The sequence below is a fragment of the Delphinapterus leucas genome, chromosome 3 (assembly GCF_059928025.1).
Source record: "Delphinapterus leucas isolate spDelLeu-1000000601 "Yukka" chromosome 3, BTC_Dleu_Yukka2, whole genome shotgun sequence".
In the NCBI taxonomy this organism is placed as follows: domain Eukaryota; kingdom Metazoa; phylum Chordata; class Mammalia; order Artiodactyla; family Monodontidae; genus Delphinapterus; species Delphinapterus leucas.
In genome coordinates, this window is record NC_143131.1 from 1,497,821 (window position 1) to 1,569,909 (window position 72,089).

The following is a 72,089-nucleotide window of genomic DNA, read 5'->3' on the forward strand; positions in this document are numbered from 1 at the left end:
ATTCCTAAAACAATCACTAACCAAAGAGAGTGGAATTACCATAATGAGCTTAGAGTAACTAAGAGTCACACAGCCCCCCACTCTCACCCGCCCAAGCTGCTCCTGAAGCATGGGATCACCCCAAAAGCTAGACAAAATTGTGGTTTGGGGGAAGGGAAGAAAAAGGGAGGTGATTACTGGGAAGGCAGTCAACAACATTATCACACTAAGGTCTCAACAAGTTAGTGGTAGGTCTGCACTAGAATCCTGGTCTCCTGAATCCCAATTTAATTCTCCCCTCTTGACATAATGAACGATATAATCAATATTGCTACTTTTTCTAAAGAATCTTAAATATATTCACACAGTTCTACCTCAAATCCTTTTTGAAAAAAGGTGTACTATTATAAAACTATACATGCTATTTTTTGTAAAGTATACTGAATTTCTCAAATAATGAACTGCTTGCAGTTCCTCATGTGTATCGTGTTTCCACCTCTGCATTTGCTATTTCTATTGCCCTGAAAATGTATACACTAGTGCCCTTTTTTGGCTTATCATTTGAATACTTACTTAGATTTCAGGTATCAGTACCTCTCTGAAACCTTTCATGACATATCCCATCTCAATGACACTGGCTGTTGGTATCACTGGCTACCCACTGTATCATGTTCCAGATTCTCCCACATATCTATAGTACTGATTTCGTTATAGATTTTTCTTCCTGCCACTGGCTTAGATGAAAAACTTTCTTGACTGGACCTTTATTTTCTAAATACTTTCTCACTCTTTTTGTCTAATTGTTGTGGCTATTCTATTTTTTAGGAGAGTTCTTCAGCTTTATTATCTAATCCTTTCTTGCTTCCTGAATAATTTCTCTCCCTTTTTTAAAAAAAGAATCTCTTCTTTTACGTAAGTTGTATTTTCTCTTTTCTTTTTAAAAGATACCACAGTTTACAGATACTTCTATTTCTATTCCACCCATATTCCTGCCCTGAGAAGTACTTGGTACCTCTAAATCCTGAGCCTTTTCCAGATTCTGTGGAGGGAATCGGCTTGCTTCTCTTGTTGGCTTACCTCTCTTCAGCCTTCAGCATTCTCTAATCCACTAAATCATTTAGTAATTGACCACCTTCTTTTGTAGTTTCCCAAATACTGATTTCATTTATCTTCTCCTTTCTCACTCTCTTGATCTTTGTGGATTTATATCTTTACTCTGTTACTATGATCTTAGTGGAATTTCCAGAGGAGTGTACAACTGGAGGTGTCACAGACATAACTGAAGTGTCTACTTAATGTAAGTCTTAATTTCTTCAATCAAAAAATGTGCAATATACCACCTACCATGGTAGCTACTATCACCATTATTTTTATTTTAACTTTTATAATTATGAAGACCTCATTTTATTTACTTATGTATTTATCACAGAACTAATTACATATCAAATCTTCAACAAATATTAATTTTAAAAGAATTAATTTTTAGTGTGTATTAACGCAATAACCATTTACTCAAATACATGAAAAGAACAGTCAAAGTAGATCTTCAACGATTTCTTTCAGAGTATTTATCATGGTTTATAATTACATAATCATAATTATTTCACTAATGTCTATTTACCTAATAAACCAAGCCTTATGAGGACAGGAATCATGTCTGTTTTGTCTACTTGTGATTACCCAGCATCAGCCCAATGCCTGGCACGCAGTGAATGTTCAGTAAATATGTATTTGATAATTAAATGAAAGAATAATACTTATGCAATTTAATCTGTTCCAAAACTCAGAAAAAGAGCTTCCCGATTTTTTTTATAAAGCAGTCAAATGCTAACACCAAAATCTGACAAAGAAAATACTAAGAAAGGAAACTATAGATCTCACGAATATTGATACTAAAATCCTAAAATATATGTATTGGCAAAGGGAATCCATCAGGACACTAATATAATAACAGAAGTCAATTAAGGTACATTTTAGGAATGTATGAATTGGTTCAATAAATAGGAAATCCATAAATTTAACTAACCACATTAACAGGTCAAAGTTATCATGAGGGGCTGCTGGAACATGGGATGAGGCAGGAGAGCCACATGTCAGACTGTCCAAAGGAAGTTACTATATACTTCTTTCCAAACAGATGACTTAGATAAGTTTTTGTTGCTGCACAGTATTTTTTTCATTTATGTAGTATTATTTTGGCCATACTTAATCTACAAAACAAATTGATGCTTCCAAATAAAAGAAAGCTGTTCATTTAATGTAACACAGAAAAAATCCTACCATAAGTTGTTTAGGGGAAAGAAAAGCTGATAACAAAGGAGAAGTATGTATATATATACACAAAGTCTTAAGAACATATACTATGATTTAAACAATGGTCATCATCTGTATAATGCTTATCTGATGTTTTTCTTGTTTATTTGATTATGCGCCCACCACTAGATTATTAGCTTCATGAATACAGGAATTTATCCTTTTCCATGCTGTACCCCAGTGCCCAGAACAGTGCCTGGTACACAGTAAGGTTTCAATAAACATTTCATGTATTGAATGAATCAATCCATATTCCAAATCACTTCACTTCTCTACTTAAACCCTTCGCGGCTTCTCGTTGCCCCCAGAATACAACACACACTCCCTGCCATGGCCCTGTGAAATCTGACCCCTGCTTGCTTCCTCCACCTCACCTGATCCTCCCTCCTCTGGCTTACTACTACGGTCCAGCTACCCTGGTCTTTCCATTCAAGCTCTTTGCTCTTTTCAGGCCTTTGCACTTGCTGTTATTTCTGACTGAAACGCTCGCTCTCCTGTTTTGCCCTCGGCTTAGCTCCCTCTCTTCTTTGAGTGAAATCTCAAGTTATTCCCTCAGATAAACCTCCTCTGATCACCCCACCTAAAGTAGGTATTTTCTTTAAATCACTCATTACAACATACAGCTATTTTGTCAATTTACTTTTGGGGGTGTGTGTGTGTCCATCTTCCCCAGCAGAATGTAAGGTCCACAGAGGCAGATACTCTTTGTCTTGCTCACAAAGACCTTCAGTACCCAGCAGAGCTCCTAGCACCACAGTACTCAACGCTCTACCAAGTTATCTTTGGGTAGGTCAAGTACAGGTAATTCCTGTTTCATTCTTTTTACAGCTTTACGTATTATCTGAAATTTTACGTAAGCATAAATATAATCTGGGGAACTAAAGCTATTTTCATTTTGGAAAAAAAGATCTTCCATGGCCCTAAGTAGTAGCAAGTTAGTTTTTAAAATGAACACAAAGTAAATGAATGGAAATAGCATTTCCCATAAGCCAAAACAGTAAGAGACCCATAAGATAAAGCTTCTCTATTAAAAAATAGAAAATACTACAGAATGAGAAATGTATGATTTTTATAACAATTTTTAAGTTCTTAAAAATTTTTAAACTTTAAAAATTTCTTAAATTAAAAAAAGTCTGCCATGTACAAAAGTTTAAATGTTTTCTAATGTCAAGATAATCACCCACAGAAAGAATAAAAACCAAGATACCCTTGCTATTATTTGAAGTGCAAAAGTCCATTTGGAATCACTGCTTTACAATTCAAAAGATTTCCTAAAATACTGTAAGTCTACACACACAGAAGAGTTGTAAAGAGTGATGCCATCTCTCTGCCAGTTCGGCAAGGGTTTCTCCACTCCACGCTCGCAGAATCCCATGAGTCAGGAGGCAAAGGCGCTCCGTAAACCCTTAAGTACATACAACCGTTTGTTCACCACCTACCTCGGCGGCCCCACCAAAGCTTCACTCCCCAAAGCCCCCTGAAGGTGGGACACCTAGTCCGTCCCTTCTCCCAGTCTCCTCGTCACCCAGTTGTCTGGCAGGCAGCTCACCGGCCAGGTGGGAGGCCCCAGACGCAGGTGTCTCCAGGAGCCCCTGGCTGGGTGGGGGTTAGGGCCGGCCCCTCCTCCTCACCTCATGGCGTGTGGCGGAGGGGGCTGTCCCTCTGCCCAGCTGGCCCCTCCGGCCCCCTCCTGCCAGCGAAAGCCAGTGTGGCGGGGGCGGCGCGGGTTGTGCCTTTAAAAGTCAACGAGGGCGGGTGGCGAACCGCGAGCCGCGCACACGCGCACAGCCAGGCTACCTGGCCGTGCGCCGGCTCGGGGAGCCGCAGTCTGGTCCGAGGGCTGGACAAGCAGAGTGTCCTCAGTTCCCTGTTTCTGACGTCTCCCAATACTCTTAGGTGGACAGTTTTATTGTTATTTTACAACGATCGCTCCAAGCTTCAATTCCCTCGAAGGTCTTGCCTGCAGGTTATTCAGTAACCATTCTGGATTGCAAATCCTAGACCTAAACCGAAATCCATGTCTTTTTACCACAGTGACCCCAAGTTATTCTAACTCACCGCTGCTATAAAGCTTTCCCATTATTGTCTAGTAAACTCGCTGATTATAGTTTCATGGGGCTTTGCTCTGTAATTTACAAAAATGAAAGGTCTACTGAATATGGTTTTGGATACTCCATATATGCCCAGGAGATGCTGATACCAGCACCCAGGGTTGGGATGGGGTGCTTGTCCCTCCCACTAAGCCACACAGCCCTAACAAAACTCATGAAAAATAAAGTTGGAGTGTGTGTGTGCGTGTGTGCGTGTGTGCGTGTGTGTGCGTGTGTGCGTGTGTGTGTGTGTGTGTGTGTGTGGTGTTTGGCCTGATCTAAGGACGTCTTTCCTTTTGGCTTATGTTTTAACCAAGTAATCTAAGACATCCATATGCATTTCCTGGACCGTATCTGCACTTGCTAGCGGAAAACTAATCAGGAGCTCCTAGAGAATCATTGCCGCTATGGTATTGTACAAATAGAAAACATACAGGAAGACCTTAACTCACAAAGGAAATTACTTAAATTCATAAAGAATCACGTAGATTAATTACTATTGAAAATAGCAAAATCACTTTGCATATTTAACATATGCAATGGGAGAGCAACTGCCTTCTTCTTAAAAACTTTAAAAAATTATTTCCACTGCTAGGGGGAAAATTGGCTGCGGGTGGTAGTGGTGTGATGAATTGGGAGATTGGGATTGACATGTATACACTAATATGTATAAAATGGATAACTAATAAGAACCTGCTATATAAAAATATAAAGAAAATTCAAAAGTAAAAAAAAATTATTTCCATTGCTAAAAATCCCTTTGTACTATGATTGTTTCATTTAACTGTGGCTTACTTTTAGACTTAATATTCAATTTTTGAAGACTGTTTGAACATTTTCAAAATCCATTTCTACTATAAAAAAGATTTCTATATATCAGACAGATGCTTATAATCTCATATCATATTTTGTTTTCTTTCTTGCTATGCTGTGTAAAAAGTCAACAGATTCTTTGGAGAACATACTTTCCGTATTCAAGATTATGCACTTTTTATTAGAATCACTTCGAAGTTGATATGGTGCCATTTTCAGACATCTGTATAAAGGAACCGGCCTTTGCTCTGGCTCATCAAACCACGTTTACTAATTTGTGCTTCAGCATTAAACTATCAGCCTGCAATGAATGGCTGCATTAAACTCATTACTGTATTTATACACTACAAAGATACTGTTAAGTAGTTTTGTCCTTCTTCCAAGAAAATCCTAAGACTAAATTTCTCTCAGGGTCAATTACATTTTAAGACCTGCTTTAGATTATTTTGATTATCACATATAACAAAAGGGAAAGTGACATCTAATCCATACCATAACAATGATTTTTTTTTAATCACCACCACCCCTAGATATATCCCATCACAAATGCCCTGGGCAGAGAATAGGCCTATTTACTAAAGGTGGCTCATAGAGAAGTGGAGGATAACCACAGGGTGAAGCAGGTGCTTCAACTGGTCAAAACAGGCCTCAGGAGTTGGGGTCTTGAATAGTTAATGAGGAAGCAGGTGTACCCAAAGGTTCTAAACAGGGTCTATTTCACCGTACCAAGGAGGGCAGAGTCTTTAACACAGAATATTACCAAGGGATTTAGTTATCCAATTAAGTGTTACTCAATTCTTAAGAGAAAACAGAAAGTATGCCCCAGACACTTCTTAGAAAATTCATAAATAAAAAGAGAGGCCAAATTTAAAAACAAAAGGCCAATTGAGTTAAACAATAAAAACCAAAAGCTAGTTCTTTTTTTTAAAAAAAAGATTTTTTTTAATGTGGACCATTTCTTTAAAAAACTCTTTACTGAATTTGTTACAATATTGCTTCTGTTTTATGGTTTTTGTCCCCCCCCACCCCCGCCAGCCATGAGGCATGTGGGATCTTAGCTCCCCCACCAGGGGTTGAACCCACACCCCCTGCATTGGAAGGTGAAGCCCTAACCACTGGACCGCCAGGGAAGTCCCCAAACTGGTTCTTTTGGAATAAGTAACCTTTAGCAAATATAATCAATAAAGAGAAAAAATTAAATATCAACAAAAGGAGGCTAACCACAAATACAGGGAAAAATTTCTAAAAGAATAAATTATCACACACTATACCAATAAATTTGAAAGTTATAAAAATATAATTTACTAACATTGGTCTAAGTGGAAGAAACATCTGAATAGACCAATTACGATGAAAAAACTGAAAGAGTAGTTGCAGTCCTACTCCTCTCAAAAGACCAGTTCCAGAGTTTTATTGTCAAGGTTCACTTTTCACTTATCAGATTATCAAAAATCCACGAGTTTGGCAATGCAGTCTGTTGGGGAAACTGTGGGAAACAAAGGAAAAGAAAAGCAAAAGACCAGGAGAAAATATTTACTATGAAGGTTATAAAAGATTTATTTATACATTAAGACAAACAGATCAACAGAACATAAAAATGGAAATTCACAGTTTAGGAATTATGAATAAGTCAATAAACACATTTCAAAACACCTCCAATTTACAGACTTAAAAAAGCCAAATAAACCCAAGCAAGATAAATATAGATACAGTGAAACAGCAGAAAGCTAAAGACAAAGGGAAAAATATTAAAGCAGCCAGAGACAAGGAACTGAAAGACTGACAGGTGACTTTTCAATAGCAATAATGGAAACCAAAAGACAGAGGAATGAGATCTTCAAATTGCTACAAGAAAATAACTGCCAACCTAAACTGCCATATTCAGCAAAAACATCTCCCTTAAGTGATGGTGAAACAAAGACACTTTCAGGTAAACACAAACTAAGAGAGTTCATCTATTCTAAAGGATAGACTTTAAGCAGAAGGAAAATGGCCCTAGGTGGATGGTCTAAAAGATAAAACAATCAATGAATAATAGAGAAAGTAGCAAAAATGTGGGAAATATAAAAAAGGACTGACGGCAAAACACAATAACAATTCTAAACAGGTCTCCTTCTGTCTTGTAAGAATATTAAAAAAAAATTAAACTACATAATAATAACATGTTAAGTCATGAGGAGCTGAATAAAATTAAACTACTAAGGTTCTTGTATTATCTAAGAGGAAGGTAAAGATATTGGTTATTTTTATTATTTAAAAAATTTTTTTTTTTGCGGTACACGGGCCTCTCACCACCGCGGCCTCTACTGTTGCGGAGCACAGGCCCCGGACGCGCAGGCCCAGCGGCCATGGCCCACGGGCCCAGCCGCTCTGCGGCACGTGGGATCCTCCCGGACCGGCGCACGAACCCGTGTCCCCTGCATCAGCAGGCGGACCCCCAACCCCTGCGCCACCAGGGAAGCCCTACTGGTTATTTTTAGATTTTGAAAAGTCAAGGATGCATGATATTTCTAGGATAACTATAAAAAGAGAAAAAAGTATAAAACTTCTGAAATAATATACGGGGAAAATGAAATGATATAAGATATTAAATAGCTATTTTAAAAAAATAACAAAAAAGGAGAAAAAAGAAATATAAAACAGCCAGGACAAATAGAAAGCAAAAATAAGAGCAACTGTAGCAAATGTAAATAGGCTATATCCCAGCTAAACATGTTTGAAAATTGCATTAAAATTCCAACTGATGCTCTTTAAAATAAGCATATCTAAAGCATACACATGCATACAAATCTATAGCTATCTCAAAAATAGTTTAATAAATGAAAAAACAAAAAATAAACACAAAAAGAAATATATGATAAGACTTCCCTGGTAGCTCAGTGCTTAAGAATCTACCTGCCAACGCAGGGGACACAGGTTCAAGCCTTGGTCTGGGAAGATCCCACATGCTGCAGAGCAACTAAGCCCATGTGCCACAACTACTGAGTCTGCAAGCCAAACTACTGAGCCCACGTGCCACAACTACTGAAGCCTGCGAGCCTAGAGCCTGTGCTCCGCAACAAGAGAAGCCACCGCAACGAGAAGCCTGCACACCACAACGAAGAGTAGTCCCATCTCACCGCAACTAGAGACAGCCCGCACACAGCAACAAAGACCCGACGCAGCTGAGTATAAAATATAAACAAATAAATAAAAAAAGAATTAAAAAATAAAAACAAAGACATGATAGAGATAATCACAAAGCTAAAACAGGATTCACTAAAAAGACTAAGATCGATGATAAACTACAGGCAAGATGAATTAATAGAAAAGGAGGAGGGGAGTTGGGAACAGAAATATGCATTATCAGAAATGAAAAAAGGAGACATAATTACACATTCTTCAGACATTAAAAATAGGAAGAGGGCACTTTTAACAACTCTGTACCAATAAATATTACAAATTTAGACAAAATGGACAGAGTCCTAGAAAAAATCTAATCTACCAAAACTGACATAATTTTCTTTAAGAATCTAAGTAATCCTGCTACTATTAAAAAAATTAAATCACTAGTCAAGAATCTGCCACCACCAAAACTTCAAACCCAAGTGGATTCAATGGTAATTTCTACCACAACTGGTTATCCATATGTGAATAAAGTTAAAATTACAGCTATACTCCAAACTACCCACAAATAACAATTCTAAATATACAGACATGAAATAAGAATGTTTAAAATTAAGAATTACTAGCACCACAAAGAGAAAAAGAATTTGCAACCTACTTAACTGTCAAAAGATTAGTACCTAGAGTATGTAAAGAAGTCCCAAAGTTCAACAACCCAATAAAAAACAGAAAAATGGACAAAGAATATGAGCAGTTAGTACAAAAAAAGAGGGGGGAAAGACCTTTAAGCATATATAAAGATGCTCAAACAGTCCAAGAAAATGTAAATTCAAATAAACTGATACCACTTTTCACTGATCACACTATCAAAACCTATAAATGTATAAGCATATTCCGTGAGGCGAGGTTTTAGGAAAAATAGTCACTTAGGTATACTGCAGGTAAGAGTGCAGAATCCAAGGAAAAGCAATTTGGCAATATTTACCAAAATTTCAAAAGCATTTACATATTGACCCAACAATCAGTTTTGGAAATTAACTGTACAGAAATCTCACATACAAAATGACAACTCTACAAAGTTACTCCATGCACCACTGTTTTGTTTTTTTTAATAGCAAAAGATTAGAAAAATATCAAATACTCTATCTACTACAGATTAGGTAAAACTGGTACAGCCACAAAGTAGAAAACTGCTTTTCCTACTCTATAGAATGAGTATGCTTCCTCTATACTGATTTGTGAAGACTTCTAGAATATGCTGAAAAGTGGAGCAAAATAAAGGAGCATAATAGCAGAAATTACAGTAAGAAGGAGGAATATCAAAAAATACACTGGGGGAATGAGCTGGACAGGTACAGGGAAGAAAGACTTTCTTCAACGTATGCCTTTACATGTTTTTAAATTGTTTAAATAAATGATCCTAGTAACTTTTTTAGCAACAGGAAGAGTTCATCAACTAGTACATATAACATATTTCATTTTAATTCGTAGATATTAGTAAGAAAAAACAAGCAGCCTGTAGAAAACAGCCCTGCGTTTCTTTTAAGTAATCAGAGAAATGCAGTTTAAAACCACAGTAATATATCATTTCACTTCTACCAGACCAGCAAAGATTTTAAAAGTTGGACAATGCCATATGTAGAGAGAATGGTGAGCAAAGGGAGGTTTCATTCACAACTGGTGGAGTATAAATCAGAATCACCATCTGGGGAAAGTTAGATATTATCTAATGAAATTGAACATGCAAATATCCTCCCAATGGATCTAGCACTTCCACTACAAATATGCCCGATCAACAGTACTGTGTATATGCACTTGGAGATGACTGAGAGCATTTATGGCTCCACTAATTATAATGGCCCAAATGTTGGTAATAACCAATATGTTCATAAAGAATAAAATGGATCAACGTATAATATATTCTTAGAGTAGATTATTATACTTCAACAAAAACGAATGAATCACAGGTGTGGTTCTCAAAGTGGTGATGATAATGTAAGTGAGTTTTTGGTATTATATATTGAAATGTGCCATCATTTGGGAAATCTACATAATTCAGTGAACTAGTATCTTCCTCATGACCAATGCATGGGTGAAAGATCCCTTTAAAGTGCAAGCTACCAGACAAACATGTCACAAAGGAAGAAAACTACAGGCCAATATCACTGATGAACATAGATGCAAAAATCCTCAACAAAATACTAGCAAACAGAATCCAACAGCACATTAAAAGGATCATACACCATGATCAACTGGGGTTTATCCCAGGAATGCAAGGATTCTTCAATATACAAAAGTCAATCAATGTGATACACCATATTAACAAACTGAAGGAGAAAGAGCATATGACCATCTCAAGAGATGCAGAAAAAGCTTCTGAAAAAATTCAACACCCATTTATGATAAAAACCCTCCAGAAAGTAGGCACAGAGAGAGCTTACCTCAACATAATAAAGGCCATATATGACAAACCCACAGACAGCATCATTCTCAATGGTGAAAAACTGAAACCATTTCCTCTAAGATCAGTAACAAAACAAGGTTGCCCACTCTCACCACTATTATTCAACACAGTTTTGGAAGTTTTAGCCACAGCAATCAGAGAAGAAGAAGAAATAAAAGGAATCCAAACCAGAAAAGTAGAAGCAAAGCTGTCACTGTCTGCTGATGACATAATACTATAGAGAATCCTAAACACTCTACCAGAAAACTACTAGAGCTAATCAGTGAATCTGGCAATGTAGCAGGATACAAAATTTATGCACAGAAATCTCTTGCATTCCTATAAACTAATGATAAAAAATCTGAAAGAGAAATTAAGGAAACACTCACATTTACCACTGCAACAAAAAGAATAAAATACCTAGGAATAAACCTACCTAAGGACACAAAAGACCTGTATGCAGAAAACTATAAGGCACTGATGAAAGAAATTAAAGATGATACCAACAGATGGAGAGATATACCACGTTCTTGGATTGGGAGAATCAACATTGTGAAAATGACTCTACTACCCAAAGCAATCTACAGATTCAATGCAATCCTTATCAAACTACCAATGGCATTCTTCACAGAACTAGAACATAAAATTTCACAATTTGTATGGAAACACAAAAGACCCCGAATAGCCAAAGCAATCTTGAGAAAGAAAAACGGAGCTCGAGGAATCAGGCTCCGTGACTTCAGACTGTACTACAAAGCTACAGTAATCAAGACAGTATGGTACTGGCACAAAAACAGAAATATAGATCAATGGAACAGGACAGAAAGCCCAGAGATAAACCCACGCACATATGGTCACCTTATTTTTGATAAAGGAGGCAAGAATATACAATGGAGAAAAGACAGCCTCTTCAATAAGTGGTGCTGGGAAAAACTGGACAGCTACATGTAAAAGAAGGAAATTAGAACACTCCCTAACAACATAAACAAAAATAAACTCAAAATGGATTAAAGACCTAAATGTAAGGTCATACACTATAAAACTCTTAGAGGAAAACATAGGCAGAACACTCTATGACATACATCACAGCAAGATCCTTTTTGACCCACCTCCTAGAGTAATGGAAATAAAAACAAAAATAAACAAATGGGACCTGATGAAACTTAAAAGCTTTTACACAGCAAAGGAAAACACAAACAAGATGAAAAGACAACCCTCAGAATGGGAGAAAATATTTGCAAATGAAGCAACTGACAAAGGATTAATCTCCAAAATTTACAAGCAGCTCATGCAGCTCAGTATCAAAAAAACAAACAACCCAATCCAAAAGTGGACACGAGACCTAAATAGACATTTCTCAAAGAAGATATACAGATTGCCAACAAACACATGAAAGGATGCTCAACATCATTAATCATTAGAGAAATACAAATCAAAACTACAATAAGGTATCACCTCACACCAGTCAGAATGGCCATCATCAAAGAATCTACAAACAATAAATGCTGGAGAGGGTGTGGAGAAAAGGGAAGCCTCTTGCACTGTTGGTGGAAATGTAAATTGATACAGCCACTATGGAGAACAGTATGGAGGTTCCTTAAAAAGCTAAAATTAGAACTACCATACGACCCAGCAATCCCACTACTGGGCATATACCTGAGAAAACCATAATTCAAAAAGAGTCATGTACCACAATGTTCACTGCAGCTCTGTTTACAATAGCCAGGACATGGAAGCAACCTAAGTGTCCACTGACAGATGAATGGATAAAGAAGTGGCACATATATACAATGGAATATTACTTAGCCCTAAAAGGAAACAAAACTGAGTTATTTGTAGTGAGGTGGATGGACCTAGAGTCTGTCATACAGAGTGAAGTAAGTCAGAAAGAGAAAAACAAATACCGTGCAATAACACATATATATGGAGTCTTTAAAAAAAAAAAGTTCTGAAGAACCTAGGGGCAAGACAGGAATAAAGATGCAGACGTAGAGAATGGACTTGAGGACACGGGGAGGGGAAAGGGTAAGCTGGGATGAAGTGAAAGAGTGGCATGGACTTATATATACTACCAAATGTAACACAGATAGCTAGTGGGAAGCAGCTGCATAGCACAGGGAGATCAGCTCGGTGCTTTGTGACCACCTAGAGGGGTGGGATAGGGAGTGTGGGAGGGAGATGCAAGAGGGAGGAGATATGGGGATATATGTATATGTATAGCTGGTTCACTCTGTTATAAAGAAGAAACGAACACACCATTGTAAAGCAATTATACTCCAATAAAGATGTTAAAAAAAATGCAAGCTAGACCAATAGGTTTTAATATCGCATAGTTTGAGAAGTTCATTGATTCCAAACTCTATACTTCAGCTAACCTTTAAGAAACTATTAGGTTTTGATGAGTATTAAAGAAAAATATAACTATTTAAAAGAATATTAAAATATTCCTCCCTCTTCTAAACATACAGCTCAGTGAGGCCGGATTTTTTCATATACTTCAACTAAAACAGTATATTGCAACTAACTGAGTGCAGAAGCAAACATGAGACTCTAGTCATTAAATATATTTGCGAAAACGTAAAACAAAAACACTCTTGCCACTAACTTATTCTGGGTTTTGGAACACAGTTATTTTTCATTAAAAATGCTGTTTAAGATGTAGTAGGTTTACTATTATTAGTAGTAGTATTTTTTAGAGGTATACACCTCTATAAGCAATACACCATATACTTAATGGTATATGTAAATATACCAATATCTACGTTTAAAATTGGTTGGTTTCAATATCTAATATAATATTGATCCACAATATGATCCACAAAGGATCTTTGTGGTCCTCAATACTTCCTAGAACTGTGAAGGAGTCCTCAAGTTTCTGAATTGAGCTATAGGTACATGCTTCAACAGGGATGGATCTCAGAAACATAACGTTTAACGAAAGTAATTCACAGAGTACACAATATGATTCTACTTAAAGTTCAAAAACAGGTGAAAGGAAACAATATGTTGGGTAAGGATACATATATGGTTCATAAAACTGTAAAGAAAAGCAAAGGGATAATTAACACAAAATTCAGGACGACCATGGTGATGGGGGCAGAGAATCCTTTGTTTCTGGAGAAAGGCACACACCAAAGGCTTCTAAGGTACTTGTGATCGTCTATTAAGCAGAGTACACAGATACAGTTTTTTGTTTTTGTTTTTTAAAACAGTATATACAAATGGTATATTTCACAACAAAAATTTTAACAGAAGAAACAAGGAGGCATACCTATCCTCTTAGAAGAAAAAACTCAAAAGAATGTCTCTTCTCAAATTAATCTATAAATTCAATGCAATCACAAACAATATCTATCCCAGCAAGATTTTCTACAGAACTTGAAAAGATGATTTTAAATTTCATCTGGAAGAAAAATGCAAAAGAAGAGCCCAAAACTTTTTTCAAAAGAAAGTACCAAACTATATTATAAAGCTACAATAATTAAAACAGTGTGGTAGTAGATAAATGGGTCAAAGAAAAGAAGAAAATTCAGAACTCAATTAAAAAAAAAAATCAGCAAAGTATATGACCTGGCCAAAAATGCTTAATTTTCCTACTATCCAAGGAAGATAAACATTTAAATGAGATGTTATTTCAACTATTAGAAAATTAGTAAAATATTACCATCCGGTGCTGGCTAGTGGGGAGACAAAACACATCTTTTGAGAAAGTGAATATAAAAAGGTACAATCATTTGAGGGTAATTTAATAGCGTTATTATCCATCACTCTCAGAAGCAATCAAGTCTACGATTCATAGAAATACTATGATGAGCGCATGAAACACTGCTTATAATGGCAAAAAAATCACTGCAGCATTTTAGTTATAAGGGAAAACTTGAAAATAATTTAAACGTCCATCAGTAGAGGAATGAAAGACTCATTTGACAAACAGATGTCATATCTATTTAATTACACTAAATAGATATATCACACTGCATTTATTTAACAAACACTACGTCTCAGTTAAGTTTTTAGACACTTTGCAGATTTTAATTCACTTAAGCAACTATGTCTGGATTACAGGAGATGCTCCTGATACAGCTCTTTTTAAAAAAGAACTGGTTACACTTGGACAAATGTCCTGAAAACACAAAATTTCAAACACTGTTCTTTGTCTTCCTTAAAATAGTTGTGAACACTGTGTCACTTTTAATTTTTCTCCAGTCTGAGTTATTTACTGTTGTACTGAGTATACTGTATAGAGCTATCTGGTTCTAGAAGGCAGTTTTTCAACAGAAAAGTATTTTTACACTATTAAGGAATAGCAGCTTTGTTATAAACCTCCTGAGTAAGCTTACTACCAATCTCAGAGCCTATAATATTAAATATATCCAAACCCCTTTCCCCTTCTAATGCTTTTTCAGGGGAACACCGTGGGCCCTTGGATCACCAACGTTACTGCAATAACACCGTACGCTTGCACAGCACTTAACGTCTGGAATATATTTTCAAAAACCTAACTGTTCTAATTTTACCTTACAGGGAGAATAAAGGGTAAAAGAGGTGTATTTAAATATATGGATTTCAAATAGACAAGTGGTGATTAAGAGAAACTTGAGGATTTTCAAAGGATCTTCCCCCCAATTTTGAGGTTAATGTGCCACGTTCTCCCACAAATGCTGCTTGGTGCCACCTTCAGACAAACTGCTGGGTTGAATGGACCAACCTACGATGACGCGCTACTTCTGTTTTCAGCTAAATGACCCTCCCTGGGGAAAGACCTCTTCTATGCCTACTTTAAAAAAGAAAAGGTCACACACGGCCAATGAAGTCTATGCAGAAGGAAAGCGGAGGTGCGGCCTTAACCAAGAATCCTTAGAAAAGTACTTCACTGCCAGTCCCAACCCAAGGAGCAAAGAAAGCTTCAGCTGGCCACTTCTTAACAACGTCCACGAGGATGCAGCGGTCCTCTCACAGGCAACTCAAAGGAAGTGCTGAACCGCCCTACACTTCCCGCCTCCGAAAGGGGAAACAGGAATTCTGACGCCTTACACACCTGGAAGACGCTGACTGACTAGAAACAGGTGCAGATCGGTGTGTTAGCAGCTGAGAGCGGCCACAGGTGGAGTCAGAGCCGAAGCAGCAAAGCAAAAGCGATTCTGAAAATCTCCGACCCCCGCCCCTCCCACCCAGAGCAGCGCTACCAGGCAAGAACGCGTGAGTCAACTCAGCATCCAGGAGAAGCATGCAAAGTCGACTGGAACTCAATTTTTCATTAAAAAATAAAATGACAACAACGAACCCCGCACAACCCGAGCGGCCACGCCGGGCACTCGGCCCCGGAGGACGGGCTCCTCTCGCCTGCCCTCTGGGTGGGCGTCCACGAGAGGCAGTCTCACCTGTCCTGTGCGCCGCCGCCGCCCCCGCGGACCGAAGATAAGCGTTCAGTTTCCTCTCCATGCTAAAATGCTGTCCGCGCCTCCACACGCGCTTCCTCCCCTCAGGCCCTCGAGGCCAAGCGTGACAGATCCCGTCGGACCCTGCCAACCAGCCGCGCCCGGGCCAACTCCCCGGGCCGGGGAGCCTTCGGGCCGCCCCTTGCAGCGACTCCCCTCCTCCCGGTTCCATAGGGCCCGCGTTCGCACAGGCTCGTCAGCGGCGCGCGGGACCCTCCACGTCGCAAACAGTCCTTCCTCTCCGCCCTTGTGCCAAGAAAGCCGCCCGGGCGTCGCGGGGCGGCTCCGAGGCGCTGGCGGGAGTGACGCGGACCCGGCGTCCAGGCTCGGAGCCTGCAGGCCTCGCCGCGCTCGTCAGCCAAACAAACGCTGCTCCTGCCCCAGAGGGTCATAGGAAGGCACGAACGCTGAAACTCCGCTCCACCTGAGGTAACAAGTCGACTTTCTCAGTGACTGACGCTAGAACCCGGAAGTAAAACCCCACGCCCACAGGAAGCGGAGGTGGGGGGAAGAGAAAGTGAAAACTGAACTGTGGCGTCCCTAGGAGGCAGGAGCCAATCGCTGGGGAGAAGCCGACGCGCAGGCGCGAGCTGCGGCCCTCGTCCACGCGGCGCTCACCTCTCTCCTCTACGCAGGCGCGAGGCCGCGGCGGGGCCCGGGATTGGACAAAGGATTCTGGCGGGCGCGGTTGCCCGGCGGGCGGAGCTGGGCGTCTCGCGGGGCTGACGCGTCACCGGAAGCGGAAGGCGCGCAAGGAGAACCGCGGAGGCGCGGCCACGACGGCGTTGAATGTGTTGGCGCGCGTCTTTCGCCTCACCGTTGGGAGTATTTACCCTCCTTGAGTCTCCTGCTACAGCTGCCGCAGCGTCGCTTGTCTTGTCTTGCCCAAAAGCGACGTTTACGAAATCACGTTGATCCATGTAACATTTGTTTATGTGGTGGGTTCCCTAGGAAAACACCGCTAGAAGCTTCTATTCCATGCAGAGTTAAGGGAATAGCATTACTATAGCAATGCTGTTACCACAAATAGCATTACTTATACCAATCAGAGATACTAGGTGATGCACTTAACCGTGAGCCAGACACTGGGCCACACTATGGGAATAGAATAATTTACTCATTCAGTAGCATCTTTTATTGTTTACTGTGGCCAGGTGCTGAATTAGGCACTAAGATTACAGTCATGAATAAGCCAGATAAGGACCCTGCACAGAGTGGAGCTTATTCTAGAGGTGGATGACAAACAGTAACAAGTAACACCACCACCACCACCAGAACAGAACTTAATAATAACTGCAGTGAAAACAAGCCAGAAATGCTGAGGATGGGGTTGGAGGCTGGAGGCCAGAGCAGAAAAGGCAGAGCTACAACGTCTCACTGAATAAGGGACATTGAGGTCAAACCTCAGTGATAAAAACAGACCAAATTAGTTCTTGGAAGATGAGGAGGAAGAACTTTCCAAGCAGAAGACAAAGTAAGTACAAAAGTCCTAGACATGAAATTGTGTTCAAGAACTGAGGAAGGTTGGCTGTAGAAGCAGAGACTGAGGTACAGCCGATGTTTTCAAAGTACATAAAACCAGTATGTACAACTCCCTGGCTTATCACAAAGCAAATATTCATGAAACCACCACCCTGGTCAAGAAATAGAACATTAAAACTGGAGCCTGTGCTCCGCAGCGGGAGAGGCCACAACGGTGAGAGGCCCGCATACCAAAAAAAAAAAAAAAAAAAAGAAATAGAACATTGCCAAAAACCCAGAAGTTCCTTCTTGCGCCACCTATGGATCAATACCCACTCCCCTTACCTACCATCAAACCTAACAACGAATCTAACTTCCATGGTAATCTCTTCCTTTCCTTTCTTAGTAGGTTTGCTGCCTAAATATGCATCCCTAAACTTTATCATTTAGTTTTGCTTGTGGTTTGAACTTTATATAAACTGAATGGGTTTGTGCCTGGTTTCTTTGGAGTAACACTGTGAGACTCATGTTTCTGTGTACACAATTCTTTCATTTTCATTGCTATATATGTAGGGGTGGGTGTAGCACATTTTCTTTATCCATTTTACTGTTGATAGACATTTGCATTATTTCCAGTTCTTGGCTATGATGAATAATACCGCGGAGCACAGGCTCCGGACGCACAGGCTCAGCGGCCATGGCTTACGGGCCTAGCCGCTCTGCGGCATGTGGGATCTTCCCGGACCAGGGCACGAACCCGTGTCCCCTGCATCGGCAGGCGGACTCTCAACCACTGCGCCACCAGGGAAGCCTGCTACTCTTTTAACCCCGCTTCTCTTCACCTCCAGCCTCCTAAACCTATAGCTCTTCTTGCTCTTTCCTATTTGGGTGTTGGTTGATAAGGATTAGTGAGAACTTCCTAGTCAGGGGCCTCTACAGTAAAAGTTGCTAACATTTATTCAGTGCTAACTATGTGCCAGAAATGCTTCTAAATGCTTTCCAAGTGTTCGGTCACTTAATTCTCTCAACAATATTGTGATGAAGGTATCCATTTTACAGATAAGGTAACTGAGGCACTGAGAGGGGAAGATGCTTACTCAAGGACACAGTTAACAGATAGGGGAGCCATAGTTTGAATCCAGGCTTTACTCCAGAGCCTGCACTCAGACATTACGACTTGCTCAAGATACTGAAAACCTTCAGCGAGGCTGAACAGTGGATTATGAGTTTCCAGGGGACTAAGAGGGGTTGTGATTTGATGTTTTTAACACAGAATCCCTAAAATCACAAGTGATGTCTATTTGGCAGACTGGCCAGGCCTTAGAGCTTACGGCCTTTGGCTTACATTTGAACAGACTGCTGTTCTTCTGAACAAACGGTTTGGCATTTTTAAGGTTGGTTTATTACATGTCTAAAGACTGGATTCACTTATATCTTTCTTATTCCTGTTCTGATCTGGTTCCCAAAAGATGGCTGTGAACTTGAGAAGGGAGGAGTGTCTTCTTATTCATCTTTGTGTTTCCACAGTCTCCAGCCCTTAGGCTTAGTAGGTGCTCACTAAATGTTGGTCCACTGGAATTAAACCCCTTTAGTCTGTATCAGCCACCTTGAATTATGGGCCATGGTAAAGGTTCCCCTCTGGGACCACCAGGTAACCCTGTTCTGCTTGGCATTGACCTTTTTTTCTTTTTCCCTGCACACAGAAGCATTTTTTTCTTTATTCTGATTTAATGTGTGTGCGGGGGTTGGTTCTCTCTGATAACTACAACAGAGAACATATCATGCATTTTTGATTACTCTACATCTTTTGAATGTATGAGTAGAAAGGACTAGAAAATTTACCCTTCATTGCTAATTGCTTGCCTTCAATTTAAAGAGTAAACTAAATCCTGTTATTCTAGCTCAATCTATTTTATCTATTCTTTCAGATGCTTTCCTCTGTCATATCTTTCCTTTTTCTCCCTGTATCATTTTTCTTTTTTTTTAAGTTCTCAGCACAACCTCCAGGCTTGACCAGCATTCCTGTGTGCTCTCAGACTCCACCAAAGAAGAGGCGGATTGCTCTTCAATGATTTTATTATTATTATTTTAAAATTATTTATTTATTTATTTACCTATTTTTTGGCCATGCCGCGTGGCTTGTGGGACCTTAGTTCCCCGACCAGGGATTGAACCCGGTCCCTCAGCAGTGAAATTGCAGAGTCCTAACCACTGGACTGCCAGGGAATTCCATCTCTCTGTACCTTTTAATGAGCATTGCAGATCATTCATTTTGTACAACTTCTGATCCCCACCTTTTGGACAAACTTAATACCCATGCAAATATGAGTTTAAAGATTGAGGCACACTGACCGAACTCCCTAATCCCAGGCATCCCCAGGAGGCTACTGTCTCTCTTGAACAACCTTATCTCTGAGAGACCCTAGGTTCCTGGAATAGGGCAGATTCTGCTTCAGAAAGGAAATGTAGTCATACTCAGAACATCCCCTAGGCCAACCCAGAGCAGCCAGGGGTCTTCATTCCAAGGTTGGCTCTGAGCAGATCTGCTCTTCTCCAGACCCGCGCATGAAGCAGACTGACCTGCCGCCTGTGGGCATTCCAGCCCGTGCCTGCTGTGGACAGCCTCACTGTCTTCAGACCTCTCTGCTGGTATGTTTCCAACACTTTCACAAGAAAATTCCTAAGTCACTTCCTCCATGTGGCCTTCCTCCGATCAACCCCAAAGATCTGTGAGACCTCCTTTATTCTGTATCCCATCATCATCTAAATCCCAAAATTTAATTAAGGATTTTCCAGACTTCTTCTTTAGAATCTTTTCTGAAACAAATGGATTTGTGAGGATCTGGAAGTCATATATAAGCTTTCCTACAGTTATAGACTTTAAATGAAGTTTGGCTTCTATATTATATTGACACCTGTGAATCTGTTGCTTAATATCAATAAAAGCTCCCCAGACTCTCTGAGTGTGATGCTTTTCTTTCCAAAGGCACAGACCTAGGCTTCCTGGTGTCATCCTTCTGTATATAGCTGTGCTCAGGTCAGCGGTGATGGTCAGCAGCCTGCCCGGGGTGAGAGTCTCCCTAAAAGGGACCCCAGAAATTGATCTACCTTTCAAGAGGCTCCATCAGCATCCAGAAACACTGTACCCTATCTCGAAAGGCATCGGTCCTGCTGCTCTGCAAATCAATGTTCTCCAGGCCTCATTTTGGCAGCGTGGGCCCTGGAAGTCTTTCTGTGCTGTACTTCTGTAGCCTTCCTTCTTGTGCACCCGCACTGCAACCTCTGCAACTTCCCCTTACTTGGCGCTGGGATTTCAGGACCTAGGAATTTTCCACGATGTCCTTCTACATGCTTTTCATCGGCCGGCCTGGGCTGGCATGTCACACAAGGCTAGCTCCTTCGGCCAACCCCCTCTGCTTAGTCAGTGGCAGCTCCGCAAATGCTGGAGGGATGACTCAATGCACGGGAGTGTGTCCTAAATACTGCATTTGAAAGTGATAGTTTTCCTGAGCTTCTCATGACAATGACTAACCTCTCTGAATGTTTCTTTATGCCTGTGAATAGCTTATCGAAACGGATTAAGCATCCTTTTATGCATGTTCTTAGTAATACTGGCAATATAGTTCTTTTTGTTTGTTATGGAAATAACCCAAATTGGGAAAGGTAGCTTTAAAACTCCCCCGCTAACCAAAGCATGATCAATTGGGGAAAAAATTTTGAATTCTTTTCTTTTTCTTGTGAGAGGCATGGGAAATAATAGGAAAGGGAAAGTGGGGAGCACCACTCATCAAAAACATATTTTAAGAAATGTGCTGGCTTCTATTTCAGGAAGGTTTACATCAACACTGTTAACAGACAAATGAAGGAAAAGGAAATGTGGATCATTGGTATTGGTACTTTTCAGAAAGGCTGATTGATAATATTTTCTTGTATTTGAGATAATCAAGGACAGAAAGCAATGTCACAGGATGTGAATTACTCCTCATGACGGTGAGGAAGGTGCCTATTTTCTGTCTGTTGTACAGTATGTCTGGGAAGTCCCTCCCACACTGAGTCCTTGGTCTTTCTTCCTCTGGCCCTTTCACATGACTTTGACTCCTTATTGGCAGGGCCTTTTCCTAAGATTCTTTTGCTGATAATCCAGTCATGCTGTTCTCACACAAAGGCGAGTACTAGAAATAGGCATGTCAGGCTATGACACAGCCTTCCTCCTCCTTTGAAGGGGTAATGACCTTATTCAAGATGCTTTTATTAGGTCTACTCCGCAAGTTACCGGAGAAAAGTCATTGCATTTCATTCACACAACCATGCTGCCACTGCCAGTCTGGGTGGTTCTTCCAAGTCTCGGTCAACCCCCGTTTTACATGGCTGAGGCGAGGTAAGAAGTTGGACAATGAATTGTAATAACCTGGCTGATTTCTTACTTTGATTTAAAAAAAAAACAAAACTAATCATTATTATTTTTTTCTGCCTGTAAAAGTAGTCATTCCGACCGTAGAAAATACAGGGAAAACATAAAGAATAAAATTAAAATCCCACAAAATATCATCGTTATTAAATTTTGGTATTTTTCCTTCTATATCTGAGTTAAGTTATCTTGTCCCACTGGATGGGTGGGACCAACAAAAGAATTTTCTTTTTCTGTTATGGCCAAATCTACTGTTTCAACCTGGGAGGATCTGTCAGTTTTCTCATAGTGTGCATCACAGAGTTTAAAACTACTTGGAAATACAGCCCAAGCTGGCTGTGCTTCTTCACCTGGTACCTGGCAGTCAGGACTAGAAGCTGGTGACACTTCTTTAATTAAAGAACTGAAGGAGGGAAAAAACAAAAACAAAAACAAAAACAAACAAAAAACAAACAAACAAAAAAAAACAACTGAAGGAGAAGTCTGAACCAACTTGAACTTCCTCTGCAACCTCAAGGGCACAGGTTTCTTTCGAAAGTATGAAAGCCACTGTCTGTAAGTTATCACCTTTTCTCTCACTTTCTCGTGGTTTCATTGACGTGTGATCAGCAGAGTTCACATCAGGCACCTCTTCAGGCTCAATTATTTCTTCCGCTGTCTCCTGAAGCTCTAAGCAGGGTAACGGGGCCTCCTGCTGCTGCTCCATTTCACCAGCGGATGCTTCTTCCCAGGGACTCGTGGGCGGTGATATGGTGAGAGTGAGGTCAAGGTCAGAATCCTCCTCTGATAACTCGAGGCTGACTTCCTCTCTATTCACAGATAGGCTGGTTTGTTTGGTAAATGCAGAATTAAATGTTTCAAAACTCATGTGTTCACTGTTTAGACCACTCTTGTCATTCTTTAGTTCTGAAGAGCCATCCGAAGCATTCCTCACTGATGGGATGCAGTCAAGTGAATCTTTTTCTTCCAAGGGATCAGAAGCTGACGATGAGACTACTTCTTCAAGCTGGGACGACTCTACAGTGTCTTCCGAAGAGATGCTGAAGAGACTCTGGCTCGACAGAAAACATTCTTGAGAGAGCTTCATTTCTTCTCTGGGTAACAAATAACTAGAACTTTTAACTAGTGATAATGCCTCTGTTACAAGGCAATTATCAGACGGCGATGGTGAGCCTGCAACAGCCTGCCCTTTCTGTAACGAACACATTTCTTTAGCAAGTATCTCTCTACTCACTGAGAAGGCACAAAGGTACTTAGCGCCTTGTTGTCCTGACATTGCCAGAGAGGGAACGTCCCTAAGACCCTGTGTCTTTTCAAATGCGGACACAGGATGTCTAAGGCTTGTAGCAGGTGATACTTGTTTAATCAACTCCACATTAAAGGGTGTAGGTTTATCAGCTCTGTTTACAACTTCTGTCTGTATCGGTGCATAGGCATTTTTTTCAAAACTGAATGTAACTCGTTCCAGATTAATCACTACATACTCCGTATCATCCTCCCCTTCCAAGGATGACTGACATTCTTTGATTATAAGGCTGCTATGCTGGATAAAGCCCTGCAAAGCACCTGTTTTTGTTTGCATTTTTGCATGAAAAACATCAACTTTGCTTTCAAGGGTGCTGTACACAGACTTTTGAAAAATCATTGACGGATTGCTGATCCCATCGTAAGTCCTGGCGAATGTGGACTGTGTGACAGTATCATTATAAGATGTCACCTGTGTGCCATCAAGTGGCTCAAAGGTTTTATCTTCAGCAGGAATAGAAGATCCATTAGTTTGGGTACTTCCAATGCTAGAAAGCACCAGATTAGAGGTCTCTAGTTTATCTGATGACTCTTGTTCGGCTTTCCCCCCAATTATCTGAAATGATAAAAGCAAAAGAAATAAATTAATTTAAAAAATCAAGGGCCAAATAGATCTTTTTTTCAAGCATTTACATATGTGAAGAACAGAACAGACAAAGATCAATTTTAGTTTGCTCTGTTCTTTTGAATCTTCATAGGGTAGAGATCAAGCAAATCCCTCTCTTCTTAGGCTTAAAATACCCCCCAAATAGGAATTTGTTTTATCTAAATACACACACACGAGAACTCCAAAACTTTCTTAGTTGCACAGCCTTGTTTTTTTTGTTTTTTTTTTAATGGACTTTTGGGAAGAAAAGTGGCTAGACCACTGGCAATTTAAAGACTTGAAAATGCAGACTGTTTGCTAAATAGCATCACTTAATTCAGAAATGCAGCAGTAGAGGAAAAAGTGCTCAATTAATTTAAATTATTTTTAGTAAGATTAAAAGATAATCTTTAAAGCAAAGAATAACTTATTTTAAACACCAGCTTTCAATTAGACTATAAATGCACTGTCATCTGGAATGTTCCCATGAGGAAACACTAATTATTATCTCTTGTACTCAGAATACACTGATAAGCAGCTTTCCCAAGGTATCAATCTCTATCCTGTTAAATAAAAGTCCCTTACCCCTTAGCTGTCTTCTTAGCTTATAACTGGACATAATCTCTCTCTCATTTTAATACCTCCCTATTCAACAAAGCAGCAGAAAACACAGTGCAGCTTGCATTAATAAACTCAACTAAAAGGACTGATTTAAACAGTACCAGAAAGGATTTAGCATAAACAGTAACAGAAATACCTCTGGACAATTTTGATAACCTCATAAAAAGGCTGTTTCTTTTCTTCTTTTTTTTAAAGGCTGAAGAATGGTCTTGTTCAGAATATGGTAAAGTGGATTGACCATACAGTTGACCTACACCTGTAGCTCTGGAACACTACGGCCACAGATTTCCTGCCAGATTTTGAAGCAGTCGTGTTGTAAGTCAGGACCTGTGTTTCAAATCTCTTGTTAAAAACATTTCTGCCTTAGTCAAAGAAAGACACTGACCTGAGCAATTGGCAGGGAGGAGCTGAGACTTGGTTTTAAGGGGACACGACTGGCCAGATACAAAGCGTAGAAAACTCTTGATGGCACACTCATTCTGAGAACAGTTCTATGACCCTCCCAATCGTACTGTGGCTGATAATGTTGGGCCATAGTCGAGAATCTCACCATGCCTGTGCTCTTAGTGAAATGAAAACTTTGATAATCCTAGTTTGCCCTAGAATAGGGAGTGGTACAGGATTTAAAGGTGTGTGCACCTTTAAAGTATGGGTACAGTATTCAAGAAGATGACGGAAACATGTTTCTAAGTATATGCTATAGAAAGTGTTAGGAATCGTTAATTTTAACATTCTACTTTCTACTTAATACTCTTTCATGTTTGCAAGAAAATCATTCCTAATTGGACATTACTAAAGTAAGTTAATATATATTACCACGACCGAAAATACTTTATAAGAAACTAGTGTGTGTATAAATATATATGTAATAATTAAAATCTGCCTGACTAGACATAAATACTTTCTTATTCTAAGGTAGTGATTTTATGTATCTCTTTGAGAATAAGATGAAATTTATGAACCCCATCCTCAGAAAAAGAACGCATACACACGTAACATATATTTTATGTGTACACATATAAACACACATATGTGCATATATATACATAAATACATCCACAGAATTAGACACTGAGAAACAGCTAGAGTGTCCAGATCTGAGTCTTGGCCGGACAATTTACTATGTGCCTCCAGGCCATTCTGTACTTCTCCATCCTCAGTCTTCTCACCTATAAGATGGGTGGCACGGTCCTTACCTCACCCGGCCGTGTGAGAATTAACTGAGCTAATGCGAGTGAAGGGCTCAGACCAGTCTCTGGCCCACAGCGTTCCACCAGTCTTCATTCTGATGAAGATGAGCATCTGCAGACACTCACAGACCCTCTGAGGCTCACCCCTGGACCTGCAAATCCCCACGGAAGCCCAGGTACAGAAACTCAATGTTAACACAGGCACTGAAGGTGCCCAAACCCATGTAAAATTATTCTGTAATAAATCTGCTCTGAAAGCTTAAAAAGGCAGGTATTTTGTCAATCCATTTACTTAGAATCTTGATACAACTTTTTAATTTGCTCCAATTAAAATTCGATTATCAGGCTTCCCTGGTGGCGCAGTGGTTAAGAGCCTGCCTGCCGATGCAGGGAATACAGGTTCGTGCCCCAGTACGGGAAGATCCCACATACCACGGAGCGGCTGGGCCCGTGAGCCGTGGCCGCTGAACCCGCGCATCTGGAGCCTGTGCTCCGCAAAGGAAGAGGCCACAACAGTGAGAGGCCCGCGTACCGCAAAAAAAAAAAAAAAAAAATTCGATTATCCGTCCTATCAGTTGAGAACAGTGAAATGAAACAAAGTGTATTTTTCATATTTACAAACAGTTATCTGCAGACTATGAGAGGTCTGGCATTTTATTTACTGTCTCAGGATTTGTTTTCTGTTTTGGTGGTACGCGGGCCTGTCACTGTTGTGGCCTCTCCCGTTGCGGAGCACAGGCTCCGGACGCGCAGCCTCAGCGGCCACGGCTCACGGGCCCAGCCGCTCCGCGGCATGTGGGATCTTCCCAGACCGGGGCACGAACCCGTGTCCCCTGCATCGGCAGGCGGACTCTCAACCACTGCGCCACCAGGGAAGCCCTCAGGATTTGTTTTTAAAAATATTTTTTAATATATTCAATTTTAGTTTCCTTTAAGGTTTATCAAAGATTTTTTATATTTATTATTACTGCATTTGATCCATAAACACTATTATAGGTAAACAGAATAAGTATTATTCACCTCTTTTAAAAGATAATAAGCTCAGAGAACAAGTAATTTGCCCCAAATCATACAACTAAAAAGCTACATAATTATGGTTGGCTCCCAGATCATCTGAGGCCTACGATTTTTTTCCTCCTTTTGTTTCTTCAATCAGGATGGTAGATAAGCTCCACCTGCAGACAATCCAGACTTTGTAAACTAAGTTTCTGGCATTCTAATCCTTTACATAGCTAGAGAATCCACTTTCCTAAAAGAAACCAATGCCTTGTTATGAATGTGATTTTACGTACAAAAAATATTTCTTCAAAAATAACACCAGCATTTACAGTATTCAGCTTTACCTACCTCATTATTACAGGAATAGATGAAATTCTGGCTTTCTGGGGTCTCTGGATGACCTGCTGTTGCAAACATTTCTTTCTGTTCATTCTGCACCCAAAGCTCCAAGCCTCTCACAGGCGGTGGTTTCATGAAAGGAAGCAGGGGGTCAGTGATTGGGAAGGACACTTTGGCAGTAGGACCTCTGGGAGCCTCATTAGTCTCCAACAGAGGGTCTACGGAGCACCTTTCCACACCGGAGGACTCTTCAATTTCACTGAATTCAAACGATTCTAACGTGCTATTTATGCACACGTATTTTGCTGGGTTGCTGTGTTCTACTACTTTTCGGGATGATTGTATGACTTTGTTTTGATTGCTATAAAACAGAGCTACCCACATATGAAGTAAAAGCTTCACTTCTTCCATGGTATCTGGTAAATCAGTATTCCAAGGCCTGAGATTTTAAAGAAAGAAGAAACCAAAATCATTGAAAATGACTGTTTTAGTTGATTATCTTATAAGTAAGTGCCTTAATTATTAACCTTAGTTTTTGTGTTCATTTTTATTTTAAAAATTACATGAACATGAAACAATGAGTAAAATAAAAATGAAGTTGATATAACAAATAATTACAGTGAATCTGCTTGGTATTATTCCCAAGTTACTGGATTTTACACACTTCCTTCTCCCTCCCCAGAGTTTAGCACAAGTATCCCTTCTCGCTACATTTATCTCAACAGAAAAGTTCATCCGTTTTCATCCAGGGTCACTCCCACTCACCCGTGTAGTGCTCTGACTACAGTCTTCTCCAGGGGGTTGTTGCTATACTTACTTGCCGTCTAAGCTGAACACGTAATCTGCTTCCCATACGAAAGTGACCTTAAAGGAGCCGTCACAGCTGAATACGGCACGAGAGCGGCAGAAGTCCTGCAGGCTGGAGGGCAGCACCCCGCTCCTGCGCCTGAGCGCTGGGGCCTCGGAAAGCTGCTGCAGTGGGGAGGTGACCTGCTGATGCCGAAATGGCATCACTTTCCCCACTGGGGTTCCCGCTTCAGGGCCTTTTGTGCCATTCTTGGCAAACGCAGGGCCTGGGGCCCCTCTCTGCTGTAGATGCTTCTTTGAATGTTCTGCAAGGAGCAGGGCATAGGAACGCTCCACAGCAATGACAGAGCTTTGGCTTGCGTCGGAACTTTCTAGGGTTTCCTCGGGCAGTGCTGACTGGGCTTCTGCAGGGGCCTGAATGCCAGCAACCAAGCTTTCTTCCTCCTGGCTGACCGTGGGGTCTGATGTCAGATTACTCTTATCAGAGGAGGGCTTGGATGACGGTCCACCTTTTTGACTTTTAACTCTTCTATGATATTCATGGTCTGATGTACCACGCAAAGAATGTTCTTTAGAAAGCAAAACATCGTTCTGTGGCAATTCAGAGGAGCAGGGCAAGTTTCTGGGCTCAGAGGATGGTGTGGTAGAGGTAGCAGCGCTTAATGCAAGATCAGCCAACATATTTAGGGCCTGGGAGTCACAGTTGACAATGGAGTTTTCAGGTGGGTCTTCTGGAGCCACTGTGATATTTTCTGGTTGAGCTGTACTTATGCTAATAACATCTTCTTGACCATCTGAAATTTCTGATTGAAGCTGTGAAGAAGTTTTTCCTTTGGCTTCAGCATAAAAGAAAAAAAGACACATAACACTTGATTTCCATAGAATTAATTCTTTGTCATATTCCTATGGTTCAGTGAAAATCAACAGTTAAGTCAACATATTCAAGAAAAACCTCTTGATATGTTGCATAAATTGTATGTTAAATTTTTATTACCAGAGTGAGGTCTTGTCCAACTTCCTGATGTATTATAATGTATTTACCAAGGAACAAGTCTTAAGGAATGTGCATATTAATTTAAAAAGAAATCACCCTTCAAAACTGCATGTACTCAGGCTTCCCTGGTGGCGCAGTGGTTAAGAGTCTGCCTGCCGATGCAGGACATACGGGTTCGTGCCCCGGTCCAGGAAGATCCCACATGCCACGGAGCGGCTGGGCCCGTGAGCCGTGGCCGCTGAGCCTGCGCGTCCGGAGCCTGTGCTCCGCAACGGAAGAGGCCACAACAGTGAGAGGCCCGCGTACCGCAAAAAAAAAAAAAAAAAAAAAAAAAAAAAAAAACCTGCATGTACTGACCTACACACAAGGCATACTGCTCAGCTAAAGAAATATACAAAGAGAAAAAAACAAAAACAAGAAAACAAGACTCCTGCCCTCAGAGAGCTTACAATCTAGTGAGAATCTAAGAATTTCTAAGTTTAAAGTGTATATCATAGAAGGTTAATGTACTTTCTTAGAAATCATTTCCCTTGGCAAGTTATTAGAGAAACCACCTAAGTTCAAAATAGAGATGATTTTTAACCGTACTGATGTTTAATTATAATACGTTACGATACAAATAAAAAATGAGAAAAGTAAGAATATTCAGAATCGCCAATTAATTTCAAGTTTTAAAACTTCAGTTTCTGCATTAAAAACATTTCCTCTCTATTCTATCTGCAAAAAAGCAAATCTCCTCATCTACTGATAATTCTCCTTACAGCAGGTACTCAAATCTACCCACTGGCATTCGGTCAGAAAACTAACATTCTCAGGTGGTTTACTTGCCTTCTCAGGACTTTGATTCAGCCTTTTAAAATGTGATTATCATGAAGGACAAAGTTCTCAACAATACTGGGCAGTGAGTCCCTGTAGCAGGTGGCTGGATGGACAGAAAAGCCAACTGTGCTCCTCTTTATAATTAGCAGTAGCAGGTCTGAAATAAATTACTAACCTGTCTGCAAAGCCCAATGACAGTACATTTACAGAGAAAACTCTGGCCTATGAGGTCATCAAACAGAATGACAAGAGTGTGTGTATGGTGAGGAGGGTAAAATTAATCAACCACTGCCCAGTTTTTATTTAAAATATCAAAGCCCAACGGGGTGAGGTACGAGAAAGTGGCCCAAAGAGGGCTGTCTCGTGAACCCTCCGGGTGTACTGGAAACACATTCATTTTAGGATCTGATGTGTTTACTGACACTAAGTTCATTCTATCCTTAAATACTATGGTTCTTACACTGAGTATCACTATGAGGAAGGTCGAATCTAGAGAACACTGTATTGAGTCAAGAAAAAGGGTTCATTTTCATATGTGTCATTTCAGGTAAATCATTTAATAACTGACTTGCTAGAGGTTTTCAATTAATTAAAAATACAATACTGATCATCTATCTCTTTTAAGAAATATAGATAAAATGATGCCAAATAAATTATAAAAAATTAAAGAGTTCAGTAAATAAAAACTATATTGAAAACTTTAAAAAGGACAGAAAACCATTAGTTTCAGTAACAAAATGATTGAGCCTTCTTAAACTCTGATATTTCAAGTAAAGGAAATGAAGTGGATTAGCATGGGTGATTAAGAAATAAAAGAAAAAATTAACACATTATTTAAAAGGTGGTAATCTTAAAATTTTAACTTGGAATGTGGCTGCACAATATATACAGACACTTGCAATACAAATCGCCCTATTTCTGAATACCCATTCTGGAAACTTTTCATTTTCTGGGCTCACTTTTCTGCCAATGCCCAGTTGCACACCTCCTCCCACTAATCGATTAGCCTACAAGTATATAGAAGCCAATTCAGCACAAGGAATTCTAATGACAAGGCTGGGAATACAATGCATTATGTATGTATCTATACTCATCCTGTTTACAAACTAATTGGAAAGACAGGACCAAGACACACCAGATGATTGGAAAATAGTATGAATTAACTCTTTAACGTTCTCAAAAACCCAAAAAAGAAATGGAAAAAAAAGGAGAAATGAGTGCAGATCAGAGCATCAGGAAATGACTCCGGGTGGACTTAGCTGAGCAGAGGGGACTGCACAGGAGTGACAACAGGCGTGGTTCGTGTGGGTGGCACCATGTGCCTGGCAGGGAAGGCACGCATTGGGAAACGGCAGGAGAGAAATGTGCACCCGTGGGTAAGACCACCTCGTAACTGCCTGGGGAGACAAGCAGAGAGGCTGTGTTGGGTATGACTCTCTACAGGCTGTACGGTGATATGACTGAGGAGCTTTCAGAAAAATCTTCAGCCATAAACAACATTAACGAAACTGAGGAAAGGGACTTCCCTGTGGTCCAGTGGTTAAGACTCTGCGCTTCCAATGCAGGCAGTGTGGGTTCGATCCCTGGTCAGGGAACCGAGATCCCACATGCTGCAAGGTGTGGCCGAAAAAATTTTTTTAAACAATGAGGAAAGAAAAAACCAAGCTCATCCATAATACCATCACCCCAACAAAACAAGAGTTCTTTCCCTGAATTCCACTAAATTTGAGGCTTTTAAAAAACCTAAAGGTAGATGAGAGAAAGTAGAATCATGAGATTAGACAGAAAACTGATGGAAATACAGAGATATGAGGAAATGAAGGTTTTTCTAAACAAAAAACACCACCACACATACAACACAGTAGGACTCAATACCGAAGATACTGTAAAATGTATAGATTTTGCAGCTTGGTGGAGCTGCACTCTACTCAGAGAGACGGGTATGAAGAGGGACATGGAGCTGGGAGAAAAGTGAGGTCCGCGGTGATGAGGGAACGTGCCAGCAACGAGGAGGTTCCAGCAGGTGGAACACGGAACCAGCAGTCAGCTGCTGGCTCACAGAAGGAGACTTGGTTATTCACTTCCGCACAAGTAGAAGTAGAAAAGTAAAGCTGCTTTTAAAATTAATTTAATGCCTTTTGAAACCAAATGCAGGGGCTTCCCTGGTGGCGCAGTGGCTGAGAGTCCGCCTGCCGATGCAGGGGACACGGGTTCGTGCCCCGGTCCGGGAAGATCCCACATGCCGCGGAGCGGCTGGGCCCGTGAGCCACGGCTGCTGAGCCTGCGCGTCTGGAGCCTGTGCTCCGCAACGGGAGAGGCCACAGCAGTGAGAGGCCCACGTACCGAAAAAAAACAAGAAAAAATACAAGTGAAATACAGGATTCGAGATTACTGACTGCTTTGAACCATGTCTTTACAGTTCCCTCTGGACAAACTTATAATATCTTCTATAACTGATTATGGTCCAGAAAAATACTGCCAGATGCTACTTGCTTGTGAATTTAGTCATTAAAAAAGGCCATTTATACTTTAACTCTGCTAAACAGTTCATGTTCAGGCTTTCTGCAGAATGAAAAGTAGGGTCTATTTAGTGAAGGTATGAATCTTGGCACTTTCTTATTTATTCACAATGGGAAACCAAGTTACTTGTCCTGTCAGTGTCTGAACTAAAGAAGACCACAAGAACGTGACAGATTTCAACTGATCTTATACTGTTTCAATATACTACTTTATAATCTCGATTAGTCTGTATTACGGTGCTGAAATTTACAGGAAGAGGACTTCTTACCAGGTTGTGGCTGCTTTCTGATTCTGGGATTCTGATTGCCTTTTACTATATTTTCCCTCTGTTTTTGTGGAGAATTCTTCACAGGTGGCTCAGCCCTTGGAACAGTTTTGACTGGAGATGTCTCTCGTTTCCTTGCCCTTTTAGCATTCGTTGACCCTGGAACATCTTTAGAAATAGGAGCTTCTTGGTTTTTCCAATCCAATTTGGTTGTCTGTACAAACTGTGCAGTCAGCACTTCAGCACCTTATGCAGAAAAGACACCGTTTTCTAAGGGGTAGGGGGCGCACATATTTATCAGCATAGCTTTCCTTTGATTTGTTTTGGGGGGAAACTTTAATAATGGGGAATAAAATATAAAATTTGGGGTATTTCATTAAAAGATTTTTGAACTTGCTAAGTGTTGGTCTATATCCCTAATTAGGATTAGGAGAAAAATATCAGAGTAATAACTTTATAGAAACAAGGCATGACTTAATTTTTAAAAAAGATTCCATAATCTTTGCTGACTGATGTGGCAGGTAAGGCTGAACATGCTAGTTCACAGCACAGGGTGACGGATAATTCAATTTACACAAAAGCGACACAGCTCCCATAAAGCCATATGGTTAAAACCATGATCACACTGTAGAGAAGAGACTGTAGGTTCACAAAGAGCCATCTTACATATTTTCCTTCACTACACCTAAATATCAAAGCTTTAACACTGCCTGAAAAATCATCTCTTAAGAGAAGACAGAGGAAGGTACATTGAAGAAAGTCCTCTTCTGATTTAACTTCCTATAAATCTATTATAATTGCTCATTTCTCTTACAAAATGCTCAGCTTTACTTCTCGCAGGGAAGGAAGGAAAGAACTAAAGGTGGGGGCACATGAGGAGAAAAAACTATTAACAACCTGCTTGTATCACACGCAGAAAGTGTTTCAATCCTTTAAGAGTTAAAAAAAAATGTTAATAAATGTTCCCTGTGAAAACGTTTTCCCCATTGACGATATAAAATAATCACACGTGTGAATGTTTGCAAATATTTTAAAATCACGTTATATGGAAAATACTATTTCTAATTGATTGAGAACAGAAAACATATTAAACAGTTTCAGAATGTGATGGTTATTAGTGAAATGTAGAAAAGAGACCAGTTTCATTTTATTCTTTTGAAGGTTAGAAAAATAAACGGTTTTTTAAAAAAGCTTTTAGACTCTCTTAATGTTGTACATTTCCCTGGGTCTAATTATTTTCTTCCCTACTAAACTATCAAAGGCAATAAAGCAGCAGTTTTGTTTTTAGAGTAAGACTTCTGATTTTATACTGGTTACAATTTCTAAAATTTTTAGCATAAAAAAAGGCAAAATATAAGTCAAGCAGGAAAACTGTTAAGACTAAATTAAGAAGAGAAAGAAAATAAGATGAGATGATCAAGACTAGGGGAAGCGTAACATCTGCACGGGCGGGAGGGGAACATCTCTCACAACCTAGGTCCTGCGAGGAAAAGGAGAAACACGAAACAGGTGACCCTGCACGGACTGCCCTGCTTATTTGCATCACTCAATGACATGTTTCTCAAGCTGCATGCAATAACCCATGGGTGTATTATAAAATAAACTTAATGGGCTGCAACCAGAATTCTTTGTTAAATGAAACAGAAGATATCAGATTGTATTACACATAGTTAGGGTAAATGCTTCCTGAAATTTCTGTTTCAGTAATGTATGAATTTGTGTGTACTGGACTACAATATACAATGTATTTCTTTTCTATTTTTTTTTGAGCTTTTGTGGTATTATATTTAGTCATCTTGGCTGGTTTAATCACATCGTTGTTGTTGTTCATTTTTTGGCCACACTCTGTGGCATGTTGTGTCTTAGTTCCCTGACCAGGGATCAAACCCGTGCCCTGTGCACTGGAAGTGTGGAGTTGTAACCACTGTACTGCCAGGGACATCCCTAAAACATATTTCTTATAGTGGATGAAATTAGCACACTTGAGAAACAGTGACAACATATATGTTGAATTATAGGTAATTTATTTAATACCTTTAAAATGGTTCATATAGAGAGAAACCCAATATGGTTGGCCTGGAATTTGTGAGGAAATGTAGAGTGTGAGTTGCTGCTTCATACTGCCGTTCTTTCTACCACCCTCCTAAACACACACACACACACAATTTCTCAAACTATAATTGGCCAGAAATAACTACTTGTTAAACCACAGGGTAAAATCTTAATTATCTAGGATCCTGGGGATCCACACACCTCCAGTGTTTCTTCTTTAGGCATCAGAATTTTAAAATTCAAAATACTATAGATAGGGTTGGCAAATTTTTTCTGTGAAGGGCCAGACCTCAGTCACAGCTGCCCACCTGTGCCAGCACAGTGAAGTACAGAGACAACAGGTAATGCCTGAGGGACCCTTTGGCCCAAGTCTGCTCACCTCTTCGCTAAGGGGTCATAGAGCATAAGTTCCCTAGTTTTAAACAAAATACACCACACATAATCTGAGATGACTCTAAGCCAAAATTGTGTTATTTGTCGTGCTCTGTTCACTGAAGTGCATTTGACTAACATTAAATGGCTCTGGACGCTGATTCTCCCTCAGTTTTCAGGGGGCAACAAAACCACTTGAGGAACTGTTTCAATATATATGTCTCGAGGCCACTGGACCTTGTTTCAGTAGGTCTGTAGTAGGATCCAGACGACCACTTTTAAAACACACAAAGGATTAGAAATTCTGCCCCAGGATGCTCTAGTTCTGGGAGAGTCCAGGCACTTTCCCCCCTCTTTAAACATGTTCAGGCTATCACTTATCAGTTTTTGCCATCTGTTCTTAGTGTGCCTGATTTTAGCAGATCCTCTTCTTCCACTCGAATTTGTCCGAGGACAGTTCAGAAACTGAATGACCTTATTTCTTAGACAGGTAAGTAAATAACTGAGTGATGATTTGAGCAGTTTTACAAGTGAAATACAAGCTTTTGGTGGGTGGGCTTTTGTCCTATTTCTTGATTTTCATGTCATCTAGATTAGCGCTTCTCCAACTTTAGCATGCACACAGATCACCTGGAGAGAGCTAACGGACACTGTCTAGCTACAGTCCAGGATGGTCACACAGGAACAGGGTTAACACACAACAGTTATTACTAATTGCTCATCTGAAAATCCATACAGACCATGCTTACCGTTTTCCCTTTTCTGACGGAACTTGAGAGTTGTGCGAGAGTCTGGACGCTTCTTTGCTCCACCACGAGTTCTTCTGGGAAAGGGACGGCACAACTTCACCCTTTTACTCTGTACCACGGGCAGCGTGCCTGCTTTTCTCTTACGCTGAACTCTCAGATTTGATGCGGGACTTAATGGGACCAGAGCTCCCTGCCTTGCTTTAAACATCTCTTCAGAATTCTTTTGTGTCTGTGTTTCTTTTCTTACTTCTGCCGCTGAGTCGTGAAATTCAGCACCTGGAGTCATAACTAAAGAAAATCCAGCATCACAAATTCCATCTGAAATACCTTATTTCTTAGACAGGTAAGTAAATAACTGAGTGATGATTTGAGCAGTTTTACAAGTGAAATACAAGCTATTGGTGGGTGGGCTTTTGTCCTATTTCTTGATTTTCATGTTATCTAGATTAGCGCTTCTCCAACTTTAGCATGCACACAGATCACCTGGAGAGAGCTAACGGACACTGTCAAGCTACAGTCCAGGATGGTCACACAGGAACAGGGTTAACACACAACAGTTATTACTAATTGCTCATCTGAAAATCCATACAGACCATGCTTACCGTTTTCTCTTTTCTGACGGAACTTGAGAGCTGTGCGAGAGTCTGGACGCTTCTTTGCTCCACCACGAGTTCTTCTGGGAAAGGGACGGCACAACTTCACCCTTTTACTCTGTACCACGGGCAGCGTGCCTGCTTTTCTCTTACGCTGAACTCTCAGATTTGATGCGGGACTTAATGGGACCAGAGTTCCCTGCCTTGTTTTAAACATCTCTTCAGAATTCTTTTGTGTTTCTGTTTCTTTTCTTACTTCTGCCGCTGAGTTGTGAAATTCAGCACCTGGAGTCATAACTAAAGAAAATCCAGCATCACAAATTCCATCTGAAATACCTTATTTCTTGGACAGGTAAGTAAATAACTGAGTGATGATTTGAGCAGTTTTACAAGTGAAATACAAGCTTTTGGTGGGTGGGCTTTTGTCCTATTTCTTGATTTTCATGTTATCTAGATTAGCGCTTCTCCAACTTTAGCATGCACACAGATCACCTGGAGAGAGCTAACGGACACTGTCAAGCTACAGTCCAGGATGGTCACACAGGAACAGGGTTAACACACAACAGTTATTACTAATTGCTCAGCTGAAAATCCATACAGACCATGCTTACCGTTTTCTCTTTTCTGACGGAACTTGAGAGTTGTGCGAGAGTCTGGACGCTTCTTTGCTCCACCACGAGTTCTTCTGGGAAGGGGACGGCACAACTTCACCCTTTTACTCTGTACCACGGGCAGCGTGCCTGCTTTTCTCTTACGCTGAACTCTCAGATTTGATGCCGGACTTAATGGGACCAGAGCTCCCTGCCTTGCTTTAAACATCTCTTCAGAATTCTTTTGTGTTTCTGTTTCTTTTCTTACTTCTGCCGCTGAGTCGTGAAATTCAGCACCTGGAGTCATAACTAAAGAAAATCCAGCATCAATAAATTCCATCTGAAATACCGTACTTCTTAGACAGGTAAGTAAATAACTGAGTGATGATTTGAGCAGTTTTACAAGTGAAATACAAGCTATTGGTGGGTGGGCTTTTGTCCTATTTCTTGATTTTCATGTTATCTAGATTAGCGCTTCTCCAACTTTAGCATGCACACAGATCACCTGGAGAGAGCTAACGGACACTGTCAAGCTACAGTCCAGGATGGTCACACAGGAACAGGGTTAACACACAACAGTTATTACTAATTGCTCAGCTGAAAATCCATACAGACCATGCTTACCGTTTTCTCTTTTCTGACGGAACTTGAGAGTTGTGCGAGAGTCTGGACGCTTCTTTGCTCCACCACGAGTTCTTCTGGGAAAGGGATGGCACAACTTCACCCTTTTACTCTGTACCACGGGCAGCGTGCCTGCTTTTCTCTTACGCTGAACTCTCAGATTTGATGCGGGACTTAATGGGACCAGAGCTCCCTGCCTTGCTTTAAACATCTCTTCAGAATTCTTTTGTGTTTCTGTTTCTTTTCTTACTTCTGCCGCTGAGTCGTGAAATTCAGCATTTGGAGTCATAACTAAAGAAAATCCAGCGTCACAAATTCCATCTGAAATACATGGAGACTGAGGACAGTCTGCCAATAAGTCTAGTGCAGTAGATACTTCCAAAATGTACCCATTAGGATTTGAAGAATAAGATCTCAACTGAGTTAAAGACTGTAAAGGGCACTTTTCAGCTGGAGGAGTCAAGTCAAAACCACTGGACACTTTGCCAAAGAATGCAGTCTCTTTAATTCCATCCTGAGAAGCAGCAGTCAATGAAGGACTTTTGTCCACCTTGTACAGTTCTTGGAGATTATGCTTTACTAATGTGTTTGGACAGATTCCTTTTTCAGAAAATGATTTCTTTGCTTCCAGCAGGGCACAATTAAGGGCAGGTAAAATAGGTACCACCTTCAATGAGATGTCATCTTCAACTTTCAAGTCTTTCAGCCCTAAAATGTATACACATGTATTAAAAACCCAAAGTTCTTGTTTTTTCAAAAACATGCAGGAAAAAACGCTTTAGATTACAAAATTACAGGATGGTTAAATATGATACAGTGTTTCAAATGGTAATCTAAATAGCAATTAATAGAAGACTTATGGATGCACTTAATGAACATATATTATCTCCATATATATGAAAACACGCACACACAGAACCAAAAAAGAGTCACTCAGATGGGATCATCAGGTGAGAATGAAGAAGGCAGGCCTGCCTGCAGCTCCATCTCATCTGACCAGGAGCCCAGCGTGGGCTCAATGCACCGGCATTTAGAGTTGGCAGAATTACTTTTCTATTCTCATTTTCTGCTTTTAAAATGTATCTAATCTGTACCTTATATGACCTACTTCAAATTCTCTTAAGAAGGTAGTCACAGGTGCAAACTTTCAGTTATAGGATAAATAAGTACTAAAGATGTAATGTACAACATAATAAAAAATAATTAACACTGCTGACGTTACATATGAAAGTTAAGAAAGTAAATACTGGGACTTCCCTGGTGGCGCAGTGGTTGAGAATCCACCTGCCTTTGCAGGGTACACGGGTTCGAGCTCTGGTCTGGGAAGATCCCACATGCCATGGAGCAACAAAGCCCGTGCACCACAACTACTGAGCCTGCGCTCTAGAGACTGCGAGCCACAACTACTGAGCTTGCATGCCACAACTACCGAAGCCCGCGTGCCTAGAGCCAGTGCTCTGCAACAATAGAAGCTACCACAATGAGAAGCACGTGCACTGCAATGAAGAGTAGCCCCCGCTAGCCGCAACTAGAGAAAGCCTGCAGCAACGAGGACCCAACGCAGCCAAAGAAGGAAAAAGAAAGGAAATACTAATAGTTCTCATCACAAGGGAAAAAATGTTTTTTCTATTTTCTTTAATTTTGTATCTATATGATATGATGGATGTTCACTAGAATTACTGTGGTAGTTGTTTCATAATGTATGTAAGTCAAATCTTTATGCTGGTAAACCCTAAACTTATATAGTGCTGTATGTCAATTATATAATATCTCAATAAAACTGGAAGAAACTAGAGTTACAACACAAACCAGTTGAACTAAAAGAAAGTAAACCCTAAGTAACCCCCAACTCTCATGGTAACTACTGGTATATATTTCATCACCTTCTCTAGCAAATGCAATTTTTTAATATTATGTAACTAGACTGACTAGTCTGTATTTTACTTCCTCTCCCTGGTTCACTCTCTGACTGAAATGCTAATTTTTCAGCAACTCAATAACCTAAAGGAAAAGAGTACAGGAAAAAAGAGAAAAGGTCAGGTCACTGAGAAATAGGTAATAAAATCCTAGAAAATGTAATTTATCAGTAATAAAAAACCCACAGATAATAAAGACCTTTGGTGCCTACTAAACTGAAGTACACCATTCTTTTTAACGAAAAAGTAACTGCAAAATTAAGAAACACCTAGCTGAATACGTTTATACTTGAGCAGGTATCAGGAAAAGAATGGCAAATAAAAATAAATGGGAAAATGTGGCTAGCCATTAAAATAAAAATTCCTTTCTCTGCAGTTCATTTAGATAGTAAAAGGAAAAATAAAACATGACAAAGTTCTTATGTACTGCTAACAGTTCACGATAAAGCAGCAGTTTTCTAGACAACTTCATTATTTCAAGAATTTGGAAAGGCAGAAGTCAGAACGATTTGTAACAGGCTATTATGAAATCTAAGAAAAAGAACTTTTTAAGTCTGCTAAGCGAAGAGTCACTCAATTTAAAACAAATAACCACAGCACTGAACATTTCTGAGTGACCAGAAATAGAAAAGTGTCTTAACGAACTAGAGGAGGCTGTGAGCATTGAACACAACAATCCAATGTTTACTCAAAAAGAAATCCTGTGCTGTTCAGCCCCAAATGGTACAGGAACTAATGTTTCTTATTCAGGTGGTAGTGTACACCTAAAAATAAGAATAAAGGCAGAGCTCCTGCATACGGAGGGAGGCAGTGTGGGAACAGAGCTGGAAGCCAGCTCAGACTCAGCTGTTTGACCTTGGGCAAGTTTAAGTTTCAGTTTCCTCATCTTTGAAATGGTCACAATAAAAGTACCTATTAAGGGCTGTGAAATCAATTGTGCCTAGCAGAATATCAATGTAGTAAATGCTTGAAAAATGCAAGCAGCTATCGCCATTATGTTATTATAACTGGTAATATTTTGCTTATTCCAAACAGGTAATGCCAGCAGTTCTCTGCTTTGAGTAGCTGAATACAATTTAAAAACATCAATTAAAAAAATTTTTTGGATTGGTTGTAGCTTTATAAATACTATATACAAATCATGTTTAAACATACACAGTGTGATTATAAAACAATGAGGAAAATTTCCTCATGTGACAAAAAGAAATGACTCATTTACTTTATTTATTTGCTCAGCAAGCATTTATCATTTTTTAGGTGCCTGACATTGCTAAGCAGTAGGGATGCAGTAGAATACAAGAAAGGCAGGCATTAAATAATTATAAAAATAAATATTTAAATTATATTGGTGAAAAGCCTAGGGGTCCTCATTGAAGGAAGAAGAGTGGTGATGGGAATAAATAAAGTGATATTTAAACTGACACCTGACAGCTATGGGTAAGTGGCTAGACCAGCACTTCTCCTCCAATTTTATTCATTATCTACCCCCACCAAAGACAGCCTTTCTAGACTTTGTTTCCTAACTGCCCTCTGAAATTCTAATACCACAGATATACTGTATATCTATTTACAGACTGCAGGAGCAATATTTTTTGCCCCAGCAGGCAATTCCTGGTTCTGGCTTGGGGGGCGATCAACATCATCTGATCAGGGGGAAGGAGACAAGTAGTCCAGACAGAGGGAAGTGCTTCTGTGAGGACCTTAAGTCCTACTGACGGGGAGACTATGATAAAACCAACTCCCAGCTCTTGTTGTTCAATAACAAATGAATCCAGTTTTGGACATGCTGAATGTGAGGACCATCTGAGACATTTAAGTAGAAAGAAATGTCCATAGGCAGGTGGATATCTGAGCATGGAGCAGACAGGAAAGGATAAGCCTACAAAGAAAGGAGATGAAGGATTAACCAGGGAGAGTAAAGGAAGAAAGTTATTTAAGAGAAGAAAAGAGTTACCAGGGTCATATGCTGCTGAGAGTTTAAGATGAGGACTGAAAAATGGCCCACAGGTGCAGTGAACTGCCAGTCCTGGTCCTTACCTGCTGACGGGGATGAATGGAATAAATGCAACCCGTGAAGACCCATCTGCTCCTCTCCAAAACCTACACAGAATGAGAATCAGAAGAAACGTGAGGTTGCTGATCTTATACAATAAAAGTAAACATACTGAAAAACATTTATTCAAAAAGTTGTTCTTACTTGTTTCTGACATTAAGGCTGACGACGTAAGTAAAATGAAAAATTCTCGATCTTCTAAGCATTTGACGATTGCCTTAAACATAAAATAGCAAGAAAGAAGATTCAATTCCTCTCTCCTTCTCCCTCTACCACATTCTTCAGTGATTTTTAAGCTCATGAAAAGTTAAAGAAAAAAATTCTTGAAATGTCAGTATTTATGGGAATCAGGACAATTTTGTCCCCAGTATCAGAAACTGCAAGCTCCTTAGCATTCAAGTAATCTTGGCCTTGTTATGGCTACATATAATAAATAACTAGAACATCATGGGTTAGTTTTAGGATAGTGTTCAATTACATAACAAATCAATCAGAAACAACGTCTTTCATTTTTTTTCATTGACATGTTGGACATTTCATACTGCTAAGTAGCCGCTCTGTTCCCATTTAGCCACTACAAATTCAAGGTCAATCAGACCTATGATTAACATGTTAAGCTCATTTTAATACAAAACATATCACAGAATCCTGGGACTAGAAAAACTGGAAGATACCATCCATTAAAAGAATCCTTTCTACAGCTTCCTAAGAGATGAGTAATAAAAGGAAATAACATCATTAGGTCCCCTGGTTATAAGAAATGCAGATGAAAATAAATACTTCTATTTTCCCTCTACCACAGTCTTCAGTGGCATCTTCTGTCATTCTAAATCACAGAGATAACAGCTCTTCTTCCCCATTAGTCACCATTTCAAAAGCCTATATACCCTTAACGAAGATAAAATTCAATGTCATACAATAATTTCTCAGTTAAAAAATCAGAATAAAAGATACCACTTTATAAAGTGATAAAACATACTTCAAAAATTGACAGGTCATAAGCCTACAAATATGATAAATCAATAAATTATTCAACAACTCAAGTATGAAAAAAAGACTTCTTTTCTAATTATTTATTGGAACTAATTATGAGACTGAAACTTCACCCACAGGAACAATCACTATTGTGAGTCTCCAAACATTTCTATCACAGCCCCTATGCATTGGTTGGTTTACATTTTTGTCTCCTATAGTCTTGTAAGTTCCTTGATGGCAGGGACAATTTGTCTTTTTGCTTCTGGCACACAGTAAGCACTCAAGAGAGAATTACTGAATAAATGTATCAACAGTTATATATACCCATATCTTTGGTATTTATCAGCAAACAGATGTAATTCTTGTTTTATCTTTTTATCGGTGTAAAGAGTAAAAGTGACAATAATTAGCTACATTATTCTGAATTTTAGTTTTGTAATATAGATGAAAGTAAAATCCTATATCTGCTTAAAACTGTACATTTCTTTATTCCAAAATATGTGCACGTAAAACAAATATGTAGTGTATCTTATTAGTCTCTCAAATTATGCGCTGAAAGGGCTATATAAAATTCCTATTTTAACCTCTGTGGGGAAAAAAATCATAGAATCTTTGAAATATCTACTTCTAGCCTTTTCCATTCACACACAGAAAAATCCAGCCATACATGTCTTTACCACCTTTTAAAGAAGAGACCTTCCTCAGTACTGTTCTTGAAGTCCAGTGTTGTAGGTACAAGGGACATTTACTGCTCGTCCACTATACACCAGGCACCAAGGTGTCAAAGATGCTTAAGACATGATACCTACCCTCAAGGAGCTCGATGTCTAGGTAGGGAGACCGATATGTAAAGATTATTCATTATAAAATGAGGCAGGAAAAGCAGCCTGGAGCACTGAGAGCGAAGGACCTTATGTGATAAGTAATTTCTGTTAAGTAATTAACACACAAACTGTGAAGTAAAGCTGGGCACCGAGTCTCCTGAGTTCAATACCAGAAGCACTCACAAGTAGACCCTTCACTAATGCATTTTCTCAAAGTATCTTTGACCTTCCTTCCTTTGAATTTCCAAATATAAAATGAACTACACTACTTCGAAAACACATAGCCTGTAGTCCCCGTCGATACTCGGTGGTCACCTGCTCAGCATCCTGTGTCAGCCACTGCACCTCCTTACTGCAGAATGGGGGCCCTGACCTCGCACCCAGTTCTGGAAGGTGGGCTCTGAGTGGCCTGAACTAATCAGTGTGGGCCATTCCCTTTCTAGTTGCTGCTGAGAGACATGCAGATGATGGAACTGGTCTAAGGACAGAAGCCATGGTTTGGAGGACGGGTTCTCTCTGCATGCAAAAAGGAAGCACGCAGCCCTGACTGGCAGCCTAGGACAGAACTATTGCACAGAGGAGGGAGAAGCTGAAAGAAAAAGAGTCCTGAGCAAACAGCACTTGAACTTGCTTTACCATCTAAAACTCAAAAGTAAGCCTATCAAAACTCTTTATTGTTTAAGCCAGTCTGAATTTCTGTTACGTGCAACTCAAGCATCTTACCTGACACTTCCCCCAAGGCAGCTCACCTATCTATTCTGTTAATTTACCGGTTTCATACTGTCTACTATGGGGATAAGTCCGTTGTGCCACTAAAGGGCTGAGCAGACTTGTTTGCTCACTTCCACCATGCACACTGTTTCCTTTGGGATGTTTGGGAATCACTCACTATAAGGTCAGCATCTACTCCTATCCTCAGACCGAGGAGCCCTGGTTAACACAGTGGAGAGGTCTTTGGATGTTACATATTTCTCAGTAGAATCGTGCTTTTCTACGCTATGAAAACAATAGAAACAGCAACTTTTTCTTCTTTATACACCTATGTGTTGACAAGGGTCACTTTTAAAGAAATATCCCACAAATCAATCTCCTTTGATTAATGCAGAAATACCAGGGATCTACTCAATTCTTCCATCATAAAACAAAAACAACAACAAAAAAGGATTTGAGAAAAACTGTCCTCCTATACTTAAAACCAGGAGTATGAACTGACTAGTGAGACACAGAAAAAGTAAACTAAGATACAAAGGGGATGAACATGTTAGCCAATAAATATCATGTCAATAAATATTAAATGATAAATATCCTCTTAAGGGAATTTCCTGGCGGTCCAGTGGTTAGGACTTGGCACTTTCATTGTTGTGGGCCCGGGTTTGACCCCTGGTCAGGGAACTAAGATCCTACAAGCTGTGTGGCGTGACCAAAAAAAAAAAAAAAAAAAAAAATCCTTTTGAGCAAGCTAAAACAATTCAATCTAGGCAGAGCCAACTAATAAACAGATATCAATTTCTCAATTTAAGGAAAACATAATAATAATATTTTAAACTGATGATTCTTACCAATTGCTCCCTTTTAATGTACTCTGTTAGTTTATCTACTTTTTCCCCTTGTTTGTTGGACAGTTTCACCTCATACATATTGAAGCACATATCTTGGCAACAGACTGTGGAGAAAATCAGAAACACAGAACATTTCCTATTTTAAAATGCTATTGTGAAAAATTCCGTTTCTCCCTAGACCCACCGTGTGGCTGACATGGTTGGTCTTGGTGCTCCGGCCTGGTGTCAGGCCTGAGCCTCTGAGGTGGGAGAGCCGAGTTCAGGACACTGGACCACCAGAGACCACCCGGCTCCATGTAACATCAACCGGCAAGAGCTCTCCCAGAGATCTCTGTCTCAACGCTAAGATCCAGCTCCACCCAATGGCCAGCAAACTCCAGGGCTGGACGCCCCACGCCAAACAACCAGCAAGACAGGAACACAACCCCACCCATTAGCAGAGAGGCTACCTAAAATCATACTAAATTCAGAGACACCCCAAAACACACCACTGGACGCAGCCCTGCCCACCAGAAAGACAAGATCCAGCCCCACCCACCAGAACACAGGCATCAGTCCTCTCCGCCAGGAAGGCTACACAAGCCACTGAACCAACCTTACCCACTGGGGGCAGACACCAAAAACAAAGGGAACTACGAACCTGCAGCCTGCGAAAAGGAGATCCCAAACACAGTAAGTTAAGCACAATGGGAAAACAGAGAAATATGTAGCAGATGAAGGAGCAAGGTAACAAACCATCAGACCAAACGAAGAGGAAATAGGCAGTCTACCTGAAAAAGAATTCAGAGTAATGATAGGAAAGATGATCCAAAATCTTGGAAATAGGATGGAGAAAATACAAGAAACGTTTAACAAGGACCTAGAAGAACTAAAGAGCAAACAAACAATGATGAACAACACAATAAATGAAAATAAAAATTCTCAGGAAGGAAGCAATAGCAGAATAACTGAGGCAGAAGAATGGATAAGTGACCGGGAAGATAAAACAGTGGAAGTAACTACCGCAGAGCAAAATAGAGAAAAAAGAATGAAAAGAACTGAGGACAGTCTCAGAGACCTCTGGGACAATATTAAAAGCACCAATGTTTGAATTATAAGGATCCCAGAAGAAGAAGAGAAAAAGAAAGGGTCTGAGAAAATATCTGAAGAGATTATAGTTGAAAACTTCCCTAACATGGGAAAAGAAACAGCCAGTCAGGTCCAGGAAGTGCAGAGAGTCCCATACAGGATAAATCCAAGGAGAAACATGCCAAGACACATATTATTCAAACTATCAAAAATTAAATACAAAGAAAAAAATCCTAAAAGCAGCAAGGGAAAAGCAACAAATAACACACAAGGGAATCCCCGTAAGGTTAACAGCTGATCATTCAGCAGAAACTCTGCAGGCCAGAAGGGAGTGGCAGGACATATTTAAAGTGATGAAAGGGAAAAACCTACAACCAAGATTACTCTACCAGCAAGGATCTCATTCAGGTTCGATGGAGAAATTAAAACCTTTACAGACAAGCAAAAGCTAAGAGAATTCAGCACCACCAAACCAGCTTTACAACAAATGCTAAAGGAACTTCTCTAGGCAGGGAACACGAGAGAAGGAAAACACCTACAAAAACAAACCCAAAACAATTAAGAAAATGGTACTAGGAACATACATAGCGATAATTACCTTAACTGTAAATGGATTAAATGCTCCAACAAAAAGACATAGCCTGGCTGAAGGGATACAAAAACAAGACCTGTGTACATGCTGTCTACAAGAGACCCACTTCAGACCCAGGGACACATACAGACTGAAAGTGAGGGGATGGAAAAAGATACTCCATGCAAATGGAAATTGAAAGAAAGCTGGAGCAGCAATTCTCATATCAGACAAAATAAACTTTAAAATAAAGACTATTACAAGAGACAAAGAAGGACACCACATAATGATCAAGGGATCAATCCAAGAAGATATAACAACTGTAAATATTATGCATCTGACATAGGAGCACCTCAATACACAAGACAAATGCTAACAGCCATAAAAGGGGAAATCCATAGTAACACAATAATAGTAGGGGACTTTAACACTCCACTTTCACCAACAGACAAATCATCTAAAATGAAAATAAATGAGGAAACACAAGCTTTAAATAACACCTTAAACAAGATGGACTTCACTGATATTTATAGGACATTCCATCCAACAACAACAGAATACACTTTCTTCTCAAGTGCTCATGGAACATTCCCCAGGATACATCATATCTTGGGTCACAAATCAAGCCTTGGGAAATTGAAGAAAATTGAAATCGTATCCAGTATCTTTTCTGACCACAACTTTATGAGACTAGATATCAATTACAGGGAAAAAAACTGTAAAAAATACAAACACATGGAGGCTAAACAACACGCTACTAAATAACCAAGAAATCACTGAAGAAATCAAAGAGGAAATCAAAAAATACCTAGAGACAAATGACAATGAAAACACGACCCAAAACCTATGGGATGCAGCAAAAGTTCTAAGAGGGAAGTTTACAGCACTACAATCCTACCTCAAGAGACAAGACAAATCTCAAATAAACAACCTAACCTTACACCTAAAGCAATTAGAGAAAGAAGAACAAAAAAACCCCCAAAGTTAGCAGATGGAAAGAAATCATAAAGATCAGATCAGAAATAAATGAAAAAGAAATGAAGGAAACAATAGCAAAGATCAATCAAACTAAAAGCTGGTCCTTTGAGAAGATAAACAAAATTGATAAACCATTAGCCAGACTCATCAAGAAAAAAAGGGAGAAGACTCAAATCAACAGAATTAGAAATGAAAGAAGGAGAAGTAACAACTGACACTGCAGAAATACAAAGGATCATAAGAGACTACTGCAAGCAACTCTATGCCAATAAAATGGACAACCTGGAAGAAATGGACAAGTTCTCAGAAAAGCACAACCTTCCGAGACTGAACCAGGAAGAAACAGAAAATATAAACAGACCAATCACAAGCAGTGAAATTGAAACTGTGATTAAAATTCTTCCAACAAACAAAAGGCCAGGACCGGATGGCTTCACAGGCAAATTCTATCAAACATTTAGAGAAGAGCTAACACCTATCCTTCTCAAACTCTTCCAAATTATAGCAGAAGAAGGAACACTGCCAACCTCATTCTACGAGGCCACCACCATCCTGATACCAAAACCAGACAAAGATGTCACAAAGAAAGAAAACCACAGGCCAATATCACTAATGAACATAGACGCAAAAATCCTCAACAAAATACTAGCAAACAGAATCCAAGAACACATTAAAAGGATCATACACCATGATCAAGTGGGGTTTATCCCAGGAATGCAAGGATTCTTCAATATACGCAAATCAATCAATGTGATACACCATATTAACAAATTGGAGGATAAAAACCATATGATGATCTCAATGGATGCAGAAAAAGCTTTTGAGAAAATTCAGCACCCATTTACGATATAAACTCTCCAGAAAGTAGGTAGAGGCGGAACCTCCCAAGAACTGAATCACAGAGCTACTCTACACCTTTCACAAAAGACCCTTTTAAGAAGTACTTAAGGGAAAACAGAAGTAAGAGGGCGAGAGAGAGAGTGCACATGCACGCGTGCATGTGTGTATGAAAGAGAGGGTGGAAAAGAACTGGAACAGAGCTCAGGACATGCAGTGTACCATGACATCTGAACAGACCTTTGTGCTCCACGTAATTCTGTTTTCTAAAAGCAGCTTCTGGTAGTCTGTTTTTCAAAGACGACACTTTCATTACATACTTAAACTCTAGTTCGTGTGGTCTAAAAAACAAAATAACAATATCATGTGATGTAATAAACACTGAAACTACAGCTTCATAAGTTTTGGTTTTCGAATATAAAGCAAACAAAAATATTATAACCACAAAAACTTCTTAAATCTATAAACGCCAGATCAAATAATGTACAGATTCATAAATATTATAGATTTTTGAGTATGTGACCTCATAAACCATGGTCTGCAAATGTGTTCCCATTTTCTGAATGCATGCATTTCTGTTATAACCAAAATATCCAGACATGTGGAAGAATTATGCATATTGGAACGAGAATCTTCTAGAAATTACACTACGTAAGAACTTTTGATAATATGGGACTGCCGACCATGCAGTGCCACAGGATGAACCGCAGCCAGACTTGCATCATTTCCCCTGACTACCTTTTCCTTCTTTAAAACTCATTTTTGAATACTTGCAGACTTACAGATGCCTCCTTTCCCCCCAAATACTTCTTAATGTGTACCCTTAAGAAAAATATTTCCTTATATAACCACAAAACAATTAGCAAAAATCAACAAATTAACAATGATACAGGACAATTTTTTAACCTACAGACCTCATTCAAATGTTGCCAACTGTCTCACTAAGGTCCCTTGTAACAAAAGAAGGTACTTTTTTCTGGTTCAGGATCCAATCCAGGATGCCACATTGCATTTACGTATGTCTCTTTAGTCTCCTTCAGTCTGCAACAATCTCTGAGTCTTTATCTTCAGTGACCTTGATATTTTTGAATAATATAGACCATTTATTTTGCAGAATGTCCCTCAATCTGGGCATGTCTAACCTTTCTTCCTGATTAGATTGGCAGGAGCACCACAGACTGATATCGTGTTATTCTCTGTGCATCGTATCAGGAAGCACATGATGTTTATTCCTCTCCTGGTGACATTAACTTAACCACTTAGTTAAGATGGTCTCTGTAGCTTCTTCCATTGTAAAGTCTTTATTTTTTCCTTTGCGAGATATGTAAATACCATCAAACTTTCACCTACTACATCAAGCCTCCACTGATTATTATGATGTTGCCAAAATGTGATTTCCAAATTCCATCGCTCTTTCTATACCTATTAGTTGCACTCTACAGTGAGAAAGAACTTTCCCTTCTCTCCCATTTATTTATTCACAGAATCCTTAATTTATTCTATGGGCTATAAATTCCCTCTCTCTTCTTAAAAAAGGCCAGTAGAAAGTAAATGATTTCTAATAGCACACCAGTTTTCATTTTATTTTTCAATTAAAGCATGTCTAACTTTCAACAGTTTTGGGTGCAAACTAAGAATAGATTAAACAAAAAGATATCACAAGATGCCCTTCACAGTTCTCTCTGCAGAAGCAAATACTGTAATTCATCATAATGTAAATACATGTAAAGGCTACTCTAATACTAGTCTAGGAAAATCGTGTGAAAATTAAAAAGCTAGATACTGCAAACCTTATAAAGATTCTAATAGAATTCAGTGGCTAGAATCTGTTGCATCTGTTATCTAGGCAAGTCCAAGTTGTTTCTTGGGGAAAGTCAAACTTCTAGCATCAAGTAAATTAATTTAGCCTGAGAGATCATTTTCCCATAAATAGATTAAGATACTAAAATATAAAAAGTGATTTGTCAAAGATTATAAAACTAACTTATTTCAAGGCAACGGTCAGATTTATATCTGAATTTAGGTCTCCTGTGTCATGGCCCTGTGCTCTATACATCTCCCCAGGAGTAATCTAAAACCAAGTACAGTTGCTGTATTTCACACCAGTGCCAACAAGCAAGACCTCAAAATGAGAATCAAAAAATTATACAAGCATCAGTAAAGGCACTTATTCAATACTTACAGTTGTTTTGGAACCAATGTGCCGTAAGAGGACCAAAGAGTTATATCACACATCAGACAGCCTTGAATAATTAATTTCCCTTTCCATGGATAGATGAGAACTGTGAGAAATGAGGGTAAGAAAGAAACTGATTATTTTATTTATGAACAAAACATTTACTTAAAGAAACAGCTAAAAGAACCAATTAAATAATTTCTTACCATCTTCTTTGAGTTCAAGTCTAGGGGGAAAAAAAAGAAGCATATTTTATAAGAGCAAAGGAAAGAAATCCAGTAAAACAAAGTATGTACATAATTACTTACTTGCTTTTATGATTATGAGCTGGTGCTGCCATCTTTTTAGGTTCCCTGTACTGAAAAGCTACAATCACATAAGGACAGATCTGTCTGGGTCGCTCAATAACAGTGCTGCCTGAAAGTTCATAGAGGTAATACTGAAAGAAGCAAAATAAGTATTATCAGGGTAATACTACAGAATTCCACGTGCATCAAGTTTATTTCAACCCTACCCAGCCCCAAAATTTAACTCCTTAGATTTAGAAATGATTTATTCCCAGGTGACTATACCTGATTCAGTTCAAAGGTGCGAAACTGACTTGTCTTGTGAGAAAACTTGTTAGTACTTACAGCCACGTGGCAATCATAGCCAGAAGATGGGCTGGTATAGTTAGTTGTATAATTCTCAGACACAAACTTGACTCTTCCCTAGAATGAAAATATTAAGACTAATCAAATGTTTTCAAATAGCAATAATCTGACTCTAGGATTTATTTAAAAGTAGCCTAATAAAGAACATATACACATGTTTGCTGTCAAGGTCCCGCCTCTTCATCAACAGGACCACCAAAGGCAATACTAAGAAGACAAATAATATAAATGGTACTTCAGTGAGCAATCAAAACCTGTATTCTCTCCCCATCAAACAGCTTATGATGTTGGGCAGGGCTGCCTTCTAAGCAGTAAAGTAAGGAAGACTGAGAGCACATAGGCAAAAACTAAACAGCAGTATCCACCAGACAGGGTGGGATATGGGGGCACGAAACCAATGGCGAGGCACAATCTGACATAAGCAAAAAATGTTTGTTACCTGAGCTGACAGGCACGTTGTCTGCGGCAGAACTACAGCACTTATCACAGAGCAGGAGAGGGAAGAGTAAGGGAGGGAAGCAGTGACTATGAGCCAATGCAATGCTACTTTCCCTCCAGTTCTTGGGGACAAGTTTTGGAATATGAAGAGTTCACACTCTTAAAAAAATCAGTAGTGTTAGGTTTATAACCAAAGAACTTAAGATAGTAGGAAAGCTAAAACAAAAACAAGACCACAGAATATGTCCTCAAAAAGCCCCCCAACCTCTAAAATTAGAGTTTTCCTACTATTTGAGTGAAAATTCTAATTGCGTGATTCATTTATACTGGACTATTTAAGGGCATTTAAAAATTTCTGAGATCATCAGTTGCAGGTGCCCCATGAAACTGTGAACAAGGTCTCAATGTTTTAGGGGTTAAAAAAATATATAAAGGTTTCTCATTTTGACAACTTAAATCAATGAATGTTGCTTTCTAAATTCATCTCTTATAACTGAAATCACACTGCTTTATAAGCAGCTACTCGTTTTCTGTTATTTACTATTTAAAAAGTGGCATTGTGGGACAGGGTGAGAGGAAAGCTTTTCACTGAATACCTGTTGTATTATTTTGAAGCTTTTTTTAAAAAAACATATTCATAGATCATCTATAAAATGAATTTAAAAAAAGCTTTGTCCGTAAAGGAAAGCAAAAAGCAGTTATTTTCTCTGACTTTAGATAGCTGTCTTTGGCAAGGACTATGTGTAGCAAATGATCTGCAAAGAACATTATCACAGACTGATAATCTTTCATTTTTAAAAGAAAAATTACATAGAAGCACATTTAGTCTTTACCTTAATTAGATTAAAAATTACAACATAACCAGACTTCCCATGATACCAAGGTCTTGCATGAAGATAGTCTGAGTATTTGGAAATGTATACACCTATAAAAGTATAAAAATAGATTAATTTACACTTTAAAAAGATTATTTACACATGGGTTACCTTTAACTGAACAAGACAACACAAAAGACAAATAAATGCTAACATTAAAAAACTATTTTGAAACTGCTTACCTTTTAAAAACTATTTGAGATATTCTAAAGGTATGGAAACATTAGAGCTAAGATACAATACATCTGTTCGACAACCAATTTTCTATTTGGGTATGGTAAGTGAAAAGGGATAAGAGTATCACATGTTTGGAAAAGTCTTCGTGAGTCTGTTTTTTCTCCATGCAATCATTCAGTGAAAAGGCCTATAGTAATCTGATTCTCAAGTTATTTTTTGCAAAACATCTCAGTAAGTACTCATATTTAAGAATGTGTGCTGAGGTCTACTACACTGCAGCTGTGTGCCAGGCAGCAGTGCCACAAAGGGAAATACAACGAGGTCCTGCCTTCAAGCAGCTTATTCTGCTGGGCTGTGAATTCCAGGGAGGCGGGGGTTATATCTGTTTTGTTCACCACTGTAGCCACATCACAGCCCACTGCAGCTTAATAGAGAAGTGAGTCTCAAGAGGGGAGAGACTCCTTTAAGTTACGACAGGAGAAGAGGATCCCCACCCGGCAGCAGCAGTGAGAATAAGGAGGAAAGGACACATTTCAGAGATATTCCTGAAGTATCTCTTTTGAAACATAAAAGACAATGGTGAGGACATGGATATAGCAGACAGAGCAATAAACTTGTGGCCAGGAGATTGGGTTCCAGTTCCAGGTTTTTCACTTACTGCTAATAATAACCATGTGACTGAGGAGTATGTCACTTAAGCGGGCAAGGTGGGCATGAGTATAGATACATAAATCACAGGGTTCTCAGGAAGATTTAAAAAGATCCATAAACTTTTAAAACTATAATACACTACAGTAATATAAAGGATTACTTTCATACACAGAACTATCCATTTCTATTTGAGCCCAAAACTATAGAACACACACAGGCAGTAGTGCTATTTTATTATTACCCCCAGTACATGTGATGAAGAAGATTGCGTATTTATAGGAGCAATCCAGCCTCTATCTACTCCACCACCCTACTGAAGCCAGCCTCTCAAACATCAACAATAAACTCATGTGACTGCAGTAAAGCGCAAAAATGGCCTTAATTTTTAGAGATGTAAGCTGAGGTGTTTGCTTGTAATTCACTTTCACAATTTTCAGAAAAAAAAACTTTTTTAAACAAATGAAGAGAATAATGCAAAACATTATCTGTTAAACGTAGGTGATAGGTATATTATACTATGCTCTCTACTTTTTCTATGTTAGCATTTTTCATAATGAAAAGAAGGGGGGGTTAAAAAGAGTAGGGGAGAAGGAAAAAAAGGTTTTAGGTAAACTGTTATTGGGGTTATGAACTTATCCCCTTTCATGTCCTTTAGAAGAGCTGAATATAAGTTTAAAAAAACATTTGTTTTACACAGAGTTACCATATGAGCCAGCAATTCCACTCCTAGGTATAAACCCAACAGAAATGAAAAAACATGTCCACATAAAGACCTGGACAAGAACGTACATAGTACCATTTTTTTATAATAGCCAAAAAGTAGAAACAACCAAATGTCCATCAAGTGCTGAATGGATAAAGAAAATGCGGTACAGTGGAATATTATTCAGTCAAAAAAGGAATGAAGTATATGCTACAACATGGATGAATCTCAAAAACACTAAGCTAAGTAAAACAGTTAGTCACAAAAGGTCATATACGATCCCATCTACATGGAATGTCTGGAATAGGCCAATCCATAGGGGCAAAAAGTAGAGTACTGGTTGCTTAGGCTGGTGGGAGTGGGGAGTGACTGATGAAAATGGTCTAAAATTGATTGTGCTGATGGCTGCATATTCATTTTAGTGAATATGCTAAAAAAAATTGTATACTTTAAACAGGTGAAACGAATGGTATGTGAATGTTATCTCAATAAAGTTGTTATTTAAAAGAAATGGTCAGCAGGAATGTAGCCATGGAGCCCAGTAATCCTTCTCAGTGCTGATCTCCAACTTCTGTAGCATCTGACACTGCTAACACCCCTCCTTACAGCCTTCTGTTCTCTGTGAAACTCCACCTCCTGATTCTTCATCCCCTGGACTGCTCTCAACTCCCTCTTCCTAGCCTTGCCCCGTGGCCCCATCCCTTGCTCCCATAACCACCTGAAAGTTCTGCTCTTGCCATCTTTGCTGCCCCATGTAACAATGTTTTTGGCTTCAGCTAACACCCACCCGCTGCCACCTTGAACCCCAACCTCCAGTTCTAATCCCTTTTCCAACTATTTTTACCACCAGCAGGACAGCTTTCAGAAACACTTATGACCACCTCATTATTTCTCAAATTTAGCTCACTGAAGTAGTAGTGTTCATTTAGGTGTAAGCTCCAAGCTAAGCACTTGACACAGTCTCATGTAATCCTCACAGCAAATCTAGATGGTAGTTTCATCTATTTTACAGATGAGGAAAGTGAAGCTTAAAGAAATTAGTGCTAATCCACATTCTTGACAGTAAGATTACCTTTCTCTTTTAACTCAACAGCTTCCCTACAATTTCCTCTCCTCCATGTCTCTCTTCTACTGACAATATCAGTGCAGTGTAAGTTACCTTACATTTGATTCTTTGTTACTCCTCACATTCCACAGTTGCCAAGGTGCGTCAGTTCCCTCTATTATGTGTTCCTACTGCCATTATGATAATTCAGAAGAAATCCTCACTAGCCCCAGATGACTGCACTGAACTCTTGGCACTGAAAGATACCTTCAGTACCTTTTCTAGTCCAACCATCCTTTTAAAAAAGATAACTCCTATTAGAAAACCTTACGTCTTAGACTCAAAGCTCATTTATATGTTTAAAGGTCTGCTTCCAAAGATCACTATTTATCATCAATGAAACTAGCATTTAACATAGGTATCTTATGTAACTAACTAAACCCCACTTCACCTTGTAAAAGAGATTCCTTTTCCTTACAGACGTACCTTTCCCTGGGTCACCCAGAGTGCTGATAGCACTGCTGCCAACACAGAGTCCACGCTGACATACCAACTCTGCCTTAAACAAAAGATCGTACTTTGCTTATCATATCGTTCTTGGGAGGGTCCATGAAATAGCTCTATAATCTATATACAGACTTTCAATACAGAATCTGTACGTTCTATGCATTCATGGCACAAAGCAAGCTTACGTAAGGCAATTGTGTTTTAGTTAATATTAACAGCTCAAACTTTTTCGTGAAATTTTATTATTTCTGTTAACAAAAATGTCACCAGCAAAACCAAATTAAACAAGCTCACAGATAAGTCCTCTCTTGAAGATTTCTTTTTCAATTACAGCTTGGGAATCACTAAATTTGAAAATGTCTTCTCCGCAAATGCTTTTTTTTTTTTTTTTTTTTTTAGTATGAATCCATAACATATCTTATTTGGAAGTTAAACAAACTCTCTAGTATTACTATATAATCCATAAGTTATATGGTAATGTTAATTATTCTTTAGCAAATCTATCCCTGTTCTTTAAAAATCATGACCTCAACCGAAATACTACCTTTGAATTACTTTAAGTTGGATTATAGATCTCTAGCATTGCTGAACTGTATCTAGAAGCCACACACATCTCTGGAGACATACCTGCACACAGTAGTTTCCTTCTCCACAATTTAGGTACAACCAACAATATGGATGTTCAATTTTCAAAATAAGGCATGAAACAATTCCAAGTAACTAGAATGCTGAACGTGTTCATCTTGTCCCCAAAATCATGTAATTTAAACTTGAAAAACCTCCACAAGAAATAGAAAATATCTATCTAAACAATGATCGAGAATAGAAAATATCCATTCACTCCATTAAAAGTCATTATTAATACTTAAGGAATCTGTATTAATCAAAATCTCACCACGAGCTTACAAATGTATTCAAGATAAAACTAAAGAAAACCTATGGAAAGTTGTAGAAATCCAATCTCTTTCATGACAAGCTTTCACTGTCATTTACATTGCCACCAAACTAACAAAAAAGACTGATGAACTGGTAATCTTACAAACTTTATAGACCTAAAATACCAATATTTAACTTTAATGATATAATTAATTTTGTACATTAACATCACAAAATTACTTTTCTACGATCGAATTCCCTTACCTGATTTTCAGTTTCAAACAGAAGAAACCCGTAAGTTTCTTGAAGTTCTTCGTGAGTACAGTTACTTGCTTTTTTTTCTTGGTAAAGAGTTTTGTACCGTATAAGGAGAGAATAATCAAATGTTATAAACATGTTATTTTGCCTTGAAAATTAACTTTTAAAAATGCATCATCTGAATTCCTCCTGCTAAAAGACTAATGACATTTATTATTTTTCTATTCCCTAGAATATATTATAATTACCTTTCAAGTGACTATTTCCAAGGATCTTTTATTTCAGCTGAAATGGGATAGCTAAAAAGAACTAGGCTTATATATCAAAAATAATGGGTCTCTTTCTTTAAAACTAAAATAAAACAGACACAGTGTGTACCAAGCACCTCACCTCATTTAAGAAAATGTCATTTTTCACCAGTCACTTGACTGTACTGAAAACCATGCTCAGATGCAGAGTCCAAGTAAGAAGTATGGAGAATTGAAACTGCCCTCTGGAAGAGAGAGTCTGAACTCAAGGACACTGTCTCAAAAACTGCAAAACACAAACAAAAATAATGCAACTGTTTAAGATAACCAAAGGATGGGGAAAAGTGGCACACTAAATATCACTGAATACTGATACAGGAAATATATCATCTATGATAATAGGAAATAATCATCTATTTCCTTCCTGTATAAGACATCTACAATGTGTTTTGGCTACCATATCTGGACTATCTTAAAAGATCTCACATGTGAAAATAACCTAAATGGATTATAACTGAGGGTGAATGACTTTTAATGCAAGAATAAATCCCTTTTGGTTTCAAGCTGGGCGCTGTAGCCACACTGGGTAAAAGCAGATGCAACTGTAGTGTCAAGTTGGTGGTCAGCAACTGCTTAGACCAATGCTTCTCATTCTTAAATTTTTTTAAACCTAAGCCACATTTTGATAAACTTACCCTTCCTGTCTTCTCACCAAATCCCCAAGGAAGTCTGTTAGGTTCCTTGGAAGGAGCCTACTACTGCACACTCAGCAAACACATTAGAAATCATGTTTCTTTGGGGCTTCCTCACCAGCCTGTACATGTCTATTAAAATTTACTTCTTATGGGCTGTATTATAAAATCATCATTTTACAAAAATAAAACTTTATTACTTTTCTTGAAAGTGCTTTCTTCAAACCATACCCATGTGTTATCCCAAAGATGCTGGTATACCCCTCCCATGAGAGGCATGCTTCCTAATTGAGAACTACTGACTCAATCCAGTAATTCTCTTGATTGAGCCCTTGTGTCTTTTGATTTTACCAGTCCTCACTTAGCAAGAACTGAGCCTAATGAGTTCTCATAACATTGAACTATTTGATTTGTTTACTCCTTTCTATTTACATCCTCTCTATTCTCTTTAACAAGGTTGGGGGGGTGGATACACACTGATTATTTGTAAATAATAGAGAGAATAATTTATGTAAGACTGGAAGTTTGGGCCTTACAGTATAAATAAGTACATTAATCTGGCTTCCTACTTATACCAGGACTCTGCCAATTACACTAAAGTTCAAAAGTTAAAGAAAACATAAGCTTTTTAATTAAAATTAATTTATGAACAACAGATTAAAAAACCCTAGACTATTACAGAAATCAAAACAAACATTTCAGTAAAATTCATTTGGACTAAACTGTCCTAATGCTTCAATTCCCAAGGTAATTTAAAAATGATTTTGATAATAATACTTCATCGTATCAAAAATAAAAGATTATAAATAGCAAGGAAAGAAAGAAAAGAGGATGAAACACTTAAGAATATTCTGAAGTTGGCACATCTGATCTATATCGATTGTATCTGACTTTGATTTTTCCTCAGTTTCACCTTCTCTCTTTCAATATCGGTATACCAGTGCTGTGAAAAATATGGATATTCTAAAGAGATTCAAACAGCAAAACACCAGTGATAACAATTTAAAAATTATGGCTTTCTTTAGCTACTTCCTCAAAACAAACTGGGAAGCCTATGCACTTGCAAACTCCTTTTACAAATAATCTGTACAGCTAGCTCAAATGCAAATCAGGATTCCTTTAAAAATTATAATTTTGGAAACCTAGTATTTAAATTTTTTAAAAGGCAATATAATATTTAAAGAATCTAATTATACTATGAGGCTCAATATTTGTGAAAGATGTTGCTTACAAGTGAAAGAAATAAAAGTTGTCATAGCTTTGGAAATGACCAATCTATGATTATCAACTTCCCTAAATTCTGCAAGATGTTAATAGATTATAAGTTTCACAAGTACTGAATACTACATATATCCCCAATTTTGAGCGTCAACGCACAATAATAAACTGAAAACTGTGAGAAATAATGCAATTTAAAAGACCCCATCTAATACAATGTGGGGAGTACTGCTCCCAATAAAGCTAGGACTAATGGTAATGATTTAAAATAAACAAGGAGGAACAAGTAAGAAATGACTTATTTTGTACTTTTATACTGTAACTTCTAAAACCATTTATTTATGGTTAAAAATGCTTCCTTTTTATGTCAGCACTCTCCAAATAGCCATATGTTAGAAAAGTAATAATTTTACAGTTGGCAGAAGGAAAAGCATATCAAAAGAGAAGTTAATGGAAAACCACAGTAAACCCTGAAGCTTTCATGACTTCATAATAAATGACCTCAATTATACTCTCAAGAAAGCACAAGTTTCCTGCTCTATAATTAAGGACATAATGAGAATTTTACTGATAAATCATTTGACGTTGTCTCTTCCCACACAATGCGCTTTCATTTAACCGCCTAAAACAAGCGTACAAAACGAGGAGCATTAAATAAATGGATAGTTTCATTTTTTGCTGAGCAATGCACATGCTCTAGTTTAACATTCAAGATGATCAGAATATTAAGAGAAAGAAGAGGGGGCTATTCCACAAAGAAATCTAAAGCAACATCTAAGAAGGTAACTTGAAAAGTACCTGTCTGTAAAGCATAAAGAGTGTCCCTTACGGTTTAAGTGATCAACAAAGAGCACATGGAAAAAACTGAAGTTGAATCAAAATGGCTCTGAAAACTGAGTTAATATTCTTTCCTGTAGCACCTGGCTTTGGGCACGTTTCTCTGCCATTTGTGGATTGGATCTTAAAAGTTAGGTCAAGCTTGGGTTTCCCTGGTGGCACAGTGGTTGAGAGTCCGCCTGCCGATGCAGGGGACACGGGTTCGTGTCCCGGTCCGGGAAGATCCCACATGCCGCGGAGCGGCTGGGCCCGTGAGCCATGGCCGCTGAGCCTGTGCGTCCGGAGCCTGTGCTCCGCAATGGGAGAGGCCACAACAGTGAGAGGCCTGCGTACTGCAAAAAAAAAAAAAAAAAAAAAAAGTTAGGTCAAGCTTGACACAACAAGTTGGATTCTGCTCAAAGCGCCCTGCATCAATCTCCCCCATCTCAAAATCCATGACAGGGATACTGAGTGTCTGATTTCGGGACACTTTTTTCTCTCTTTATAACTTCTAATAAGAGAGATAAAAAAATTATAAACCAGCTTCTGATGCTATACCACCGGTATCTATTTTCCATTCTATAAGCATCTGGTCTGAAAGCAAATAATGAGATGAACAAACGTCAACAACTTAGGTGTCACAGTAATCTAACAGAATCTAGCCACTTCTACATCTCCCCCAGACTTACATGACCACAACTCCTGTTTGTGAATTAAGCAATAGCACTTATCAGAGACAGAAACACTAAGAACCCAACAATATGTGCCATTAAAGGCCCTTATTAGTAGAAGGCAACCTACACCTTTTAATACTCTCCATGCCTATATACTGTATCTCCTCTAAGTAGGTCATTTGACAGTTGTTGAAGGAACAGCCCATTCTTTAATCACCTAATCCTAAAATGTACTACCCTTACCTTTAAGATATCAAAGGACTGCCAGTTTAAGATATATACAGCTTTTTTAGAACACAATTTGGCAGAAAGTAACAAAAACTTAAATGGGCATACCAAATAACCATTCCATTTCTGGGAATCTGTTCCTCAGAAATATTAGCATAAGTGCAGGGGTTATATGTCCAAGGGTGTTCCATGCACCAACACCTATAACAGCAAAAACACTGGAGACAACCTAAATTGCCATCAATAGGGAAACACCTTGCACTTACTAAATAAAAACAAAGTAAATCTGTATATACTGACGTACAAAGATATCTATTGTATACTACTGAGTGAATAATATGTATTATCTGTCATTTTGGTAAAAAAAAAAAACCATAAAAAATTATGTGTTTGGAAGTATACAGAAAAAGATGTAGAAAAGATGGGAAATCCAACCGTTAACAGTATATACACCAATGGTGATTGGGGAGTGGACAAAAAGGAGAACTTATACTTTTGCCTTATATATATCACTACAATTTAGATTTTTCTTACATAAGCATGTATTACTTCTACTATTTAAAATATCTCAATTTAAAATCAAGTAAAATAAATCATAATTTCAAAGAAATACAGATAGAGGAGTGTGACAATTTCTCTTGAACACACACACCTTTTCTGATGCAATTTGCAAACTTAATCACCTATCAATTTTGGACTAATAATTATAAGAAATCTGTAGCTACTGGAAGTTAGAATTTTTAAAAAAGTCCTTTCATTTTACATGATCTAAATTAAAATCTAAAAAACTGTACTGTGCAGCTTTGGATTCATTAGTAATAGCTTATAGCATTTAGTTTAGTACCCACTCTTCTCTGATATGAACCTTGTCTCGGGAATGTAGCTGGGAGGGTGGTCTTAATTCATTTGCACCAAGTATACCCCCGGACTTCTTGACATAGTCCTGTTCTCTGCTAATGTCATAAATGCTAAAATGAAAAAAGAAAAAATTAAATCATAAAGTGAATAGTTCTATTTCAGGCATATCTACTATATAAATAAATGTTTACTGAGCATCTAGTTTGCATTAGGTACAATTTTGTGATGTTTCCCTTCTTTGTCAAGTCTCCAGAGCTAAAGGCTAAATTTGCTGTATAAGAAGTAGTAACACACATAGATTGAAGTGGTTTTCCCCCAATTCTTTAATTTCTAAAGAAAATTTTCTTCGCAGAGATAAACAGGAATCAATTTTGCCTCATTGAAAAAAACCTTTCAAAATGCACAGATTATAGAACCACACCCATGTTCTACTGGCTGGAAATAATAAAATCAAATAGAACACAAATAAAACCTCTCCCCACCCCTACATAAGTAATATTTGATTCACCCTTCATTAAACAAAACTATTAGTGATGACTATTATGTGCCTAGTACTATGCTATACCCTGCATTTTATCAAGACAAACGAGAAAAAGTCTCTATGATGAAAGCGTCCCGGTGGCCTGGAGATCTTAGAATGCGCTCACAAAATACTCCTAGAGTGAGTGTGTGACCTTTGGAAAGCAAGGGCTGTATCTCCTGGTGACAGTGGTCTCAAAGAGGAAAGCAGAGCTGGAAGTAAAGACCCTCCCAAACCAGATTACACTTGCAACTTAGAAAAGGAGTAGCAACAAAGGCACCATATTTTTAAAAACAATCCTCAGCTTCAGGAGCAGAGGAGGGAACCCTTAAGCCTGAAAACTGCTCTGTTGCATCCGTACACTGGGCTCAAACACATCTTCAGAGCTAGAATAAGATGAAGGCAGGGAGAGGGCATCTTTTCCTTTGTCCTCGGTGAGAAAGCTTTCCCAGAATTCTCTCTGCAGGCACCCCATTCTCAACTCATTGGCCAGAACTGAGTCACACGTTTATTCCTAAAACAATCACTAACCAAAGAGAGTGGAATTACCATAATGAGCTTAGAGTAACTAAGAGTCACACAGCCCCCACTCTCACCCGCCCAAGCTGCTCCTGAAGCATGGGATCACCCCAAAAGCTAGACAAAATTGTGGTTTGGGGGAAGGGAAGAAAAAGGGAGGTGATTACTGGGAAGGCAGTCAACAACATTATCACACTAAGGTCTCAACAAGTTAGTGGTAGGTCTGCACTAGAATCCTGGTCTCCTGAATCCCAATTTAATTCTCCCCTCTTGACATAATGAACGATATAATCAATATTGCTACTTTTTCTAAAGAATCTTAAATATATTCACACAGTTCTACCTCAAATCCTTTTTGAAAAAAGGTGTACTATTATAACACTATACATGCTATTTTTTGTAAAGTATACTGAATTTCTCAAATAATGAACTGCTTGCAGTTCCTCATGTGTATCGTGTTTCCACCTCTGCATTTGCTATTTCTATTGCCCTGAAAATGTATACACTAGTGCCCTTTTTTGGCTTATCATTTGAATACTTACTTAGATTTCAGGTATCAGTACCTCTCTGAAACCTTTCATGACATATCCCATCTCAATGACACTGGCTGTTGGTATCACTGGCTACCCACTGTATCATGTTCCAGATTCTCCCACATATCTATAGTACTGATTTCGTTATAGATTTTTCTTCCTGCCACTGGATTAGATGAAAAACTTTCTTGACTGGACCTTTATTTTCTAAATACTTTCTCACTCTTTTTGTCTAATTGTTGTGGCTATTCTATTTTTTAGGAGAGTTCTTCAGCTTTATTATCTAATCCTTTCTTGCTTCCTGAATAATTTCTCTCCCTTTTTTAAAAAACGAATCTCTTCTTTTACGTAAGTTGTATTTTCTCTTTTCTTTTTAAAGATACCACAGTTTACAGATACTTCTATTTCTATTCCACCCATATTCCTGCCCTGAGAAGTACTTGGTACCTCTAAATCCTGAGCCTTTTCCAGATTCTGTGGAGGGAATCGGCTTGCTTCTCTTGTTGGCTTACCTCTCTTCAGCCTTCAGCATTCTCTAATCCACTAAATCATTTAGTAATTGACCACCTTCTTTTGTAGTTTCCCAAATACTGATTTCATTTATCTTCTCCTTTCTCACTCTCTTGATCTTTGTGGATTTATATCTTTACTCTGTTACTATAATCTTAGTGGAATTTCCAGAGGAGTGTACAACTGGAGGTGTCACAGACATAACTGAAGTGTCTACTTAATGTAAGTCTTAATTTCTTCAATCAAAAAATGTGCAATATACCACCTACCATGGTAGCTACTATCACCATTATTTTTATTTTAACTTTTATAATTATGAAGACCTCATTTTATTTACTTATGTATTTATCACAGAACTAATTACATATCAAATCTTCAACAAATATTAATTTTAAAAGAATTAATTTTTAGTGTGTATTAACGCAATAACCATTTACTCAAATACATGAAAAGAACAGTCAAAGTAGATCTTCAACGATTTCTTTCAGAGTATTTATCATGGTTTATAATTACATAATCATAATTATTTCACTAATGTCTATTTACCTAATAAACCAAGCCTTATGAGGACAGGAATCATGTCTGTTTTGTCTACTTGTGATTACCCAGCATCAGCCCAATGCCTGGCACGCAGTGAATGTTCAGTAAATATGTATTTGATAATTAAAGGAAAGAATAATACTTATGCAATTTAATCTGTTCCAAAACTCAGAAAAAGAGCTTCCCGATTTTTTTTATAAAGCAGTCAAATGCTAACACCAAAATCTGACAAAGAAAATACTAAGAAAGGAAACTATAGATCTCACGAATATTGATACTAAAATCCTAAAATATATGTATTGGCAAAGGGAATCCATCAGGACACTAATATAATAACAGAAGTCAATTAAGGTACATTTTAGGAATGTATGAATTGGTTCAATAAATAGGAAATCCATAAATTTAACTAACCACATTAACAGGTCAAAGTTATCATGAGGGGCTGCTGGAACATGGGATGAGGCAGGAGAGCCACATGTCAGACTGTCCAAAGGAAGTTACTATATACTTCTTTCCAAACAGATGACTTAGATAAGTTTTTGTTGCTGCACAGTATTTTTTTCATTTATGTAGTATTATTTTGGCCATACTTAATCTACAAAACAAATTGATGCTTCCAAATAAAAGAAAGCTGTTCATTTAATGTAACACAGAAAAAATCCTACCATAAGTTGTTTAGGGGAAAGAAAAGCTGATAACAAAGGAGAAGTATGTATATATATATACACAAAGTCTTAAGAACATATACTATGATTTAAACAATGGTCATCATCTGTATAATGCTTATCTGATGTTTTTCTTGTTTATTTGATTATGCGCCCACCACTAGATTATTAGCTTCATGAATACAGGAATTTATCCTTTTCCATGCTGTACCCCAGTGCCCAGAACAGTGCCTGGTACACAGTAAGGTTTCAATAAACATTTCATGTATTGAATGAATCAATCCATATTCCAAATCACTTCACTTCTCTACTTAAACCCTTAGCGGCTTCTCGTTGCCCCCAGAATACAACACACACTCCCTGCCATGGCCCTGTGAAATCTGACCCCTGCTTGCTTCCTCCACCTCACCTGATCCTCCCTCCTCTGGCTTACTACTACGGTCCAGCTACCCTGGTCTTTCCATTCAAGCTCTTTGCTCTTTTCAGGCCTTTGCACTTGCTGTTATTTCTGACTGAAACGCTCGCTCTCCTGTTTTGCCCTCGGCTTAGCTCCCTCTCTTCTTTGAGTGAAATCTCAAGTTATTCCCTCAGATAAACCTCCTCTGATCACCCCACCTAAAGTAGGTATTTTCTTTAAATCACTCATTACAACATACAGCTATTTTGTCAATTTACTTTTGGGGGTGTGTGTGTGTCCATCTTCCCCAGCAGAATGTAAGGTCCACAGAGGCAGATACTCTTTGTCTTGCTCACAAAGACCTTCAGTACCCAGCAGAGCTCCTAGCACCACAGTACTCAACGCTCTACCAAGTTATCTTTGGGTAGGTCAAGTACAGGTAATTCCTGTTTCATTCTTTTTACAGCTTTACGTATTATCTGAAATTTTACGTAAGCATAAATATAATCTGGGGAACTAAAGCTATTTTCATTTTGGAAAAAAAGATCTTCCATGGCCCTAAGTAGTAGCAAGTTAGTTTTTAAAATGAACACAAAGTAAATGAATGGAAATAGCATTTCCCATAAGACAAAACAGTAAGAGACCCATAAGATAAAGCTTCTCTATTAAAAAATAGAAAATACTACAGAATGAGAAATGTATGATTTTTATAACAATTTTTAAGTTCTTAAAAATTTTTAAACTTTAAAAATTTCTTAAATTAAAAAAAGTCTACCATGTACAAAAGTTTAAATGTTTTCTAATGTCAAGATAATCACCCACAGAAAGAATAAAAACCAAGATACCCTTGCTATTATTTGAAGTGCAAAAGTCCATTTGGAATCACTGCTTTACAATTCAAAAGATTTCCTAAAATACTGTAAGTCTACACACACAGAAGAGTTGTAAAGAGTGATGCCATCTCTCTGGCAGTTCGGCAAGGGTTTCTCCACTCCACGCTCGCAGAATCCCATGAGTCAGGAGGCAAAGGCGCTCCGTAAACCCTTAAGTACATACAACCGTTTGTTCACCACCTACCTCGGCGGCCCCACCAAAGCTTCACTCCCCAAAGCCCCCTGAAGGTGGGACACCTAGTCCGTCCCTTCTCCCAGTCTCCTCGTCACCCAGTTGTCTGGCAGGCAGCTCACCGGCCAGGTGGGAGGCCCCAGACGCAGGTGTCTCCAGGAGCCCCTGGCTGGGTGGGGGTTAGGGCCGGCCCCTCCTCCTCACCTCATGGCGTGTGGCGGAGGGGGCTGTCCCTCTGCCCAGCTGGCCCCTCCGGCCCCCTCCTGCCAGCGAAAGCCAGTGTGGCGGGGGCGGCGCGGGTTGTGCCTTTAAAAGTCAACGAGGGCGGGTGGTGAACCGCGAGCCGCGCACACGCGCACAGCCAGGCTACCTGGCCGTGCGCCGGCTCGGGGAGCCGCAGTCTGGTCCGAGGGCTGGACAAGCAGAGTGTCCTCAGTTCCCTGTTTCTGACGTCTCCCAATACTCTTAGGTGGACAGTTTTATTGTTATTTTACAACGATCGCTCCAAGCTTCAATTCCCTCGAAGGTCTTGCCTGCAGGTTATTCAGTAACCATTCTGGATTGCAAATCCTAGACCTAAACCGAAATCCATGTCTTTTCACCACAGTGACCCCAAGTTATTCTAACTCACCGCTGCTATAAAGCTTTCCCATTATTGTCTAGTAAACTCGCTGATTATAGTTTCATGGGGCTTTGCTCTGTAATTTACAAAAATAAAAGGTCTACTGAATATGGTTTTGGATACTCCATATATGCCCAGGAGATGCTGATACCAGCACCCAGGGTTGGGATGGGGTGCTTGTCCCTCCCACTAAGCCACACAGCCCTAACAAAACTCATGAAAAATAAAGTTGGAGCGTGTGTGTGCGTGTGTGCGTGTGTGCGTGCGTGTGTGTGTGTGTGTGTGTGTGTGTGTGTGGTGTTTGGCCTGATCTAAGGACATCTTTCCTTTTGGCTTATGTTTTAACCAAGTAATCTAAGACATCCATATGCATTTCCTGGACCGTATCTGCACTTGCTAGCGGAAAACTAATCAGGAGCTCCTAGAGAATCATTGCCGCTATGGTATTGTACAAATAGAAAACATACAGGAAGACCTTAACTCACAAAGGAAATTACTTAAATTCATAAAGAATCACGTAGATTAATTACTATTGAAAATAGCAAAATCACTTTGCATATTTAACATATGCAATGGGAGAGCAACTGCCTTCTTCTTAAAAACTTTAAAAAATTATTTCCATTGCTAGGGGGAAAATTGGCTGCGGGTGGTAGTGGTGTGATGAATTGGGAGATTGGGATTGACATGTATACACTAATATGTATAAAATGGATAACTAATAAGAACCTGCTATATAAAAATATAAAGAAAATTCAAAAGTAAAAAAAAAATTATTTCCATTGCTAAAAATCCCTTTGTACTATGATTGTTTCATTTAACTGTGGCTTACTTTTAGACTTAATATTCAATTTTTGAAGACTGTTTGAACATTTTCAAAATCCATTTCTACTATAAAAAAGATTTCTATATATCAGACAGATGCTTATAATCTCATATCATATTTTGTTTTCTTTCTTGCTATGCTATGTAAAAAGTCAACAGATTCTTTGGAGAACATACTTTCCATATTCAAGATTATGCACTTTTTATTAGAATCACTTCGAAGTTGATATGGTGCCATTTTCAGACATCTGTATAAAGGAACCGGCCTTTGCTCTGGCTCATCAAACCACGTTTACTAATTTGTGCTTCAGCATTAAACTATCAGCCTGCAATGAATGGCTGCATTAAACTCATTACTGTATTTATACACTACAAAGATACTGTTAAGTAGTTTTGTCCTTCTTCCAAGAAAATCCTAAGACTAAATTTCTCTCAGGGTCAATTACATTTTAAGACCTGCTTTAGATTATTTTGATTATCACATATAACAAAAGGGAAAGTGACATCTAATCCATACCATAACAATGATTTTTTTTTAATCACCACCACCCCTAGATATATCCCATCACAAATGCCCTGGGCAGAGAATAGGCCTATTTACTAAAGGTGGCTCATAGAGAAGTGGAGGATAACCACAGGGTGAAGCAGGTGCTTCAACTGGTCAAAACAGGCCTCAGGAGTTGGGGTCTTGAATAGTTAATGAGGAAGCAGGTGTACCCAAAGGTTCTAAACAGGGTCTATTTCACCGTACCAAGGAGGGCAGAGTCTTTAACACAGAATATTACCAAGGGATTTAGTTATCCAATTAAGTGTTACTCAATTCTTAAGAGAAAACAGAAAGTATGCCCCAGACACTTCTTAGAAAATTCATAAATAAAAAGAGAGGCCAAATTTAAAAACAAAAGGCCAATTGAGTTAAACAATAAAAACCAAAAGCTAGTTCTTTTTTTTTAAAAAAAGATTTTTTTTAATGTGGACCATTTCTTTAAAAAACTCTTTACTGAATTTGTTACAATATTGCTTCTGTTTTATGGTTTTTGTCCCCCCCCACCCCCGCCAGCCATGAGGCATGTGGGATCTTAGCTCCCCCACCAGGGGTTGAAGCCACACCCCCTGCATTGGAAGGTGAAGCCCTAACCACTGGACCGCCAGGGAAGTCCCCAAACTGGTTCTTTTGGAATAAGTAACCTTTAGCAAATATAATCAATAAAGAGAAAAAATTAAATATCAACAAAAGGAGGCTAACCACAAATACAGGGAAAAATTTCTAAAATAATAAATTATCACACACTATACCAATAAATTTGAAAGTTATAAAAATATAATTTACTAACATTGGTCTAAGTGGAAGAAACATCTGAATAGACCAATTACGATGAAAAAACTGAAAGAGTAGTTGCAGTCCTACTCCTCTCAAAAGACCAGTTCCAGAGTTTTATTGTCAAGGTTCACTTTTCACTTATCAGATTATCAAAAATCCACGAGTTTGGCAATGCAGTCTGTTGGGGAAACTGTGGGAAACAAAGGAAAAGAAAAGCAAAAGACCAGGAGAAAATATTTACTATGAAGGTTATAAAAGATTTATTTATACATTAAGACAAACAGATCAACAGAACATAAAAATGGAAATTCACAGTTTAGGAATTATGAATAAGTCAATAAACACATTTCAAAACACCTCCAATTTACAGACTTAAAAAAGCCAAATAAACCCAAGCAAGATAAATATAGATACAGTGAAACAGCAGAAAGCTAAAGACAAAGGGAAAAATATTAAAGCAGCCAGAGACAAGGAACTGAAAGACTGACAGGTGACTTTTCAATAGCAATAATGGAAACCAAAAGACAGAGGAATGAGATCTTCAAATTGCTACAAGAAAATAACTGCCAACCTAAACTGCCATATTCAGCAAAAACATCTCCCTTAAGTGATGGTGAAACAAAGACACTTTCAGGTAAACACAAACTAAGAGAGTTCATCTATTCTAAAGGATAGACTTTAAGCAGAAGGAAAATGGCCCTAGGTGCATGGTCTAAAAGATAAAACAATCAATGAATAATAGAGAAAGTAGCAAAAATGTGGGAAATATAAAAAAGGACTGACGGCAAAACACAATAACAATTCTAAACAGGTCTCCTTCTGTCTTGTAAGAATATTAAAAAAAAATTAAACTACATAATAATAACATGTTAAGTCATGAGGAGCTGAATAAAATTAAACTACTAAGGTTCTTGTATTATCTAAGAGGAAGGTAAAGATATTGGTTATTTTTATTATTTAAAAAAATTTTTTTTTTGCGGTACACGGGCCTCTCACCACCGCGGTCTCTACTGTTGCGGAGCACAGGCCCCGGACGCGCAGGCCCAGCGGCCATGGCCCACGGGCCCAGCCGCTCTGCGGCACGTGGGATCCTCCCGGACCGGCGCACGAACCCGTGTCCCCTGCATCAGCAGGCGGACCCCCAACCCCTGCGCCACCAGGGAAGCCCTACTGGTTATTTTTAGATTTTGAAAAGTCAAGGATGCATGATATTTCTAGGATAACTATAAAAAGAGAAAAAAGTATAAAACTTCTGAAATAATATACGGGGAAAATGAAATGATATAAGATATTAAATAGCTATTTTTAAAAAATAACGAAAAAGGAGAAAAAAGAAATATAAAACAGCCAGGACAAATAGAAAGCAAAAATAAGAGCAACTGTAGCAAATGTAAATAGGCTATATCCCAGCTAAACATGTTTGAAAATTGCATTAAAATTCCAACTGATGCTCTTTAAAATAAGCATATCTAAAGCATACACATGCATACAAATCTATAGCTATCTCAAAAATAGTTTAATAAATGAAAAAACAAAAAATAAACACAAAAAGAAATATATGATAAGACTTCCCTGGTAGCTCAGTGCTTAAGAATCTACCTGCCAACGCAGGGGACACAGGTTCAAGCCTTGGTCTGGGAAGATCCCACATGCTGCAGAGCAACTAAGCCCATGTGCCACAACTACTGAGTCTGCAAGCCAAACTACTGAGCCCACGTGCCACAACTACTGAAGCCTGCGAGCCTAGAGCCTGTGCTCCGCAACAAGAGAAGCCACCGCAACGAGAAGCCTGCACACCACAACGAAGAGTAGTCCCATCTCACCGCAACTAGAGACAGCCCGCACACAGCAACAAAGACCCGACGCAGCTGAGTATAAAATATAAACAAATAAATAAAAAAAGAATTAAAAAATAAAAACAAAGACATGATAGAGATAATCACAAAGCTAAAACAGGATTCACTAAAAAGACTAAGATCGATGATAAACTACAGGCAAGATGAATTAATAGAAAAGGAGGAGGGGAGTTGGGAACAGAAATATGCATTATCAGAAATGAAAAAAGGAGACATAATTACACATTCTTCAGACATTAAAAATAGGAAGAGGGCACTTTTAACAACTCTGTACCAATAAATATTACAAATTTAGACAAAATGGACAGAGTCCTAGAAAAAATCTAATCTACCAAAACTGACATAATTTTCTTTAAGAATCTAAGTAATCCTGCTACTATTAAAAAAATTAAATCACTAGTCAAGAATCTGCCACCACCACAACTTCAAACCCAAGTGGATTCAATGGTAATTTCTACCACAACTGGTTATCCATATGTGAATAAAGTTAAAATTACAGCTATACTCCAAACTACCCACAAATAACAATTCTAAATATACAGACATGAAATAAGAATGTTTAAAATTAAGAATTACTAGCACCACAAAGAGAAAAAGAATTTGCAACCTACTTAACTGTCAAAAGATTAGTACCTAGAGTATGTAAAGAAGTCCCAAAGTTCAACAACCCAATAAAAAACAGAAAAATGGACAAAGAATATGAGCAGTTAGTACAAAAAAAGAGGGGGGAAAGACCTTTAAGCATATATAAAGATGCTCAAACAGTCCAAGAAAATGTAAATTCAAATAAACTGATACCACTTTTCACTGATCACACTATCAAAACCTATAAATTTATAAGCATATTCCGTGAGGCGAGGTTTTAGGAAAAATAGTCACTTAGGTATACTGCAGGTAAGAGTGCAGAATCCAAGGAAAAGCAATTTGGCAATATTTACCAAAATTTCAAAAGCATTTACATATTGACCCAACAATCAGTTTTGGAAATTAACTGTATAGAAATCTCACATACAAAATGACAACTCTACAAAGTTACTCCATGCACCACTGTTTTGTTTTTTCTAATAGCAAAAGATTAGAAAAATATCAAATACTCTATCTACTACAGATTAGGTAAAACTGGTACAGCCACAAAGTAGAAAACTGCTTTTCCTACTCTATAGAATGAGTATGCTTCCTCTATACTGATTTGTGAAGACTTCTAGAATATGCTGAAAAGTGGAGCAAAATAAAGGAGCATAATAGCAGAAATTACAGTAAGAAGGAGGAATATCAAAAAATACACTGGGGGAATGAGCTGGACAGGTACAGGGAAGAAAGACTTTCTTCAACGTATGCCTTTACATGTTTTTAAATTGTTTAAATAAATGATC

The 72,089-nt window shown here is 38.8% G+C and overlaps 1 protein-coding gene across 1 annotated transcript; it reads right to left on the reverse strand.

Moving 5' to 3' along the window:
- Positions 1–22,428: 22,428 nt before the first annotated feature.
- LOC149749497 (protein TASOR 2-like) lies at positions 22,429–38,275 on the reverse strand. Its single transcript, XM_089908629.1, is given in 6 exon segments — positions 22,429–23,911; positions 27,100–27,529; positions 27,856–27,908; positions 27,910–28,733; positions 32,499–32,741; positions 37,476–38,275. Coding segments are annotated over 6 exon segments (3,780 nt in total). The 5' UTR covers positions 38,236–38,275; the 3' UTR covers positions 22,429–22,441.
- Positions 38,276–72,089: the final 33,814 nt, after the last annotated feature.